Source organism: Polypterus senegalus, chromosome 2 (assembly GCF_016835505.1).
Source record: "Polypterus senegalus isolate Bchr_013 chromosome 2, ASM1683550v1, whole genome shotgun sequence".
NCBI classification, from domain to species: Eukaryota; Metazoa; Chordata; class Cladistia; order Polypteriformes; family Polypteridae; genus Polypterus; species Polypterus senegalus.
In genome coordinates, this window is record NC_053155.1 from 275,788,809 (window position 1) to 275,860,897 (window position 72,089).

The 72,089-nt window shown below is 37.8% G+C and overlaps 1 protein-coding gene across 1 annotated transcript; it reads right to left on the minus strand.

Moving 5' to 3' along the window:
* Nucleotides 1-677: 677 nt before the first annotated feature.
* On the minus strand, nt 678-59,922 carry zmp:0000000991. The gene is made up of 6 exons (XM_039745617.1): nt 59,609-59,922; nt 44,347-44,501; nt 34,285-34,444; nt 14,787-14,838; nt 8,024-8,126; nt 678-6,927 (listed from the first exon to the last, which is right to left on the minus strand). Exons 1-6 carry the CDS (start codon nt 59,725-59,727, stop codon nt 3,017-3,019), a joined length of 4,500 nt encoding a protein of 1,499 aa, XP_039601551.1. The 5' UTR covers nt 59,728-59,922; the 3' UTR covers nt 678-3,016.
* Nucleotides 59,923-72,089: the final 12,167 nt, after the last annotated feature.

Below are 72,089 nucleotides of genomic sequence, written 5' to 3' on the forward strand. Positions count from 1 at the left end.
CAGTGGTGCAATTGTAGCACTTCTACCTCAGAGTAAGAAGACCAGGGTTCGCTTCCCGGGCTCTCCCTGTGTCTGCATGGTTTTCCTCTAGGTGCTTCAGTTTCCTTTCACAGTAAAATAATTATGCAAGCTAGATGGATTGGTGATACTAAATTGGCCCAATTGTATGACTGGTATGTGTGCATGTATGTATGTATGTATCTGTGCTCGCTTTGTGATGGGCTGGTCCCCTGCCCAGGGTTTGTTCCTGTGTTGCAGTCTGGGATAGGCTCCAGCACTCCCCACAACCCTGTTTAGGACAAAGCGGGTTAGACAAAGACAACAATGACAATGGCCATGGAATGTTTGTTTTTTTTTTTTTTAAATGGATCTGCAAATATGTTCCATTGAAAAGAAATTATGTATTTTATGCAATTTAATTAAAAAGAGAAATTAAAATAATATGGTCAATGGGAACAGTAATCAAATACATATAAGACCTAAGGGTATATGACATGAGGGAGATTGCATGTGGAACCACATTAACGTCCTGCTTTAAAGACTTTAATATGTGAAGTGGATTACTGTTCAAGGACAATTCAAAATTTGTGACCCAGTATTGTAGTAAGAGTATTGGAGAAAAATGAAAAAATGGATCTCAGTTCAAACTTTTACGGAAGGAACACAAAATCTTAGGTGTGGACTTTGTTTATTTTTCTTCATCCTGCTGTTGTCAGCAGTTCTTCAACTGTTTCACATCAAGCAGTACATAGTCATGACATTAAATACATATCACACTTAAACGTTTATAGAAAATTTGTTTAATCACATTTTTTAAAACTTAAGTGCAATGTTTGATAGAAGCAGCAATTCACCAAGGGGGCTATTTACAAATATTACCCTGTACAATATAAACTTATGTTCTTTTGTCTATGTACACTATTTACATTATTTTACTTAATGTATTAGTTTCAAATATGGTTGATTTCATTAGATCAAGTTGAAACGGACAAGTAATGCACTTGCTTGAATCTTACTTAAAACAGTAAAATAACACTTCGGTGCTCCCTTGAAACAAATTGTGCTCATCAGGGACTTACAAACCATCATCCATCTGTTTTCCATAGTTATGGTCCTAGGAAATCTCATGAAGTACAGTTTCTTTAAAAAATACATACAAAACATACTACATGAATACCTTACATACAGTAAAACACATGCAGGCACGGCTTTAGCTACTGCTGCACTGAAACATTTACCAGCAGAAATATTCCTACATGTACCTTTCAAAATTACTGTATGGTAATATATAATTTCATTTTAGTGGATATGTACATTTTGTAAACCATAGTTTTTTGTTTTCGTTAGTGGAAAATATTTAAAACTGAAAAAATGTTTCTGTAACCTCCATACATTAATTTTTGTTCTTAATAAAGTATAAAGTATTACCCCAAACTAATATTGTGCACAAAGGGATTTCTGTAAAGAAAGGCTGTTTTGAATTTTCATTTTCTGAACAGCAGTATTTAAAGTATAAGTTGCACTATGAAATTGAAAAAGACAGGTGTACCACAAGAGGTGTGCAGCCGCATGCTTAACACTTATCAGGGTTTCTCTTTTTTGTTTAAATGTCCATTTTACTTGACATCTCTTAGATTATTTGGTCCCTTTGTGAGTGTGGGGTTGTGTGTAAGGGCGCCCTGCGATGGTCTGGGACTCTCTCTGGGGACTAGTTCCTACCAAGCACCTAGTGCTGTCACTCCAAGCGGACCTAAATTGAACTAAGTGGGTTTGAAAATGGCATGGTATGATAAGATAGGTTTAAAGAATCCTTTTTTACAGTAAAAAATCTTTTAGAGTAATAAATAGTGATACAAAAGCTTAATAAACACCCCTGATGCACAACCTTCACAAGCATATCTTCTGCTTTTTGTTGTAACTGGTCTTAAATTTGGAACCTCACTATTAAAGATGTATCATATTAGTTGAGTTTTAAGACATATGCTTCAAGAAGACTCAGGGAATGTTAATTGATTGATTCAATTCCTGCAGGAAATGAAAATATTGATTTTTTTGCACCAGTTTAAAACTGTACTATACAGTAGAATGCAATATGGATCTGCAGTTTTCTTTCTTCTGACAGATTTCTGTAAACGTAGAAGAATCTTCATTTTTATTCCTGATAAGAGTTTATTAATGTATTTTATTCATATAGCTTATGTTTTACTCTAAAGTTGCTTCTGAGTCACAGTACTACACTTATTTACATATCTTTAGACGACTGACTGGGCAAGTGTCTCAGGTGGGTATTATAGGACTGATTGAAGCAGCAGTCTTGTGATTTAAACTTTAGCATCTAACTGCCTATACCACACACCTTTGCAGAATAAACATTATGCCAAATCAAAGTTTTTGATGAAAATTAGGCCTCTATAAATATTTATTTACATCACATTCAGGTGATGTAAATAAATTAGGATGACATATTTTAATACTGTACTCCAAACTAGGAAATCACCTGGATGGTAGTTTAGCAGCTTTTAAGGTTTGCTTTCACAGAATAAAAAATACAGCCATGCATCTTGTTTTCATCAAGTGCCTTTAGCTCACTGATTACCATTGTTTTTAATCAAGTTGTAAGTGGGTTTATAAAAGGAATCAATATGTATCATTATGTACTTCTTTGGCATTACTGATCAATCTATTGTCCTGGGTATACTTTGATTCAGTTGGAGAAAAAGCTGTGCACAGAAATTCAGATGGGTTATGTTAGACATTACTCTGAAAGCTTGCCAGTCTCCCGCAGTAGAATAAGCTGTGTGATTTAACCCAACACAATAGTTCAATGCCCAAATTGAATTAAGTCATCTTATAAATCTAAGCACTGGGTTACTGCTTCTGAATACACGTTCAGTATGAATAAAGAGCCTATTATAAAATCCTCATTTTATAAAGAGCCATATTCAGTTTCAGTCTCTGATTGACCCCTCACCAGGTACATACAGAAATAACACAAAGCAGTTTCTTGCCTACTCATTTACAGCTCAGACTCCTTCTCATTTTCATTATCATTGAGATAATACTCATCATCGGTTGTTGTGTCCGTGTCAGACTCCTCAAAAGCAGATAAACTACTCCGATAACTCTTTGAAGGCATCCGCTCCCTTGGCGATATACTTTCTTGTGAAGTCAAGCTTCCTGTAGAGGCAGAGCTAAATGTCCTTTTCCTATCAACAAAAGGGAGACCAGCCCTTCTGGGCGACAAGGGTGATATAAGGTCACCAGGTCTCCAAAGTCTTCCCTCTGTAAGGGATCTTTTCACATGCTCCAAGAACTTTGCCTGTTGTTCTTCCCCATAAATGGAAATTTCTGGGAGTCGCCGCCGGTAGTTGTTCTTATTCAGAATGGTTTCATTTGTGGGAAAATGTAATGATTCATTTTCATTTGATAAACTATAGTTGAGCTGCTCAGAATAGCTTCTGTATAATGGACTGTGTTTTGCAGGTGGAGAGATTGGTGGACCTGTAGATATTCGCCGCTTTTTATCCTGCTTGTCCTTCTGAACGTGGTAAACAGAATAATAGCTATTGCTTTTTAAGTCCAGATTTATGGAATTGTCATTAGAACTGCTTACATTTATGTCCATTAAGCTTTTTGAGCTTTTTATTTTATGCTTTAAAATGTCTTCCCTGTTTATTGCATTGTAGTTAAACAATGGCTTTGGATTTTTGTACATAATCTCATTTTCATTTTCAGCATCTTCTGAATAATTCAGGTCCCACTGAGATCTGAAAAATGGGCTTTGCTTCATAGTGTTGACTGTCTTTCCATGAAAGATTTTGTCATTATAATAACTATTTTCAGAATATGTTCGACCAGTCCTGTAGCCAAGACTCCTGGAAGAAAAATAGTTAGTGATTACATTTAAATCTTTAAGACGGTTTGAGTTCAAAGTGGGGTGATTTTCTTTGTCCTGCAAATCCTCCGTATAACTGAAAGCAGTACTCTTTTGATGAGTCAAGTCGCCAGTCCATCTTGAGTTGCTGTCCATTAAATCATTATTTACAAGTATGTTCCTGTTTTTGTCAGCATATGACAATCTTAGTGCATGACGCAGTTCATTTTGCTGGTTATTCACAGAACTGCTGCCAAAACCTTGGACTGTAGTATACATATTTTTGTTGTTTTCAGTATCTGGAATGTTCTCTGAGTATATGCCACCTTTGATCTTAGAAAGATTAAGCATCTGTTGTGCAGATGTACTGCTTTCTTCCAAGTCTGTACGCTTTTCAAATGGAAATGGTTCTTCCTTGTTCACTTTGCTTGAGCTGATTAGACATTCCTGCCTCCCACCAAACAAATAATTCTCATCATTAGAACCCATATTTAAAGAGACATTTGAATCCTTTTTATTGGTTTCACCAAAGTCAATAATACCTTTAGAACTGTAACTCTCCTGTATATTTTGCAATATCGTTTTTCCACTGCCCAGATCAGCTAATGTGTTTGGTTTAATCTGTGCACAGTTTCTATCATTTGGCACCTGGTTTGGGAGTCTGACAGCTGAATGATTCCGAGCGATTTGCATGTCCTTCCTTGGCACTGTCAGAGACTCTTTTGATTTTTCAGATTTGTAGATGTTTGCTCTTGGAGATGTCTTTGGTGATTCACAAGAATACTTTGTATGGCCCTTTTCAGATTCCATCTGAGAAGAAGAAACCTCTTCGTGATCTAAGCCACTTGTGCTTGATTTGAGCTTGTGAGAGAATGGAACACTTACTCTGCTTCCATATTCCTTGGTGAAGACTGAAGGCAAAGATGTATGTGTAAATTCATGTGTGGCAGGAGAGAGAGTTGTAGGGTATACATTTGGAGACCTAGAGTCATTTCTGCTTTCATAGGAATCAAATACAGAATCTGTACTAGATAAGGTATTAGAGCGATTTTCTTTATTTGAAAATATTTGGTTTTCCCAAAGATAAGTGGAAGATGAACCTATAGGTTCATCTATTGTTTTTTCGTTACTAGTAAAGAAGCCCAAGGGAGATGCAGATTTAGGGGAACTGAAGTATTTAGGAGATGGATAATTACACACAACATGCTTGGTATGGGAATTTCTAAAAGGAGATGTTGGACTGTTTAAGGCTGGGCTGCTGCTGCGAATCTTCCTGTCAGGGTTATTCATGTAATTTATAGTTGCATAACCTTTTCCTTCAGTTGTAAAAGTTCTGTCATCAGCAGGAGAAAATGGCCGTTGGGTCATTGTCTCTTTTGGAGAGCCTATCTGTAAATAATCATTTCGCATACTGCCTGCTGTTACATTTGCCGAGTTGCTTATGCTCTCAGAGGTTTGGTTATTAATGGGTTGCACTATAGCATATGAAAATGTAGGACTTCTCATAATACCATGATTACCTTCTTTTCTTAAAACCATTGCAGGAGATATAGGATTTCCTTTTATTCCAGGGGAAAGGGGCTTGCCAGTATTACTGAGTACAAGACACTCATTGTCTGCACCTGAAATAGGTGAACTGGAGGTGTGTTCCTTGGGAGTAACAAGTACATGTCTAGAGCTGGAAGGGCTAAATCTTGTAGGTGAAGGAAGACCTTTAACATTCAGATTCTCTCCAGAGGATAATGGCCTGCGCCCTGCCATTGGGTCACTATACTGAAAGGAAGTATTATTGGGACTATGGCAGATTTCTTTTGTGCTTTCACTGCTTGTCATTGTTGGAATGTCCACACCCTGGAAAGGCCAGTTTTGAGCATCAGGTTCTTTTACAAGATTGGAATCTGCAAATCTTTTCGACATAGAGGGTTCACAAGTGCTTGTGCTATTAGGTGTATCTTCCAGAAAATAGGAAATAGGAGCATTTTGGGATTGGAACTGGTGCTGACTGGCAGAAGCAATAGTACAGGTCTTAAACTTTTGTAAGGAAGGAACTTCTGAGCTCTTGCAGACATTACTTTTAAAACCATCATCCCTTGGAGATGTACTGTGCAAATTCTTGTACAAATCTGAGATGTATGTGCGACCTGAAGTTCTATTTTTTTTTAAGTCGTCAGCCACTTCAACATTTTGAACATTTTCATAATCACGTGGGTCACTATTGGATATGTCCATCAACCAACTTCCTACTTTATCATTTTTAACTTCAGGAAAGTTATGACGAGTTGGATGATGATTTGCTTTTAAGGTATTGTCTTTGTTTCGAGGCAGCAGCTCAGCACGGTATGAGCAAATGTCACCATTTCCATTAAATTCTTTTGTAATGACCATTAAAGATCTTAATGGTGGAGAAATTGGTAACATTGTATTCCGATTAGCATCAGTAGCCAAATGCTGCTTGGAAGTACCACATTTCTGGTGTTTCTCTAGTGTATCCCTGTAACTGTAAAGTTGGAAAAAGTCACGTTTTTTTCTGCTTTCTGTTAAAGATTCATCCCTTGCAAGATCACTCATTGATGTTTTTGTAGGCACACACTGTAAAGTGTTATATTTGTTTTTACTTATATTTCCATTGTCACTGTTTTCAAAGGTACCAAGAGATTGCCACCTCTGTAATTTTGGTTTATAAAGTTCCCTGAACTTGGAGGATGGTTCTTTTAGGCTATAAGTTGTGGATTTGATTTGATCAAGCTTTACTGTTGTTTCTTCACTGGTTATTGCAATGTTTTTTACTGTTCTTTCAAAACTTGATGTGCTCTCCATTTCTTTTTTACTCCTATATTGTGATGGAAAAATATAACCGGTCTTCCCATTTAAAGGTGATGAAGGTTTGTAGAGATTTTCATGTGATGTGGCAACATTATGTGTAGAGCAGGGAAAAGACTTCTCTCCTAAGTCGTCTTCAAACCTCCTTTGAGAGACAGTTTCAGAATATTTTTCACTGTTTTGTACATGGACAGATTTCTCTTCTGCAAGTTTCTTATCCAACTGCTCTAAAACTTTGAGAATAAAAATATGGTTAATAAATTACACAGATTAATATTAACCAAACTTAAGTTTAGTACAAAAACTTTGATAGACAAGAGCTTGAATCCACCTTAATAAAAGGATAAGTGTCTGTCTGTGTATGTGTCTGGTTGCTATGGTTCTATCATTCAAAAAGGTGTCACATCATAAACATTTTAGTAATAAAATGTATTGCATTTATTATTCCAGTATGTAGTGCATCACAAATCATTACCGCTGGTTTTAAAAATCCCATACCAAATGGAATACAACAGAGACATACCCTTCAGCAAGGTACATAGCAAAAGTTAACACTGAGGTTTACATGGATTACAACACGTCTTAGAATGGTAGCACAGTTAGTGCTTTCTTAAAGTGACAATTGCATATTAGGTTTTTAGTACCTGATGGCACTGTGAAGTTTTATGATCTGTCCGGGATTAATTCAAGTCCTGGAGCTCATATGCAGGACTAACATAAAAAATGCCATTATCCTAGGTGGTGGCTGAAATTATGATTAGCACTGCTGCCATAAAGTTCTGTACCCAGTGAAGTCACAGCAGTGTAAACCTTGTGGGTTCTCCTAGTAGATGGGTGGGTGTTCCTTCCACATCCAAAAAACGTTCAGGTTAGGATAAATGAAAATTATAAATTGGCCCAACACTGTCCAGTTCTAGTACCTGCTTTTTCCCTTCAATTCGGCTTATGATCTGTTATGATCTGATTCACTAGGACTCAGACAGCAGCTTGAGAACAATGAAGAGATAGTTGATCTAGTTTGGTTTTGTTTTTTCTAATTATGTGCTGTTTTGTTGGATTCACTATGCAGCCATACTATATATAATTGTACTTTTCAGTAAACTGACACCTTACACTTTAATATAATGCATTTTTGTTAGCCATTTTTGTCTAGTTCTCATTATAATTAACAAGAATGGTTAATCATATGTCTTGTGGCTTCTGGTCAAGAGAGGTTCAGACACATGAAGATAAAGAGCATAGGTGTTGAAGGCACCCATAGGGCAAGAAATATCAAATATTTAAAATTATTCTTTAGTTTATTAATAAAGAGTGGGGTTTAGCACATACCATTCAGAGTCTCTTCATCCATATGAATTTCAGAAGACGTGCTGTTCTTTCCATAAGACTGTTGTGATATGTTACTTTCCTGATTAATGGGATTTAATTTAGCCTATTTTATAAATAAAAAAAAAGTAATTATTAAAAGAATATTATTCAATTCCATCTAATCAGTTCTATATTTTAACAAATCTGGAATTAAAGTACACAACTAGATTCTCAAACCAAGCATATGCCATACAATCACAGTCCACTTTATTAAGAAATTCAATTGCATTTGTATTAATTATTAGTTCAAATATCACAGATGCTATAAAATTTAGCAGATTTGGATATCCATCCCATCCATCCATCCATCCATTTTCTAACCCGCTGATTTGGATATGCAAGATATAATTAAAACAGATCTAGTTTTAGATGCACCTAACCCAATTCAGGGTCATAGAAGGGACAGAGCTTATCCTGGCAACAAAGGGACAAGGCAGGAAAGAAGCATGGACAAGGTTGCATTGCACGGTGAGTCCCAGTAACACAAACATGGGTTAATGGTGATTTTAAATTGGACGCATCCACCCATGTGGATATAAGAAAAATGTGCAAACTCCACACACACCCAACTAAGTACAGATTCAAACCTAGGATGCTGGATTCATGAGGCAGCACTAAATGTTAAGCCACTGCCCTTCCCAAGATTACAATTGCTTCAAAGAAATTAACAAAAAAAAAACCAATGTTAATTAAGAAAGGCCAGAGCAAGCATTAAATAAAATCTTTTGAACGGTTTCTTTATGTATTTAGTAAACCATCCCCAAAGACTGTATTATGAATTTAACAAACCATATTGAAAAAGTAATGTGTTTATTAGAAATGTTTTGAGAGAAATGTTATACTGAATCATAGCAGCTACAGACTTATGTAGCAGTGGCACAATAATGATGTGTTAAACTTTCATTTGTAATCTTATCAGCCAATACTATTATAAGCATAACAATTCAATGTATTTGAGAATTTTCAAAATGCATTGGCCTATAATGCTTATAAGCAAATGTTATTCCATACCATTTAGCAGTATTACAATGTAATGTATTGGTAAGCAAGTTTTGGACTCTCACATGTATCAAAATAGACAGATTGTTCTTAGGAGATAGTAGATAAGTTGAAAGATGGTCTGCAGACATGAGACATTGTAGACTGTTTTTGTAGCTTTAGATAATAATGTATGAGCAAGTGTAAGGGCTGTCCAGTAAGCCAAGTATTAATGTTTGACAATCCTGCAAAATCGCTTGAAACAATTTAATTCTACTTTCAGGAAGACTGACATTTCAAAATAAAATAGCTAAGGTAGACAGAAGTTCTCAGGTGAGGTAGTTATACACTATGATCATGGCATTGGAGAGTGCCGACGTGTCACATGTTTATTAGTACACACAAGAATTACAATGTACTTTGTACACATGACAATGATGACCCCGTAGTAGTGAGATGGGGGTGTTGCAAATGACTCTTTAGCAGCAAAACAGAATCATGTAAAATGTGTCAAATGATACTAATGGGCTTTTGCCAGAACATCTCTGTAAATATTAATAAGGATGATTCTATAGTTATTGTCTAACCAATATAGCGTGGGTAGTTAACACTTAAAACATATTAGTTCTGTTTAGTTTTCTAGTAATTCTAGTTCCTGGAGTAATGACCTTGACATGATGGAGGCGATTGTGTACTCCATGAACACATTGTCAGCATTCTTAGGCTCCTTGGTAAATTGGCAAAAGTGCATAGATCAGACAAGAGAACCATTCAATTCTTGAATCCTATGATGTTGTTTTTGTTCTGTGGGGAAAACCTTTCCTATACCAATCATTTGTGGAATTTATTTGCAAGCTTCTTATGGACATTTGATAGGCGTAAACTAGTCAGACAGGTGTGGGCAAAATGGCCAAAAAATCCATATCATGATTAAAACTTCTAACATTTTCATTAGGTACCTGTATAAATATATCTTTCTATTATATAAAAAAAAATCCTGGGACGAGGCAAGGCTTTTTTTAAGAGATTTTTTGAAGTCCTGCGAGATGATAGTTTAGCCATGAGATTTTTTTCAAGTCACGCCATCCTCTCAACCATATTCAACCACACACACGGTACTCTCACCTCTCATTCGTGTGAATGCTTTTGACAGAAGCAGATCCTGCACTCTCAGATCTTACAAATGTTAACGTTTTCCTCACTTTAAGTTCCCAATTAAAGAAGACGTATTATGTCCAAATCTTATTGACGAATTTCATCACGAAGGGTTCTAAACAGAAGGAATGAGTACACGGGCAATCCAAGCAACAAGAAACGATGAAGTCAAACGAATTAAACGGCAAAAATGATGATCGTTTACGCAGCACAATTGGTTAAGTTGGTGATGATCGTGCTGAAGATAAAAACATCAACTTACAATATCCCGAAGAATAACTACAACCGTTAACACCATCCCGTCTTCCACCACACAAATTACTGTAGAAAGAAGGACGTATCCAAGAAAAGTAATGTAGTACATCTTCAGGGGATAACATTAGACAATAAAAGAGATCTTGATATTCCGTTTGTATTAAAACGTTAAAAGTTTCCCATTAGAGTAGCTTTTGCAAAGACAATTAAAAAATCTCAGAGCCAAACATTTGAAAAAGTCATTTTATTTATTAGAGAGAAAGAAACGAAATTCAAATCACAGGCAATTATACACTGTATTGTCACAATGAAAGACCAAACCCAGAATCAAAATTCAATGCAATATTGATGAAAATTTTATTAAAAAAATTGTTTTTACTGAAGTTTTACAATAAAAGTTTAAAAAGTATTTTTAAAAGCCAAACAGAACAAAATTGTATTACACAATGAATAACTCTAATGCAACATCTCTCTCTCTCTCTCTCTCTCTCTCTCTCTCTCTCTCTCTCTCTCTCTCTCTCTCTCTCTCTCTCTCTCTCTCTCTCTCTCTCTCTCTCTCTCTCTCTCTCTCTCTCTCTCTCTCTCTCTCTCTCTCTCTCTCTCTCTCTCTCTCTCTATATATATATATATATATATATATATATATATATATATATATATATATATAATTCACTAAGGCAAGACACCCATGGAAAGCACGCCGGAAGGGGCGTGGATTCACTAAGCCGCCGACAAGCAAGATGCCCATGGCGCATGCAGGAAGGAGCCACGCCCACCAACTCTAAGACCATTGGATACGACGACAACTCGCAGAACTACGCTCACCAACTCGGACGCGATGACACAGGAAAAACAGCGTCATTTATGTTCGTCTGTCGTGGAGTCCACAGGCACCTCTGAGCCACATTGACTGTTCATAGAGACATGTTTCTCGCTGAAGTGAATTGCTATATGCAGCGTGTAAAACAGTTTGCGAGGGGTATCCCATGGGATCCTTAAAACAATCCTTTAAAACTGAGGTTAAAACACAATGAAAGAAGCAGTCTTTAAAAACTAATAAGCCCTGTGCCTCTGTTTCATTACCGTCTCACCTACTTCACCAATGCAGGCCCTGCAACAGATGCTCTCTCAGCAGCTGACCTTCTCTGTGCCTGACCGGTTCACACAGAGGCACCACATGACCAGGCAATGTGTATGCTTCGAGAACGAGGGTGGACGCAGCAGGACTATCTAAGAAGAGGCATGTTTGTCGCGGATGTGAATTGTTGTATGCAGCGTGTAAAACAGTTTCCGAGGGGTTTCCCATGGTCTTAGACTTGGTGGCCGGGTCTCTGTCAGTTGCTCTTGCCACCAGGCACATGACCAGGCAGTGTGTATGCTTCGAGTGCGAGGGTGGACGCGACAGGACCATCTAAGAAAAATCATGTCGCGGATGTGAATTGCTGTATGCGGCATGTAGAGCAGTTTGCGAGGGGTTTCCCATGGTCTTACAGTTGGTGGGCGGGTCTCTGTTAGTTGCTCTTGTGAGCGGGCACATGACCAGGCAGTGTGTGTGCTTCGAGAGCGTGGGTGGACGCGACAGCACCATCTAAGAAGATTCATATTTGTCGCGGATGTGAATCGCTGTATGCAGCGTGTAAAACAATTTGTCGCGAATGTGAATCGCTGTATGCAGCATGTAAAACGCTGTATTGTATGTTACCCTCTCCAGAGTTACATCTTTTCATTCACTTACAGTCGTATACACAATGAAGTAAGCAGTCTTTAAAAACCGAGTTTTCGGTTACGACGCACCACCGCGTGCACAATAGCAAACTGTTTTACACGCTACATACAGTACAGCAATTCGCATCCGCAACAAACATGCGTCTTCTTAGATGCTCCTGCAATTTGTACACACCCACCTCCCACTTCGCTACTACCGTGGTCGGGTGTCTTGGTTGATTATATATAGAGAGGCAGCCAAAACCGCACAGAGCAATAAAAAGTCTACGTGAGTCACAGGTGCATCTGGACTGTGCAAAGACGACAACGACTCGAGTGACGAGTTGGAGATGGGCACATGAGCAGGCAGTGCATACGGGACGAGAAATCAGCAGACTAGCACGACGAAGGGAGCGGAGTGGATGTCCTTCTCCTCTCCTCGTGTTCCACCCACCTCGCCTGAGCGCCGCACAGAGAAGTGTGTGTTGGTTCTTTCTGTGCATTGTTACAATGTTGCTTTTCTTGCTGATTTATAACATTACCGATTTTTCAAATGTAAATTTTTTCCCTCTTTTAAAAATCATTAAAAAACCAGCCTGATTATGCGGCGTATGGTATGCCGCGGGTTGGCTAGTGAAACATAATTTACTTTCAAATTATTACGTTTTACTATTTTTTAATATGGTTAATTATTCGCTGTAATGTAAAATGTTTAGTTCTATTACGGATATGTAACAATTACCATGAAAATAACAATCTGTTTAAATTGTACATCTGCATCCCTGTACGTGAGTGGCAGAACTGCAAAGAGGCTAGCGTGTAGCGAGCATGGGGCAAAGCCCCCTAGTTTGTAGATACGTTTCAGAATAAAAGCTTTTAACAAAAATCCAGTTTCCTAATGATTAATTGTGCACACAGGTGTATCTTATCTCTGTTGTTAATGATCTGCAAACACAAGGCACCTCTTTTTTCTATCCGCCTTCCCAGTTTCATTCTTCAGGCTACTAATGTAAATTTTTAAGCAATTAATATTTAAGCAAATAATATTGTTAAGCAGTTGGTGACAAAGCAGCATAGCCAGCTAGGACATTTCCAGAAAAGACCTAGGAGAAGCCAAAGGTAGTAACAGTTTTCTGAAAATGCTTGATGAACAACACTTCTGGAAGAACTGTAGCAACACCTTGGGAGAATGGTCCATTTGGTACCTCAGAAGTGGTGCAAATGTAGTTGGTCTGTCATTATTTCCATATAGCCCAAGGATTATATCCAGCAGTGAAGACAGTCTGTTCAAAGGATAATGTTCTTGCAAAGGTAGGATTGTCCAAGAGGTTTGGGTCAACCAAGAAAGCAGTCATTCAAATGAAGGCACGTGGGGTAGGAGTTTGAAGAAGCAAGCAACGGATATTTGGGTTAATTCATGAGACTATAAAACAAAATCAGTATGTTTAGGTAGAAAGGCTGGAGATCACTCAGCTTGTTCCCTTACATTGAAAAGAATGATCAAAATGGGAATATTTGATGGATATGCCTTTTATATTAGAAGCATTTGCTGTGGCCAGAGTCATTTCCAAGGCCATGGTCACTATTGTTGTTGAGAAGCAATAGCAAGGCCATGGTGTTGAACTTTATTAGGATGGCATGGTTTATAGAACTCTTCATAGTTGCATGGAATATGCTTATAGCACCTCTAGACAAACAGAATGAAAATACAATTCCGCCCATAAACAGCCTTTATTAAGGGAATACTGCTCCATGTGTTAGAATGCTAATAAGGTGACTATAGTGGGTTATTAAACATCTAGCTGAAGAGCAACAACATGGGCTTGCTTGCTTGGAAACAGTGGATCAACTGTGTGCCTCCATAGATGGTTGAGGGATTGAAGTAGTATGTCTACTCTGTCTATTAAGGCTTTATGGACGTACAATAGATAAGACTTCCAAGTGTGTAGCTCACATTGTTTTGTGAGAGGTCTTGTACTTTTAGGAGATGTTAAGGTAAATGTGTGCATTTCAGATTCTGTATTTGCAGAGGGAGAGTGGTCATGGTTAGTACTGAGAAGTGAATCTGTCCAAGGTGAGTGTAGAGGTCTGGTGTAGGATTTTCATTGACAAAATAAAATGGTTCAAAAAATGCTTGAAGTCTTCTTAATATCGGGACCAGATGACTGTGGGTTTTTTTTGCAATTAATGTCATTTTCATTCCACGGAATTTTAAGGCAGGTATCTGTCATAATAATCTGCACGTCCAAACCCTAAGTCAACTCTGTCATTAAAAAAACAACAACAAAAAAAAAAAACCCTAAAACCTTTGAATGGTTTGGGAAATGAGCAGATGACCCAAGTTCTGGCTTGCTTGGAACTGTAATATTCACCAAATGATTAGTGCAATACATTTCACAAGAGGGTATTTATTGTTCAAAATAATTTCTGGATTTTTTTTTTTTCCTGCATGCTACCATAGGGACATGTGTCCATAGTGAACTTGTACGACACTGCTTTAACAATTTTGTGATTTTCTATGTAATATATAAAATACTCATAAAAAATATATTATACAGTATATATATATATATATATATATATATATATATATAAAAACAGAAATCCAAACTTAAAAAGTGATTCAGCTTACTTGTTCATAGTTTTTTGTATCAATCTGCCTTCCAGCATTCTGGTCAGTTACACTGCAAAAGAAAAAATAAAAACACAACCATCTTATATGCAAGCGATACACATAATTCTTTGCATAATTTAAACCATCTACTGGACATTTGTATTTGGTGATAGACTTGGATAAAATCATGTTGATTTAAGAAAGAATTATTTGTATGTTAATCTAGTTCAGAATTTGTGAAAGGTAAAATCCATCCTGATTCCTGCATGTGCAAGACAGGGACCAGTAATGGTTGTATCACCCACGTAGCACTGGACCACACAAAGAAACAACCAACTTAGAAGTCTCAGTTAATCTAAAGTCGTGTTTAATGGAACTTAATTTTCCCCGACTTTTTTGGCACTAAGACTTGTTCAGTATGTGTCACTGCTTTGAAAAGATTGCAACCAAATTCTTAGATGCTGTTATATGAACTTTCCCTTATTCTATTAGCATGTCTATTTGGTATTCAAATCTTGGTCATAAAAAATGAAAACGGACGAGCAGACAATAATGAAAGATATGCTGACGACTACATTACACATTATCAGCTTCAAGTGTATCTAGCACATCTAAATTCTCACTATGTTTGTGCTTTTAGTAACAATAGATTACATTTTAAGTGCTCATATTAGCACCTACAGTATACAGCTATCTGCATCTCTGAAATACAGTATAACAGACCATATACCTCAGTATTTATTTTATATACACACACACCCACATTCTGTTATCAGTATGTTTGTCTATACACATACACACACACACACAGTGTATACAGTACACCCCCAAATATTCTTTCCAACATTAAAATTATCCAAATACTACTAGTGACAGTCATTTAACTATGAACACTATCAAGTTATTTATTTTGTTTGACCATCTAATGGTTGTCTATTAGTATCTGGAATATGTGGTTTTAATTGCTGTTTACAATACAATTTGCACATTCTCCATCAGACTGCATCAGACTTTCTCATATAACCCGAAAGAGGCCCTTGTTGGGTAAACAATCGTCTCTAAACCAACAGACTATATAATGAAACTAGCTGTTATACCCATCTAAGATGGGAAGAAATCCACGTGATCAACATAGACAATCTTTCTTATTTGATACATGGGTTTGTCCATTTGGTCTGGTTTAATAATACATACACCCGATCCCTTTCCCTCATGGTGACCGTTTACATAGTGGGTTGAAATGACCAATCTTATGTTCAAAGTGTTATGCTGTGAAAATGCAGAAGTGGTCAAGGTGCAGTGCTAGTGCTGCTGTCTTGCAGTAAGGAGACCTGGGTGTGCTTCCCGGGTCCTCCCTGCTTAGAGTTTGCATGTTCTCCCCGGGTCTGTGTGGGTTTCCTCCGGGTGCTCCAGTGTCTTCCCACAGTCCAAAGACATACTGGTTAGGTGCATTGGTGATCCTAAATTGTCCCTAGTGTGTGCTTGGTATGTGGGCTGGCGCCCTGCCCGGGGTTTATTCCTGCCTTGCACCCTGTGTTAGGATATAGCGGTTATAGCGGATATTGTAGGATAATGGAGCGTATTGGTCTGTTTTATCCAATCTAGCCTAGTCGTGTTGTGGCTTTGGTTTCCCGACATGCCCATCACTTTATCATTATTTTCACTCACCCACTGGCCACCACGTAATGATAGCATTCAATAGCATTACAGCTATTAACTTTATTCACGTGGCCTGAGCAATTGGAAGAAAGTTGCCACCACACTGCAGTTGCATGCATAAAATGTCAGACAACAGCATAGCTAATAAGACCAATTTTCTTATTTTTAAACCCATATTTTAGATTTTTTTCACTCTTCTTTTACATGCTTTGCCTACTGGAAAATGTTTCTTTCTAGCTTTAGCAACGGGACAATAAAAAGACGTTTGTCTTTTCATTAAGGTGTATGTGCTCTGTGTTGTTCTAGTTTCCAGTGCAAGGCAGATTACTTGTAGTGGATCAAAGGATTTATATATAAAAGAAAAAAGCTAAAATGAAAAAAGAATGCATGAAATATGGATAAAATGGTAAACTATGGGGAGAAGGAAAAAAAAACTATTTTTTAAGCAAAAAAAAAAATATAATAATTACCCACATTTCCCATATTGGAGTCTGCTAGCCACATTTCTACCAAGCAAGTCCAAATTGTGAACTCGCCAATTCATGGAAAAACAAAGCTAGTCTTGATAACACTTAACACAAACCAGGAACTAATCCTGAGCAGGATACATGCCCGTCAAAGGACATGAACATACTGGGCCAGCTGAGAAAACTCAACTCAAGGATTACATGGGCTCTTGAGACATGAATTTATACCACAATAGATAGAAATCACAAAGAAAAGTGACGACTGGCAAACTGGTAAATTAAACATAGGATTTTGAATCAGTTAGGCACCAGTGCATGCCACTGCAGTATAAGCACAAAAATACATGACATGAAAAACTACTAGGAGTTTGGTAAAATTTCAGGGTGAGTTTATTAAGTTTTTGACTGAAAGCAGTTTTTGGAGGAGGCAAGTGTTAAAAGAGTGCAGCATGGTGGCACAGTGGTAGCACTGCTGACCTGTAGTAAAGAGACCCAGGTTCTCCCTGCATGAAGTTTGCCTGTTCTCCTAGGTCTGTGTGAGTTTTCTTCTGGGTACTCCAGGTTCTTCCCAATGTCCAAAGACATGCATGTTAGGTGGATTGGCAACACTAAATTTTCCCTGATGTGTGCTTGGTGCGTGGGGGTGTGTGTGGTTGGCCTGCAATAGACTGCCATCCTTGTCCAGAGTTTGTTCCTGCCTTGCACCCTGTGCTAGCTGGGATAGGCTCTGGCATCCCCCACGACCTATATAGCAGGTAAGAAAATGACATATGTATTAAAGGATTTTGAACACCGACATACTGATCTGTATTTACCTGTAAGGCTTTTTGCAACATTTAGTCTGTGCTTAATCCAAGGTTTATCTATTTTAAAAGAACAATTGCTACAAATAATACCTGCGCAAAGCAGTTTAGAGATAGAAGGGATAGTAGATTGTAGTCAATGTGGTTGACCATATTTCCATCATGCAAGGTAAAGACACTGTGGAATTGGGGGGAAAAAAAAAACCCACACAACAGTGATTGCCACGAATGAGGCCAAGATGTTGAAATCCAGTTTTTCCCATTATAGCAACCTCTGCCCGCGTAGTAGTGAAACAGAACAAACTTTAAAATCAATAAACAAACAGGTATTGCTAGCTAAGTGGAGGAAAGGTATGCTCCAACACACCACGAGATGTAAGCCGTCTCAAAAACAGAGGCTGGCGCGCGAGTGAGGAGGGCTCTGCCCCGCTCTCTCCTCCGGACGTCATGCTTTCCCCTCCCCTCAGCCCACAGCCTCTGACTCGGATTAGCGCGAATAAACCACTCCTGCAAGCAAACTATGATACTTAGCTCAATGAGAGAAGTCGCAAAATCAACCAGAATGTTCAAGCAAAATTATAGAAGAAGAAAAAAAAAAAAAAACAGATCTAAATCCATTAGACCAGAGGTTAGGCCCATGCGCAGGTAGACGTGGATTTTATGTATATAGAGATGCGAGATCTGCAAAATAAAAGGTGTCTCTAATTCAGTTGTCCAGTAGTAAGTCCTAGATGTGTAGTATCGTCTAAAAAGACACTTTAATTAGTAAGAGCTTTGATGTTTTGAGGGAACTACATTGGCTGCTAGATTCATATAGAGTTAATTTTACAGTTCATATATTCATAGTTAAAGGTCTTAAAGGTTTAAGGCCTGAATGTTTGACCGAATATCTGTTTTTCTATGCTCCAGGTTGTGACCTCAATGATCAATGAGCATTTTCTTCTTCAAATACACCTTGCGAGGCATACAAAGAATGGAAAAATTGCTTTTTGTTTTAATGTACCTCAACTCTGGAATTCATTTTATTAAACAGTTAATATCAGTGGATATTTATATAAAAAAAAAACACTATCATCTTTAACCCTTATTAGTTAGAACACTCTGTTGATATGCATTTTATATCAAGATTTTACTTCTTTTTAATCTTTATTTTCCTACTTTATAAATTATATGCAGAAGATTACAATTATAAATGTTTATATAAAGGAGGATATATAAATAAAAAAAGTCTTATTGTCCTCTTTGGTAGACATTATTCAAAAACTGACTTAAAAGTGAAGGATGTCTTCATACATTTTTTTTCCCCTTCAGGTTAAGTGACTCGCATAGAGTCCCAGCCAGGGTGTCAGAATATGGGACGGTGTTGGCTACATTGTGGTTTAAAAGTCCAATTCCTTTGCCATCTGTCTCCAGTGTTACTCATCTAATAACCACAAATTACACACCAGCAATTAGGTAAGCAGTGATGTACATAACCTGACACTTAATTACACATCCATTGCAGACACTGGTAACAAACACAATAGAAATACATTAAAATAATTATCAGTGGGGTGTGGAAACAGCAGCAGTTACATACTGTACAGTAGCAGGCAACTTAAAAAGTACAAAACATAAATATTTGCCAAATTCATTGTTAGATTTTTAAACTCTTTTGTTCATTATGGGCAAAATTATGTCCATGAATGAAAAGAAACTAGAGGAAACCATTCAATCCGTTATGTTCATTTGGCCTGTCATTCAGACTGCCTTTTTTGTCACCTATTTAAAAATCAGGAACTATGACAGAACCCCCATAACCAGTCTTTTTTTTTTGTTCTGTGACACTCTTTTTGAATCGCTATTTTTAAGTGAAATTCTAAGAGTCTTTGTCAGTCAATCATTTTCCAACCCGCTATATCCTAACTACAGGGTCATGGGGGTCTGCTGGAGCCAATCCCAGCCAGCACAGAGCGCAATCAATCAAGCAATCAACATTTATTTATATAGCACATATTCATACAAAAAAATGTAGCTCAAAGTGCTTTACAAAATGAATCTATACTAATAAAAGGCAAAGCCCTCACTCACTCACTCACTCACTGACTCATCACTAATTCTCCAACTTCCCGTGTGGGTGGAAGGCTGAAATTTGGCAGGTTCATTCCTTACAGCTTCCTTACAAAAGTTGGGCAGGTTTTATATCGAAATTCTACGCGTAATGGTCATAACTGGAAGCAGTTTTTCTCCATTTACTGTAATGGAGATGAGCTTCAACGCCGTGGGGGCGGAGTTTCGTGTGACATCATCACGCCTCCCGTAATCACGCAGTACATAGAAAACCAGGAAGACCTCAAAAAGCGCTGAAGAAAACATGCATTATATAATTGTGAAGGCAGTGAAACAATAAGAAGCAAGCGAGTGACATATACAACCATATTCATGAGTTCTGCTACTTCGGAAACAAAGCACGATGTAAACCTACACTTTAAATTAAGTTCATAGACAGGCTGCCGCTGGCGTTTGTAATTTAGTGCCTGCCCATATAAGGCCGTCCGTCAGCGGCAATCCAATAGCAAACTGCCACGGGTAAATATTCACGGGTGAAGGACTGTGCTTATGGAGAGGAAGATGAGATGGTCAGGGTGGTGTTTGACACAAACTCAGCGAAACTGCGAGAGAAAGTTTTAAGTGCCAGGACTAAGGTAACATTAAATACAGCCATGGACATAGCACGAGATGGCACCAGCACAGCTGGGAACCTTCGATGCATGTACACCGAGTGGCTCACGTGAACTGACGCAGTGCACAGATAAAAGCAACAGTTCCAAAGAGCTGAACAAAACCGAATTACACAATTGAAAAGGCAGCAAAAATATGAAGCGTCTCATACATACAAGCATATTCATAAATCCAACTACTGCGGAAACAAAGCACACGTTGGAAAAAGTCAATGTCCGCTAAAGGAAGACAGTGTAAAAAACCCGTGCATGCAGTGTGTCAGGTCTCAGATAAAGAAGAAGACGAGCTGTTTATTGATGCAGTAAGAAACGAATCGATGAATGAAACCTGTCATCTTTACAACGATTGACAAACACGGAATGTAACTTGAACACAACACATCCTACAAATACGAACCTGATTGAAAGAAATAATGATAATCAAATCCTTGATGACAGCAACACTCAGTAACACTCACAAAACAAATACTGTATATTGACAGTCATGTTACGTTATTTTTAAAATGTTCCCTTTTCTTTTCTAGCTTTTTAACACACTACTTCTCCGCGATGCGGGTATATATATATGTATATATATATACCCGATCTACATACTCGAATAATGGATACTTTATTCCATCAATGATTGTTTTGGTAAAGCCATACTCAGTGTATTCATTAGATGAGCGGTAAAAAGTAAGGCGAGGGAGGATGACTTATTGAGGCATGCAGGCTGTAGTGCGCGTCAACTCTATCTGAATTGCGATCACATTTGAAAAATATATCTTTTCAAGTTCTATTTAGTCCATATGTGTCAAACTCAAGGGCGGGCCACATCCGCCCGGCGTGTAATTATATCCGCCCGAGATCATTTTATATACTGTATTATTGTTATTAAAGCCGGGTATATGAAGCGCTGGTAACACAATAAACTACAGATCCCATAATGCAGCGCTTCAGCTGCCTTGCCGAACACTTACGCGTTAATCAAGTCTACCTTATGATGCTGCAAGTTATTGCGAAGCTAGCTCACACGATGCTGAAGAGAAAAGTTGATTCTGAAAATAGAGCCTTTAAAAACCGATGGGAGGCTGAGTATATGTTTACTGAACCCGTGTGTCTCATTTGTGGAGCTAATGTGGCTGTAATTACAGAATTTAATCTAAGACGGCACTATGAACAAAACATCAGGGTAACCTGAAAGACCTGAATGCAATGCAGAAGATACAGAAAGCAGAAGAATTAAATAAGAATCTGACACTTCAGCGGACGTTTTACCGTGCACAATCACAAAGTGATTTCAATTGAAGCTGCTTTTATGGGAGACACAACCACTTGCCCCACTTTCCCTGTTGCCAAGTAATGTTAAACCAAGTCGTCACTACGGTGTTCCCAAATCGCACTTTGCTGATAAACTGGCGCACTGAGTTTGCACGGCGCTTTGGTGACTTTGAAGAACAAAAAGTCCGTCTACATGCGGCTCGAACCTTGTGCATGTTTGGTAGCACATATCTGTGTGAGAAGCTCTTCTCAGTGATAAAGACTAACAAAACAGCACACAGGAGTCGCCTCACTGATGAGCACCTGCAATCCATCCTGAGAATCTCCACAACACAGAACCTCACACCAAACAGAAACGAACCTGCTGCCCAAAAAAAAGCCAGGAGTCCAGCTCTAAAATGACATATGAGCAAAGACAACTGAATGATTTGATTTGTTATTGCTGAAAGGAACACATTTTATTTATATTTCCAGGTTTTGTTATGCAGCATGTTCATATTTGAATTTGTATAATTTTGACAGGATATATTTTTATGGAGAGCAAAATCTTTTGGGATATTTAAAATCTAAGTTTATTTTTATATAAAATTACATAAGAGTAAAGAAATTTGAATGTTTGTTCTTTTAATGTTTACTTTATTTCTAACTTGTATAATTTAGACAGGATATATTTTTATGGAGAGCAAAATATTATAAGTTGTTTAAGGTTTGAGTTGATTTATTCAGGAATAATATTCCTGTCTGTTTTACCATTCCTACCAAAGATATTTCTGTCGACTAAATAAAAATTCCTTCTATTTAAAATTTAAATAGAACTTGAACAAATCGATAGTTCATAATATCCACGCAGACTTGCACGTAGAGCGGGTGTCATCCGTTTTAACAAACAGCGTATTGCACTGATCTGAAATAGCTGTGTGTGTATATATAGATATGATATGTATATATATATATGTGTGTGTGTGTATGTATATATATATATATATATATATATATATATATGTATGTATGTGTATATATATGTGTGTGTGTGTGTGTGTGTGTATATATATATATATATATATATTGTGTGTGTATAAATATATATATATATATATATATATATATATATATATATATATATATATATATATATATATATATATATATATATATATATATGAGACAGCAACACTCATCACTCACAACAGTGACAAAACAATAACATTGACAATCATGTTACGTTATTTTCAAAATGTTTCTTTTCTTTTTCATTGCTTCTTTAACACACTACTTCTCGCTGCATGGTGGTATTTTGCTAGTAGAAAAATAGAAGACACAATAAAAAATAAACATAAGTCAACTTTAATTAACATAGAATAAGAGTAAGGTCTGATGGCCAGGGTGGACAGAAAAAAACAAAAAAAAAACTCCAAAGGCTAGAGAAAAAAATAAAATCTGTAGGGGTTCCAGACCAAGAGACCGCCCAGTCCCCTCTGGGCAATCTACCTAACATAAGTCAAACAGTCCTCTTTGTATTTAGGGTTTTCATGGAAGGACCTGATGATGATGGTCACGTAGACTTCTGGCTTTCAGTCCATCAATGTTGGTGCATCATGATGCTTTGAGTAGGTGGTGGTGGCGCAGGCCGCAACCACAAAGAAATTGGAAAAAGAAAGCAAGGCAGGAACAAACCCTGGCCAGGGCACCAGCCCACCGCAATCTAAGAGTCTTTGAAATTTGTGAAACTTTCCTTGAACATGCATATAACTAAGAGATTTTAAAAGAAGTTTGTGTATTCTTCCAAACATCAAGGCATTTTACATCATCTCCACTAAGAGCAACCAGGAAAGAAGCTTTGCTGACTTAGCCAAGATAGCACACAGTCATGTGCTCATAATAAGGTTTAGAGTTCAGCAACCTATAGTTTATCTTCCATTATTGCAGTATATAAATGAAGTTGTTTTTAAGCAACAGTTCTTTCAGACTTGTGTGCTGTTAAAGGGAAATTGCACATGTCTTTGTAAAAGTTAAAAATAAAACACACACATACACCCCCAAGCATTTACTGTTGGCAAATCACCCAAAGCAGAAATTGAATATGCATCCCTTAAGGAAACAGCAACACTAGTGATTGACTAAGACGTACTGTTGTTACAAAAGCAACACTGCTAGTGTATCCATGGTGATGAAGGAATTTAATAGTTATGCCTACACTGTGTACTTGACTATGTTTCAGGGTGGGTTACAATGATAGTTTGTTAACATTATTGATTATTCAGCTTTTTTTATGTTTATGCCTCTTTATTATTATTCTCTTTCTTTGTAATATCAATTTTTTCTCTTATTTTTGTATGAACTGTTTTGTTTAGTATTTTACTAAAACTTTTAAAATGGAATTATTTGAACATGCATCACTCTTTTGCGTGAATTGTTCTATGAAGTAATCTAAAGCTGCAGAACCTTGGACATTTTGGACAAACCTAGCTGCAGGAATGAATGAACTTCTGTAAGAAGACAGCACAATTTGCCATTTTTTTCTTGCACACTTTTAGCGGTGGGAAAATCTAGCTCATCTCCAAAACACAATTTGGTTTGGCTGGGGGACAAAAACAGCTTGGACAGTTTAGCTGCTTTCCACCTAAATCTAAATCCAGTGAAATCCTGGTCCAGATTTCTGACTTTCATCTTCTATTTTTAACTGTCCTATACTGGGCAGTTTTGATTGTTCTTAGACTTTATAAAACTAATGACATTAGGATTGGATTTTTGATATGTAAACAAGACTCTTTAATGTAATAGTTTTTGTTCATATTCCAAGCAAAAATTTTTTTACTAGAAGTTGACTGCACATAAGAAAATGGTTATCTGATATTTCTCAGTCCTGATTCCCAATTATTTCCCGTAGGAGAGTGAAAACATCCCATACTCACAACTTATACATTGAATGACATGCAGTCCCAATCTTTTAACAGACACCTTCTTTAACTAACATCCTTATTCACTGTATGTTTGTATGAGATGAGGGTGTCATTAATTTATCCATCCACCGATCTTATAAACCTGGGCACCAGTTCATTGCAGGTTAAGACACACACAAACACGCACAGAACGATTTTACATCACCAATCCACCTAACCTGCAATTGTCCCCTGTAAAACCTACAATTAGAAAATTACAATATACTAAAACTGGAGTTGTACTCCTCAAGCTTTCTGTAGGCAGAAGCTTTTCTCATCAATCCTTCAACCCTGGTCAGAATACCTGTAGAGTCCCATGTCAAATATGCAATGTTGCCCCTTGCTGGCCTACAGTTCCATCACTCCTTGCCACAGTAAGAATTAAAGCACCATCCAAATTACCTAAGAACACTTTTGCTTCCTTATGACTTTGTGCAGCAAGAGATCTTTCAGTGTCCCATCTCCTGCCCCACTGTTCCAACTAACTCTCTCTTTTAATATTCCTCCAGTTTATTTGCATATAATTACTTTCCTTGGCAATATTGCCCAAGGTGGAAGAATTTGCCTCATCTTGCAGTTTTGTATATAACATGGTTACATATCTTCCCTGGATTTCTGAACCTCACTTGCTTTTAAATATTAAATTATGTGAGATTAGTTTACAATAGTATAGATGCTGAACACTGGAAAATATAAATTTTACTTTAAAGGGAAATGCTGCCAAGATTTTAAAAAGTCAAAAACTGACAGTTTATAATTTACAATAAATTAATATTTCTGTTAGCTTAGAAAGTTAACAAGGCCATTTGTATGAATAAAATTACACAAATACAATCTGAGAACTTTAAAAAAATGCATACTTTTGGCAGTTACAGTCAACAGAATGTTAATTTTACACATTTCTTTAAAACCGTTGTTTTATAAATGTACTAATTATATAAATGGGTACAATACCCTTAGTTTGTCTTTTAAAAATGGCTTTGTTTGATGTTATGTATCGGTTTTGCACACTAAGGACAACCTTTCATCTATTAAATTACACTTTGCCCGTTTGTTTGCTCGCCAGTCATGCAAAAACAGCTCATAAAAGCATAAAGAGACATAACAGAACTGCTCAAAATGCAATCTTAAGTAAATGAGTCTCAAAGTGAAATCCTTTACACAGAGCACAATAAATCAAGAAAACTGAAAAATCCAATACAGAAGACACAATACCCACTCAAGTGCCTACCAACACATGATTCCCAAATTCTGAGCCTTCTAAGGCAATTTTCAAAAGTCAGAGTGGCCCTTGGTCCTACGGCTTGACCACACCACATTGAAGAAAGGACCATAACTACATTTAAAATGACAGAATGGACAGTACTCAATTACAAGAAAAAGAAAAAAAAAACTCACATATGAAATCAACAAAAATAACACAGACATGAAAAAATAACTCAATTAACAAAAACAACTCTATTTATAAATAAGACTGTACGCTGTTTGGTCACCAATAATGCAACAATGATAGAACTAATTTTCCTGAAAATTTACATGTAGGTTGCGGTTGGGCCATCTTAAAATATAGGCTATATGACATTCAAAAATATTGGGAATGGGGATTGTACTGAAGGGCAACCTAAAAATTGTGTATTATTCCAAAAAGGCTGAATCAATCTTAATTTAGTTTTGCAAGTATAATAAAGCTGAACCAACTTAAAATCCAGGCCACATGGAATTTCAAAAATTTCATCAGGAATGGGAGACTGTAAAGCAAGGTAGCAAAAAAAAAAAAAAATGCAGCACTCCACAATGATAAGTTAGGGAGCCTCTGAGACCAAGTCACCATACACTGGGGGACATGGACATGGAGGCAGTGCACAGGCAAAAATTCCTGGGGGTCCAAATGAACAGCAAACTGGACTGGTCTGACAACACAATCGCACTGCATAAGAAAGGCCAGCGCAGATTGTACTTTCTGACAAGACTCTGGTCTTTTGATGTGGGCAGCAAGCTATTGGATTTTTTTTTATTTTTATTTATTTATTTATTTTAAAATCAGTCCATAGTAGTCAGTGTATAGCTTTACAATGTGGCCTCCTGTGGACGCAACTTGAATTTAGGTGATCTAAAATACAAGAGCAAACCTGTGAGTCCTGTGATGGAGCTAGCTTTCCTGCTAAGTCTGGACATTCTGCAGGCTGTTGCGGAAATGAGGACAGTGGTGAAATTGCAAGTCATCACAAACAATTCTGCCCATCCTCTTCATGGGGTGCCCTCTTGGAGTTAATTTAGCCACAGGCTCATATGGCCATGGTATATCAAGAAAAGCCCCTGGGGATGTTTTATTCCTGTAGGCATTAAGCAGTTCAATGCTTCCTTCTGACATCTCTTCCTTCACTCCAGCTGGAAACCTTAGGAAAATTAGTACAAACTTCAAATGTACTACAGTTAAATTTTACCATAATAATTTATTATATTTTTACTTTATTGTCTTATATTGTATTTCAAGTTGACATCTGTGCATTGTGTGTATGTTGTTTTGTTTTTCTAAATTATGCGTTTGATTTTCCCCTTGGGGAACAATAAAACTATATCTAATCGAAATTAATGAAATTTTGCAGGCATATTACAGTTGATTCAACTTAAAATTGGTAAAAAAAAAAAGTTCCATCAAGAAACACAGCTGTAATTTTTCGCACAAAACCAAAACTGCGTTACCATGCCAAAATGGTCTTGGGTCAGCAGCATTAAGAATTTTTTTTATGTGCACTGAACAAAAAAATACTACTATCTTTAAGGATGCCTTAGTGCGATTCCAAATATTCTAACTTTAGGAGGAATGTACTGTCCACACTGCATATAACTCTCTCCGTATATTTAACAGACCTTGAAAAGAGGAAGCATGACAAAAAGGTACAATCTTCCATCCATCCATTATCCAACCCGCTATATCCTAACTACAGGGTCACAGGGGTCTGCTGGAGCCAATCCCAGCCAACACAGGGTGCAAGGCAGGAAACAAACCCCGGGCAGGACACCAACCTGCCGCAGGGTAGAAAAAAAAAAAACACAGTAAAAGCAAAACAAAAAACACCTCCGATGATAAAAATGACAAATAGGAGTACGCTAAAAATTGTAAGAATGGTTGCAAATGCAAGAAGAGAAACATTCAACTACTTTTGTTAACTACTATTGTTAGATATATACAGTACTTCCAGAATTATCAACTCATATGCAAATAGACACATGGGAAGAACTTTTTAAATTGAAGATATGACTCTTCACAAATGAAAGATGGGAAGAGACGGATCTTCAAGTGAAAAAGTCAGTTCTGCAAGTCTACATTTACTGTTTATGTGTGCTGTATGTATGTATGTATACAATAATAATTTTGGAACAATACTTAACAATAATTTATCAAAAATAACATTAATTTTGCACATTTTAAGCAAGAGACTGGATAAAAGATATGCGGATTATACAATATGAGTAATATGAGATTCTCTTAACCCCCCCCACCCAATATTCATATGGTACTGCACTGGCCACCATTGAGTTCCGTTATGTGATAAACTCCTTTCTCTCCATTCTGCATAACATGAGATCAACATTTTTTCTTGGCAACCACTATAAAGTACATGGGGTAAGTAACATATAAAAAATTGTGGGGGAGTTCTCCTTTAATTAAAAATTTAGTAACACTTAAATAGCCAGGGTGTTTACATCTGTAGCATTAACCGATGTATCCATCATCAGGTACAAGTTTATGAGCAATGTTTCCATGATTTGCAAGAAAACATGCTTTAGATTAATGATTAAAATTAATTGGAGCATTACCAAAGTTTTTGACACATTATGATCATTTTGATGCGTGCTACAAAAATTTTGGTAGAACCATTTAAACACAACCGATCAAATTTAGTACCTGCTTAAAGTATATGAAGTTTAGGAGGAACACAAAAATAGAAGAAAACAAACAAATCAGTGATTGAAACATTTCACCTGTAAAACTGTGATTTATATTTATATACATAAAAATTTAGAAAAAAAATGTAATAAGCAAAAATATTAAATAAGGAGATTCAAGATCAGAGAAATCAGTTTCCAATAACAAAAGCAAAATGGAAATGGCTAATAAAAGAGATTACTAAATTTGTTGATATTAGTATAAATAGGACAGAGTCCACTAAAATAACATAAAACATAGGAATCAACAAAATTAGAAATGGTCAAAAATGAGTAAACAACATACAGTAATTTCAAAATAGGAGCAATTGTTCATTATTCCTGCTTATCTCGAGATTTCATATAACCATTTGAACCCCTGGCATCACTGTCCTTAAAGGCCCCACCAGCCAGAGCATTCTTTATGACAGGAATAAGAGCAGCAAAAACAAACATCTTAAATGTCCAATAGGATATATGAAATACAACCATTTGATTGCAAAGGTTTATCATATGGTATATTCCTCCTTGTCTGCATTCTGGAGTATTCCTAAGGATGGTAGGACTTTTTCTTTTTGGACAATTATCTAAATCACAGTAGTGTGCCAGTTGTTTGGACCAGTGGTTAGGAGTATTTAACAAAACAACCTGCTGGTGCAGCAAGTCTCGTGCTCTACTCCTTCCTACTAAGCTTTAGGTCTTGCAACAGTTTTTTCCTATCATTGTATGGCACTTCATAGACTCAGGGTTGACAGACCTTTGAATGTTATTACTCTTCTGTAGTCAAAAAATCATCATCTACTAGACAGGAAACAGAATAAATTTAAAAAAATATTTCACATCTCTTGCAATGCATGTACTCTCAGCATCCTTCCTACACCTTTCCTCTGCATCTTCACACATCTGAACACCTCTTCACTGGTGCTCCATCTCTAAAGCACATTTCCAAGAAAACTTTCTTCTCAAAATCAGTCATTTCAAGGGGATTTGCTCATTCCCTGTCTGCTTTTATATCCCCCCATCTTTGAAATGGACTTTCGACATGCCTCCTACACCTTTATTCCTCCTTATGGGTCTTACAGTTGCACTTCTTTCCTTCAAAGCCAGACTGACCAATTACAGCAAAGACAAACTGACCAATCAGATTGCTTTGAGGTACAGAATACATACACACACACTTTAGTGTTTTATTATATCAGAATGTCGATTTCTAGACCAGGGGCCTCTTGTGTGTAGAATTCACAGTAAAACATGGAGTACAGACAAAAACAGAAATGTGCATATGCACAAAAAAATACAGATACATAAATAAATCTATGTGTACGCCTACTTCCACGTTCTTCCACTACATAAATCTCAGTCAGAGTGAAATGTAACATATGTACACATGCCTGCCACCCCACCCTGACTCCTCCCTGAATTACGCCTCTTTGAATATGCAAATCAATTTAAATAGCCTCTTAAGTTCGCCGTGAAAAGACGGGTCGTAGCCCACCATCTGAGCGTCATATGGAAGCATATTAGGGTACAGAGGAAAAAAAAAAAAAAAAGGGACACAGTGGAAAAAAAAAAGTAAAAATTTCCATTTTAATCATGTTGTTTATTTTGTCATTAAAGTAGAATGTCAAACTTCATCTTAAAATCGTTTAAGAGTTTCTGAGTTCCCATCATAACTAAAGTAGCACGTTAAATGCTGTATATTCTGTGTTCTTCTATGTACTCTGTGTGTGTGAATCACTATGTGCTTCTTAAACGAGCTTTCTCTTACGCAGACAGGACACAGAATACATTACATTAATTACAGCTATCTGAACAATTTAAATACTATATACTGTATACTTCATATTTTCATGATAATAGGAATTAAAGCATGTATAAAACATGGGGGCACATTAGCACAGTGGTAGTGACGAGCTGGCGCACCGTCCAGAGATTGTTCATGCCTCCTGCAAGAGGTTTGCTGCGCCATGCACGACTCTCAATAAAATAACTTAATGCAGCAGTAGTGTCTCTTTCAAAACATACTAAACCCCCAATCCCTGTCATTCCTTTTCTTTCTCCAAGTAACCAATTGCCAGACAATCAGCTCTTTAATAAATGTCAAGCCATCTGTAAGCTTAGAATGCAGATTCTTCAAAACTTTTAAGGAACTTAGATGGATGGAATAATTAAACATGTACTATGAAGATATTTCTATCTATCCAGGGTTGCGCTAGCCCCAGCAAGCATACAGCACAAGGCATAAACAATCCCTGAAAGGGACACCAGTTCATCGCTACCATTGTCCACACGTTTAATTATTAACAGTATACAGTGGTGTGAAAAACTATTTGCCCCCTTCCTGATATCTTATTCTTTTGCATGTTTGTCACACAAAATGTTTCTGATCATCAAACACATTTAACCATTAGTCAAAGATAACACAAGTAAACACAAAATGCAGTTTTCAAATGATGGTTTTTATTATTTAGGGAGAAAAAAAATCCAAACCTACATGGCCCTGTGTGAAAAAGTAATTGCCCCCTTGTTAAAAAAATAACCTAACTGTGGTGTATCACACCTGAGTTCAATTTCCGTAGCCACCCCCAGGCCTGATTACTGCCACACCTGTTTCAATCAAGAAATCACTTAAATTGGAGCTGCCTGACACAGAGAAGTAGACCAAAAGCACCTCAAAAGCTAGACATCATGCCAAGATCCAAAGAAATTCAGGAACAAATGAGAACAGAAGTAATTGAGATCTGTCAGTCTGGTAAAGGTTATAAAGCCATTTCTAAAGCTTTGGGACTCCAGCGAACCACAGTGAGAGCCATTATCCACAAATCCTGAAGGAGAATGTCCGGCCATCTGTTCATCAGCTCAAGCTAAAGCGATCTTGGGTGCTGCAACAGGACAATGCCCCAAAACACACCAGCAAATCCACCTGTGAATGGCTGAAGAAAAACAAAATGAAGACTTTCGAGTGGCCTAGTCAAAGTCCTGACCTGAATCCAATTGAGATGCTATGGCATGACCTTAAAAAGGCGTTCATGCTAGAAAATCCTCAAATAAAGCTGAATTACAACAATTCTGCAAAGATGAGTGGGCCAAAATTCCTCCAGAGAGCTGTAAAAGACTCATTGCAAGTTATCGCAAACGCTTGATTGCTGCTAAGGGTGGCCCAACCAGTTATTAGGTTCAGGGGGCAATTACTTTTTCACACAGGGCCATGTAGGTTTGGATTTTTTCTCCCTAAATAATAAAAACCATCATTTAAAAACTGCATTTTGTGTTTACTTGCATTATATTTGACTAATGGTTAAATGTGTTTGATGATCAGAAACATTTTGTGTGACAAACATGCAAAAGAATAAGAAATCAGGAAGGGGGAAGGGGGCAAATAGTTTTTCACACCACTGTACATTTTTAACTTCATTTAAATAATGTATCTGTATAATGTTATATATATACACTTTACTTGCATTTTATCTTTTTAAAAAAAAAAAATATATCAAGAGCTCCAAGAAGACTCGGATATCTAAATAGAGGACCATGGTCTCGGATTTGGAGGTGCTGATTCTCATCCCAGCCGCTTCACACTCAGATACAGTGGGTTAAAATACTCTGAGTAGGGGTCTGAGAGTAACAACGCTAAAGCAGCTATGGTATTTAGAATAGTTTGGCCATTCTGTGCATCATTATATTGTTACCGGTTGATTACAAATCAGATGCCTTATACTAAAAACGATATGCAGTTAATTTCAGTGCATTTGATAAAGCCGCGTCAGGGATGTGAATCTAAAAAAGAAAGGGAAAGCACGTAGGAATAATAGCTCTGCTTTGATGCTGGGTGCTGCCAGTTTGCAAAACTGAGCCAAAAACTTGCGTACGCAATGGGATGAGCTGGAGTGAGAATGTGCATGGCTTTACGCCAAATTAAGTTTTATACATCGCGATGTGAGCATGGAAACGGGTATATGCAACATTTTTGTGTGTATACACCGTTTACACATGAGGCCCCAGGTGCTTAAATACTTTGCCATACTTTTATCTCTTCTGAGTTGGGCTGCTGGAATTTTAATGGGATTCATGAGCAAAGTATTAATAGGGTATATAAAATCCAAACAAACAATCCAGAACACATGTCTAGGCTATGTCCACTATATAAATGAGGCCTAAAATCATTTTAAATGCTGCTTTTCACTTACAGGTTTCAGTAGCTCCTGCTACTCATTACCATCATGGTGCACTGTGATGACTTTTCATGCTTTAAATAGGAGACATTTAGTAAAGCTTCCTTTGATGCTTACTTTTAAATTATATCAGATACACTGTTGGCCTCCAAGTGACTGCTTTTGGCACTTTGCATAAGAGATCTTCAGTGTTAAATGATTTCAGTGGCACCATGTAAAATAAACATTAGCCAAAGCAAGTTTAGATACCACTTGAATGATGTTACACGGCGCTGACGTCAACAATACACACTTCAGAGCCACTAGTGAAGATGCAGAGTGTCCAGTACCTTTTAACTGCAAAACTAAGAGGAACACAAAGGATATCCAAGGACATGTACAAAACATTCGGAGCCTCTGCCCTCTGCCCAGACAGGGCCTGTCATAGCATGTGCAAACTCCCCAAAATACCTGGCAAGAAGGTAATCTGCATTTAGCCAGCTAACCAAGACAGTTTGCGTTATAAGATAAACAACAAGAAGTCATTAAAGGATTTCATTGTCAAATAATCAAGTACAAGCTTGCTATCCTTATTTTGCATGTCATTTAGAGAAAAACAAAAAAAAAAAACAAACCACATATTGGCCTTGTAAACATTTCCTGTTCGTATGCATAGCACAGTACTTTAACTTGACATGGTTTTATTTGCATTCTTGAAAGAGAGGTGCACACACCTTTTCTTCCAGGACTCAAAAATAATGTAAGGCGGGGGTGTGTACATTTTATTTGAACTAGCATTCATATTTTTCAATGCATAACCTTTGTGAAATATTTTCCCACTGACAAGGCATACAAATATCTGCCAGTAATGACAACAAACCATCTTACTTATGATAACTTCATGATTTGCCAATATACGCACCTTTTTAAAGCTTGTTATGACCCACTGATACATCACATGTATCTGAAAGCAAAAAAATGACAGTAGACACACTGACTGGCAGCATAGTGGTTAATGCCCCACAAGGTTAAATCCCAGTCCAGTCACAATCTGCAAGCTTGACACTATTAACTCCTACACTCTAATGCAGGCCCAAGTCACTCCTATATTCATGAGATTTGTGAAATGGCTGAAGAAAAAAAAAGTTAAATGACATATAAGTAGTAGAAATGAGTTTTTAGCTCGTGGTTGCAGAGTTTCTTTCATGACACAGAGAATGCACCTTTTCCAATCACATGGACCCATTTCAGGCATTTTTGGCTTCAAACGATTATACAGTCTAAGAGGCCCCTGAGGGGGAGAATATAAAGGTAAACTCTTACCCAGGACGTGCTGACATTTCTTAAATTGTCTAAAATGTTCACTCAAAGAGTGGATGTCTTATTAGCAATACAGAAGTCAGGTTTGACCTGCTTAGCCTGTTGTCACCATGACCTTCAACAGATTAAATTGTAGGTGCCCATTCCACCCTTCTTGAATAATTTTAGACAATACATAAAAAACAGCATTTTATCACTGTCTGTGTTTTTAAATTATCTAAAAGAACAAGCAAAGCTAACAATCATGAAATATGACTTGCAACTTACATTTGTTTTCCTATCGACAGTTTTGTGTCTCTTTTTCCAGGAATTTTTATGGTGAATATGGAGGACAGCTTTGTTCGGAACTGACTTCTGTTCCAGACACTTGCTGTGTTCATGTCATCCTTATGGTCAGGTAAACTTTTGGCTTTTGTAAGTTTAACTTCTGGAAGAGACAAAACACACACCATACATATTATTAAGTATATGTAAATACAGGCAGTCCCCGGGTTACATACAAGATAGGGACTATAGGTTTGTACTTAAGTTGAATTTGTATGTAAGTCGGAACAGGTACATAAATTTAATAAATGCTATTGTTGACGGACTGCAGTGCTCTGCCAATGAATGATGGAGTTTCACCTCTTTCTGACCTCCTTTTTATTACTTCTATTTTATTTTCAATGGTGATTGTTTTTCTCTTTTTTACTGTATCACCAGCACTTGCATCAGATTTGTGTTTCAGGGACATTGTTGAAGGGTGAAGACAAAAGATTAAGATGAGCTCTTCTGCACAGCACTGCACATCTATCACAGCAGGAAAGCACCAGTTGTCAACACGTCTGATGTACTGACAAGAGACAACTTCCTGCTATGTACGTAACAGTACAAGAAGGCTTGCTATTAAGAATGAATGGGGGCATCGACGGGCGGTTCATCACCAGCCCACCTCACAGTCACCTCCACTAAAATATGCTGTCTGCAGCATCCGCCCACCGAGAATGAACACAGCGCGGCCAAAGGTGGGTAGTGAATCTCCCAACCCCAATTCAACAGGCAGCCATCAGATGTACACTACAATGCCACCCTCAATAGCCTCAGTTCAGCCACAACCGGGTCACCGCTTGCAGCATTACTAGCCGCCCACCGAGAACAAACGGGTCAGCCGTGTTTCAGTGAAACCGCTTGCCGCTGGGAGCCGCCCGAGGGACACTACACTGTGCGGGCAGCAAAATCGCCCCCCCTCCAGCTCCGTCCAGCCACCGCTTGCAGCGTCCCAGGCCGAAGATGACGGAGCAGCAATTACTGAGGCGCATGCCTCGCAGCTGCGGACCCGTTCGTAAGTCGAATGTCCATAACCTGGGGACTACCTGTATTTCCTTTTCACTCAGGTCTAGAAAAACAGTCTTTTCCATTTAATATAAAAAAGTACAGAAAATAAAAAATGGTGGTTGAGAATTTGTAAAGTGTTCAAAAAAAAAAAAAAAGTTTAAATTATTGGAAGAAATAAGAAAAAAAGTTTTTTTTATCCACATTTCATGAGTAGATAGAAAAACAGTATATAAATGTAATTATTTTTCTTATTTTGAGCATTTTTAGTTTATAGATAGATACTTTATTAATCTCCAAGGGGAAATTCACATACTCCAGCAGCAGCATACTGATTAAAACAATCTTTCTATATAAAAGCGGTCGGGATTGTCCTTCCGTCCCGTGAGTGCTACGCAGGCGCGGAGTTTCACACACGCCCGTCCATTTTGCAATGCACGATGGGATTTGTAGTTTCGTTTTTCCAGGTAAAAGATGATTTTCTAATCCAGACCGTGCGATATCTTCTTCTTCTTTCTTACTATATAAAAGCGGTCGGGATTGTCCTTCCGTCCCGTGAGTGGAAAGCGTAGCGGTATTCCGCTTATCACATACTTACTACTTGCAGCTTGCGGTATGAAGCGACATGATGTGAGCAGAGTTCTGGTGCTCCCATCATTCCCTTGCTTTTGTGCAATGCGCTGGAAAAATAGACAAAATTATGTCTCTGGAAATAATTAATGTTGATGGAGTACAAATGCCTCACCGCGTAGTAAATAATCGGGGGTTCAAAAGGGTGACCTCAATATAGAAAAAAAGTTTACATTTCATCACAAAAATAACAGAAACTACAAGTATTAAAGTAATACCGCTCAAATGCAATATAACCAAATTAATGAGTTTGTATAAAATATCAAATTGATCTACATATTGAATTGCCTTAAGAAGTGGTCAACTTAAAAATCGGTCGCCTTAAAAGGCGGGTCAGCCTAGTATTAATTAAAGAGCAAAAAAAAAAAAAAAAAAGCAGTGCAAGTTAAAAAATGCAAGGTGGAGAGTGCGAGGCAGGTATAAAAGTGCTTCAAATTGGAATTTCTATGCAAAAAGTTATTGTTTCCATAAAGAACAACCAAATGAGGGTGATGCAGCCCTCAGTGGTGTTCAGTTGTGAGCCTACATTTTTGGGGCCCTGAAGCCTTAACTGTTATGGGGACCCCCTTGCAACATGCAATGAGGCCTCGGTAACCACTGTTACCTTCTTCAGTGGAGCTGTTCCATGAGAGATCACCACAAATAAAAACAAAAAATCACTACATCTTATATTTTAATTAAAATTGCTGTAGTGGATTATCTCCCATTTCAAAGTCAATGGTGTGAATCACAATTTCATATACCTTAGTTTTTGAGTTGGGGGGCGGGGGGGGGGGACATGAAAATTTGGGAAATGTTATATAAATGCATGAAGCATTCTAGAATTATGAAATTAAAACACTATACTCAATATTTTGCTTTGAACACCTGTTGGAATACATACAACATGAAGCACAATTTACAAAAAAACTTTTTTCCAGTTTTTCTAGCAACATGTTCACGTACAGTTTTGTCATTTGAGAGCTTCCTTACACTGTCATTTCCATGAGACAATATGCATATAGAATTTAAATGTTCTTCCATCATGGTAGTCTGATATTTGTTCTTCATATAGGATAGCTTTGAAAAACATATATAATTATAATGAAACATCCTTAACTATTATTTTGTATTGAATTACACTATTTCTTAAAAACCCTTCTCATACTGTAGACACCTCACATTTTTAAGCAATGTGGACTAAATTCATTTCTGAGACCCATACAGTTGTGCTTGAAAGTTTGTGAACCCTTTAGAATTTTCTATATTTCTGTATAAATATGACCTAAAAACATAATCAGATTTTCACTCAAGTCCTAAAAGTAGATAAACAGAAACAATTTAAACAAATGAGACAAAAATATTATACTTGGTGAATTATTTATTAAGGAAAATGATCGAGTATCACATATTTGTGAGTGGCAAAAGTATGTGAACCTTTGCTTTCAGTATCTGGTGTGACCCCCCTTTGCAGCAATAACTGCAACTAAACGTTTCCGGTAACTTTTGATCATTCCTGCACACCTGTACGGAGGAATGGGCTAAAATTCCTCCAAGACGAACAGCTTCAACTCTGGGATGTTGGTGGGTTTCCTCGCATTAACTGCTCGCTTCAGGTCCTTCCACAACATTTCGATTGGATTAAGGTCAGGACTTTGACTTGGCCATTCCAAAACATTAACTTTATTCTTCTTTATCCATTCTTTGGTAGAACGACTTGTGTGCTTAGGGTCGTTGTCTTGCTGCATGACCCACCTTCTCTTGAGATTCAGTTCATGGACAGATGTCCTGACATATTCCTTTAGAATTCTCTGACATAATTCAGAATTAATTGTTCCATCAATGAAGGCAAGCCGTCCTTGGCCAGATGCAGCAAAACAGGCCCAAACCATGATACTACCACCACGATGTTTCACAGATGGGATAAGGTTCTTATGCTGGAATGCAATGTTTTCCTTTCTCCAAACATAACGCTTTTCATTTAAACCAAAAAGTTTTATTTTGGTCTCATCCGTCCACAAAAACATTCTTCCAATAGCCTTCTGGTTTGTCCACGTGATCTTTAGCAAACTGCAGACGAGCAGCAATGTTTTTTTTGGAGAGCAGTGGCTTTCTCCTTGCAACCCTGCCATGCACACCATTGTTGTTCAGTGTTCTCCTGATGGTGGACTCATGAACATGAACATTAGCTAATGTGAGAGAGGCCTTCAGTTGCTTAGAAGTTACCCTGGGGTCCTTTGTGACCTCGCCAACTATTACACGCCTTTCTCTTGGAGTGATCTTTGTTGGTCGACCACTCCAGGGGAGGGTAACAGTGGTCTTGAATTTCCTCCATTTGTACACAGTCTGTCTGACTGTGGATTGGTGGAGTCCAAACTCTTTAGAGATGGTTTTGTAACCTTTTCCAGCCTCATGAGCATCAACAACTCTTTTTCGGAGGTCCTCAAAAATCCTTTGTTTGTGCCATGATACACTTCCACAAACATGTGTTGTGAAGAGCAGACTTTGATAGATCCCTGTTCTTTAAATAACACAGGGTGCCCACTCACTTCTGATGTCATCCCATTGATTGACAACACCGGACTCTAATTTCACCTTCAAACTAATTGCTAATCCTAGAGGTTCACAAACTTTTGCCATTCTCAAATATGTAATATTCGATCATTTTCCTCAATAAATAAATGACCAAGTATAATATTTTTGTCTCATTTGTTTAAATGGTTTCTCTTTATCTACTTTTAAGACTTGAGTGAAAATCTGATGTTTTAGGTCATATTTATGCAGAAATACAGAAAATTCTAAAGGGTTCACAAACTTTCAAGCACAACTGTACATTCCCAGGATTAGGGGCCCTGAAGATCCGCCCCGGTGCCACACTTATAAGACTTTGAGTGGATTAGATTGTGAAAATATAATTATAGAGTACTCACATTTCTATGCCACGTACCCTTTATATATCACAGTCACCTTGTAAAAGTCTGTTTGTGAATGCACGTCAATGATAATCAACCACATACATATGCCATCACAACGCTGCAGACGTTCATTGGCTTGTAGAACGGCCTTTGCCCTAACAGGTTAAGATACCAACACCTGTGTTCAAGATGATCTGCATGTACTCCACAACTGAGCATGCAATTTCATGCATGACATTATAGGACTTCTACACTGTATTTTGGAGTCCAAAAAAAGGCATATGGTTCCAGCATCTGAGTGGCTAGCTGCTATTAACTGGCACATATAATGACATGATTGCTGATAAAATGAATAGTATAGAACATTTGAAAAACTCTGGTCTGCAAAAGCTAGTTTGCCTCAAAATAGATATTTGTCAGCTTTATCTTGGCATTGCATACAACTTGTGTATTAATGGAATGTAATAGCTTATAGCTAACAAAAGCAGCTTTATTCTCACTAGGTGCCCTTATTGCAATAGGAATACAGTAAAGTGATCTGATAATGTTAGAAGAACCAGACCACGCTGAAAATTTACTTTTTATTTTGACAAAAATATATTATGCATATACTCCCACACCTTACAAAAACTGGATGTACTGCCTCCTCAGTCAGCTAATGACTTTCACCAGAGTGGGTATGATAGAGTGAAGCTGGGCTGAGATATTCCTGACCTTTCAGCCTGTTCCCCGAGAAGTGACAACAGGTAGCCAATAGTGCTTCCGACAGTGTTCAGAAGCTATTAAGAAGGCAAACAGAATGTTATATAGCATGATGTGTAGAGTACAAGTCTGAGGAGGTTCTGCTCAAGCTTTATAATGCACTGGTGAGGCCTCATCTGGAGTACTGTGTGTAGTTTTGGTCTCCACGCTACAAAAAGGACATAGCAGTACTAGAAAAGGTCCAGAGAAAAGCAACTAGACTCAATCCAGGGCATCAGGGGATGAATTACGAAGAAAGATTAAAAGAGCTGAGACTTTTCAGTTTTAGCAAAAGAAGATTAAGAGGTGACATGAATGAAGTGTTTAAAATTATGGAGGGAATTAGCACAGTGGATCAAGACTGTTATTTTAAAATGAGTTCATCAAGAATATGGGGACATAGTTGGAAATGAATTAAGGTTAAACTTTGCATAAATATTTGTAAGCTTTTCTTTACACACAGAACCATAGACACTTGGAATAATCTATCAAGCAATGTGGTAGACAGGAAGAATTTAGGAACTTTCAAAACTCAGCTTGATGTTTTTTTAGAAGAATTAAGTGGTTAGAGATGGCGAGCTTTGTTGGGCTGAATGACCTGTTCTTGTCTAGATTGTTCTAATGTTCTAATAAATTGACAAAAAATACAAAAAAGTTCTTCAGTGAAAATGTGAAGCATTGGTTGTCTTAAAAGGAACTGAAATATAGTCTATACATCATATTGAACAATTTTCAGGTTTATTATATTTGTCACATTAACACACAATAATGGCTTGGTGATATGAATTATTATAATTCAGATCATTGAGCTGTTATTACAGTATAATATAATACTATAATAATGCATGTGAGTCATTTAACTGATTTGGCTACATTTCCCTGGTTGGTCAAGAGTGTCGTCATTTCCCAGTTTCTCCAAAATTTTACGTAAGAATGGTCATAATTTATATGCCCATATTACCCTGTCAAGTTTTCTTTTTAAAATCCCACCGTTTACGTGGGGTGTTGCAAGTGCACATTTCAAACCTATTTTTGTGCGTACACACAATGACCAGCTTCCAGCTTGAGACACCATGGCTGAAATCCTAGTCTAGGTTCAGAATATTTGTATTCTGCATATTCATAGGCACTCCAGTCCCATCCCATAAAAACACACAGATTAAGGTGAATGGCGACTGCAAAATAGCAATTAGTGCTATGTGCATGCTAAAGACATGCCTGAAAAGGTGGCACTCCATCTAGGATTTTATGCATTGTACCAGATGGTGCTAGTACCTCATTTTCCTGATACAACTTTAGGGTCATAAGTTAACAAACAAAAAATGCAAGCATGGCTAGTCGGATCAGACTAAACCTTTTGACCGACAGTTCCAGTCTTGTGCCTGGTATTTTTCAGCATGGTGCTTTTCAATAGAATAAAAAAAGGATGGACATACAAATGGAGAGTACCACTCACGAAGCACCACATGGAAACAGTTAATTTGCACTATAAATTAAGTTTCAGCACACAAATCCTCAATTTTCACTTTACTAGAGTGTTGGGAACATTGTTCCTCTAGACTTCAGTGCAGATTAAAACTGGCATAATTCAAAATTTTATTTCCAATCAAAAAAAGTGGTCCAATTCTTGCAATAGAGTAAGCAAAATGACATAAAATTACCCTTTTATCACACCCTGCCAATCTATAAAGTTTCAGGGTGTCAATCCTCTTATTGCCGTCCTGATAGCAATTAAATTGGGAAACTCCAAACCCACGATACCCATATACAGTGGTGTGAAAAACTATTTGCCCCCTTCCTGATTTCTTATTCTTTTGCATGTTTGTCACACAAAATGTTTCTGATCATCAAACACATTTAACCATTAGTCAAATATAACACAAGTAAACACAAAATGCAGTTTTTAAATGATGGTTTTTATTATTTAGGGAGAAAAAAAAATCCAAACCTACATGGCCCTGTGTGAAAAAGTAATTGCCCCCTGAACCTAATAACTGGTTGGGCCACCCTTAGCAGCAATAACTGCAATCAAGCGTTTGCGATGACTTGCAATGAGTCTTTTACAGCGCTCTGGAGGAATTTTGACCCACTCATCTTTGCAGAATTGTTGTAATTCAGCTTTATTTGAGGGTTTTCTAGCATGAACCGCCTTTTTAAGGTCATGCCATAGCATCTCAATTGGATTCAGGTCAGGACTTTGACTAGGCCACTCCAAAGTCTTCATTATGTTTTTCTTCAGCCATTCAGAGGTGGATTTGCTGGTGTGTTTTGGGTCATTGTCCTGTTGCAGCACCCAAGATCGCTTCAGCTTGAGTTGATGAACAGATGGCCGGACATTCTCCTTCAGGATTTTTTGGTAGACAGTAGAATTCATGGTTCCATCTATCACAGCAAGCCTTCCAGGTCCTGCAGCAGCAAAACAACCCCAGACCATCACACTACCACCACCATATTTTACTGTTGGTATGATGTTCTTTTTCTGAAATGCTGTGTTCCTTTTACGCCAGATGTAACGGGACATTTGCCTTCCAAAAAGTTTAACTTTTGTCTCATTAGTCCACAAGGTATTTTCCCAAAAGTCTTGGCAATCATTGAGATGTTTCTTAGCAAAATTGAGACGAGCCCTAATGTTCTTTTTGCTTAACAGTGGTTTGCGTCTTGGAAATCTGTCATGCAGGCCGTTTTTGCCCAGTCTCTTTCTTATGGTGGAGTCGTGAACACTGACCTTAATTGAGGCAAGTGAGGCCTGCAGTTCTTTAGACGTTGTCCTGGGGTCTTTTGTGATCTCTCGGATGAGTCGTCTCTGTGCTCTTGGGGTAATTTTGGCTGGCCGGCCACTCCTGGGAAGGTTCACCACTGTTCCATGTTTTTGCCATTTGTGGATAATGGCTCTCACTGTGGTTCGCTGGAGTCCCAAAGCTTTAGGAATGGCTTTATAACCTTTACCAGACTGATAGATCTCAATTACTTCTGCTCTCATTTGTTCCTGAATTTCTTTGGATCTTGACATGATGTCTAGCTTTTGAGGTGCTTTTGGTCTACTTCTCTGTGTCAGGCAGCTTCTATTTAAGTGATTTCTTGATTGAAACAGGTGTGGCAGTAATCAGGCCTGGGGGTGGCTACGGAAATTGAACTCGGGTGCGATACACCACAGTTAGGTTATTTTTTAACAAGGGGGCAATTACTTTTTCACACAGGGCCATGTAGGTTTGGATTTTTTCTCCCTAAATAATAAAAACCATCATTTAAAAACTGCATTTTGTGTTTACTTGTGTTATATTTGACTAATGGTTAAATGTGTTTGATGATCAGAAACATTTTGTGTGACAAACATGCAAAAGAATAAGAAATCAGGAAGGGGGCAAATAGTTTATTTAATGTGCCCAGTGGCCTGCTTCACTGTTGATAAATGAATAATAGAAGAAATACACATCTAGTATGTTAAAAACAGGCTCTTTAATATTGTCAGAATGTCTAAGTCATCTACATAGAACAGTACATTAAATCCTGGTCTGTTTATATTTTGGATCCATTTTTGCATCTATTTTTCCAGGAAGTCCCTTAAATCTTCTCAGTACAATGTTTGTTAGTCCACTGGTACCTACCATGTGTCAGAGTCTAAATAAAATTCACTGTGGACTCAAAAAGCATGTGATTTCTCCAGTATTATACAATATTTGTTTAGCATTCAGTGCAGTCTGATAGTTGAGGATTTTATACGAGTAGTACGGATGAGGAAATTCACCAGAACAAGTTACTAAACCTACATCTGCATGAACTGTGGAAATACGCATGTGTAAATTGGTCTGATTTCTATACAGTTCCTTAACACACATCAAATATCTGTGTTATAAAAACTTTAAAATATACTAAAGATAGGGGTGGGGTGACAGAACAAGAGTTTCATGTGAGTTATGTATTATAAACTTTTGGAGAGCAGTCTCCACACCCAAAATGACGACACAGTGGTTTCAAGTAACAAAGGAAAGGGTTTATTCAAAACACAGTCAGTGATTAAAGCAGTGAAAGGGTATGACACACAAAAGGGTGAAAAAACAACAAAACCTAAGCCTGGGGACCTAGCTAATACAAATGAGGGCTCCATCTCCCTTATGAAGTGACTGCTCTACTGGCCACTGCAAGTGACAGTTCTCAAGCAAGCCACTTTAACTTTACAACTCTGACATTCTTTTCTTTTGCCAGTTGTGCCCTTGTACACTACTTCCTCCCAAATCCAAACTTGCTGATCTACTTGCCAGAAGTGGCCCACAATCGCATCCAAGTAACGCATGGAAATCACTATCAGATTTCCCTTTGTCTCAGAAACAACATTAAACTATTTGCCTTTGTTTTCCTAGCCTTGGACAACCCACAGTTCTACTGGTATCCTCCTTCTCAGTTATAAACAAGGTTACCACAAATCCCTTCTTAGTTTTAATTACAATTTATAAGTAAAGACTTTATTAAAAGTAATATCCAAAAAAAAAACTCAAAATAAAAAGCAGAAGGAAAAAAGAAAAATCCTTTAACTTTGTCCTTCGGGAGAGATAGTAAATATTTCAGAGTCTATCTCCACACTAGTACCTGTACAGTAGATTTTCCTTTAAAAACATTTACACTTTTAAATAACATGTTTGCAAAATTTTTCCATACCTTGAAAACTGGCAATTGTAAAATCAGGTTTATTTCTTGAAAAAAAAAATTGCAAAGGAGAAAGAATGATAGTATTATTTATTTATTTGAAATACCTTACCTGATCTTGATTTTTTCTTAAAAGCAGGGCTGTGTGACTGAGTCACAATACTTTGATGGCCATCTTTCTTAAGCTTTTTCTTTTGGATTTCTTCAAACCATTGACCAGTCACGCCGTGTAGCCACTTCAGGTCTTTCTTTGCATGCTGTAGTTTACTATTAAAAGGAGAAAAAATTGTTACATATCAATTTTTGGTAAAAAGTCTTCATTTTCAGTACACCTTGAAACTATGCTTACCACTACTTCCTCATGAATCAAGTGCCATGGGCTTGAATCCCCACTCAGTTTGCACTCTCTCTCCATTTCTGCAGTTTGGTATACAAAGCAGACTGCTTGTATTCTGAACCGTGAATCAGACTGCAAAGAACAGGATAGTACCCTGCCACTATGGAGATCAAGTGGAGAATCAAACCTACTGATATTATGATTTGGGCCAAAGCTATCAAATTGGAGTGAAATTTCATTAAGGAAAAGGGAGCCATTTTTTTTTTTTAATGAAGAACATGAATGCTATTGTACCTCAGATATATTTTCTTAAACTGCTCATATAACTACATAAGCAAGTAACAGATCATTCTAAAGGTCATCCCTATCCTCTACATATTAGTTTCTAGCATTAGCATTAGTTTCATTATGTAAAGCACTTTGAGCTACTTTTGTATGAAAATGTGCTATATAAATAAATTTTAAGTTGTTGTTGTTGTTATTATAACAGAATGCCAAGATTTTAAGCACAAACATAATTCTGAAGCTACTGGCAAATGGTCCAGTTGGAGCCAATTTGACTTTTAACTCTGGCCATTTATTGCAGTTTCACACTTTTATTTAGTCAACAGAAGTCAAATTCTCTCTGGTATAGTAAAGCCTTCCAACAATGATTATAAAAAAAAAAAAAAAACCCAAAACAACACTACACACACTCAAACATTTAATTTAAATGTAATCTTTGCTGCATCACAATCAATTTAATATAACTTTCGTCAAGTACACTCTTAAAAATAAAAAAGGTGCCATAGAGATTCTTTAGAGCGTTGCCATCAACATGAAGGTTCCTGAAAGATCCTTTAAATCAATAACAAGGTCCATAAATAGCCATAGATGGAAGATGTCCTATTTGTAACATTCAAATAGGCTTGTAATTTTCAAAGAACAGTAACACAGGCTACCTTCAGGCTGTCTTGATCGGTCAATATCCTGTTGGGTAGCCTATAAAGCCAATAAAGATTTCTGTTTTGTCCACATATTAAGAACCCTTTCAATGCTCGAAGAACCAGTTTCCTAAGTAAAGAACCGTTTCTAGAATGAAATGGTTCTTTGCCAAGGAATGGTCCAATTAGACACTACATGACCCAATAAAATGCCATGAAAGAAACATTTTTAAGAGGGTACCCTATTAAAGTACTTTACAGCAAACAAATACATTTCAAAATCAACAGCTTTCAATTACATGTTAAAATTGTATGCTAAAAAAGTACTTAACAGAATAGTACAGTGGAGGAGATAGTCTGATAACTTGAGGCAACACTAAAGTAGTATTAGGATTAGTAAAGTTGTTACAAAAGAGTAGAATGAGAAAACAGTTTAAGTACGTTTTATTGCAAAATGCATTTAAAATTCTTATAAAAATCATATTCATTTTGAAACTCTATTTATACAGAGTAAAATGCCAAATAGCCTTAATAAAACAACTTCCATTTTCTAAATCCTCTTAATTCAGGTTTAGAATTGCTGAAACTAGACGTATAATATATGTCTGGAGAGGTTCATGAGTGAATTGTGCTTAAAACTGGGTGGGAACAATTAGATGGCTCACTGAGTAACACATTTTTAAACCAATCCAACACCTCATTAACGCGGAGCTAAAAGTAGGGGTGATGGTTTTGAACTGCAAAGATCCAAGATGCTCATTAACCTGGTTAGACAGACAGCAAGCTTCGGTTTACAATGAACTGTCTACAGTCAAACAGTCTCCTAAAACAAACATTACACATATAAATGTGTGTCACGTGTTCACAGGTCACATAGTAAGTTTTAAAAATAAACATAATGATGCAAAGGAAAAACCTTTCTGTACCATTAGATTATACATCGGCATTTGATGGCATCAATGGATGAATGGTAGACGTGGATGATATGTTGTTGCGGGTGCTGTGTTTGCACGCTATGTTGTTCAGCATTATGACAATAGTGTAGGAGTCGCTGCAAGTCGGAAGAATTACCAGCAATATTTATGAAAATATGCACTATATAATATGCATCTGAAGTAAAAGGTGTGTCACACTCAGTCAAGAGGATTGGCATTAAGAGAGGTGATAACAAAAAGCCACACGAAGTGCAGATTCCAGTACTCAATACACCCAAATCAACAAATCTGCCTTACGACACCAGTAGATGCACAGATGATGCTGCACAACATCCACCTTCTGACTGTACATCTAAACAAATAACTAAAGAAATTTAACTTTACAGTCCAATTGGAAATGCTAACATGACATGACAATAGCTGCAGCATTTTAATACGTTGTATATCCATAGACAACAATGCTTATTTGAACTGTATTTGCTGTTATGATATGTAGTGATGAAATAGTTAAAGTGAAAGAAAGATATTGTACCAGACAGATACCCTTCTCAAATGTGTGGAGCCCAGTAGCTGCGATGTTCTACGTATGTTTGTGACTGTTGATACTGTCAAAAGCATTCATCACCAATGTGCAAATTAATAAATTAATGAGAAAGCTTCTGTTACCTTGTACAACTGAGCTTCTGAATGGATAACAGCAATTTAGCCTTTTATTTTCTCTCAGCGTCAAGTCTTTATCAAAGTTCAGTATCTTTTGCTCTTTCCCCGAAATCCCAGTGGTGGCTTAAAATGTACGGACTGGAGAAATGGGGCAATGTAGCCTTTGTAGTGCAGGATTTCAGTGACATTCACTACACACTCTCTATAAACTGGTTGTCCCCGGACATGGATTCTCATTTGAGAATCATGTATGGCCCCACGAGACTAAGGGTTGCCAAGCAGTCCATTGCTTAGCAGACAAAAGTCCAGCTAACAGTCACTAACTAATCTTAAATGTCTTTAGATACAATACACCAGAAAACACAGGGCAACAGGCCAAACATGTATTATATACAGAATATGTGTCAGAAAACAGCCTTCTTTTCTTTAATTGTCATGATATCCATTGAATGAAATTTAAGCTTACCTAAAAGAGACTGGCACTCTGCCCAGGGCAGTTTCCTTTCTTTGCTGCTGTACAACTCTAAATTGGATTAAGTGGATCTGAAAATATTATAGCATGCCATTTATAATATTATGGAGCTGGTGATGGTCCAAGCAATTTCAAATTAAAAGGGAAAAACACCACGCAAACAAATTTTAAAAAGCCAATGTCATTAACATGTATGATTAGGAATAACACATTTTCAGGACAAAGGTCAAATACCAAGATTGTGAATTTCTAGTTGTAAAATATGACAATTATAACTTTCACATGACACTCCACTGTTAGACAGACAAGATTAAATACAAGATAACGTGGCAGTTGCCTTTAACCACAGTCAAAGTCTTTTCTTTGACACATGCCAATACATATTCGTTATGCATACATATAATATTGTGTAGGTCTTATGTAAATGAACATGATGATATGAATTATGGAAGCAGATGTTCCACAAGCTCAAAATGGATGCCCTCTGTATTAGCATATGTTACAAGCATTTTAGTCAAAATTCAAACTTTTAGAGGAATCACAGTGATTAGTATGGCTTACTCACAGTTCCTGATTAATGTCTATGTGGAGTTTGTATGTTCATATTATTATGCCTGTATAAATTTTCTCCAAGTTAAATCTGAAAGGCATGCTGGTTAGGTTAACTGGCATCTCCAAAGGTGCCCTAGTATATGAGAGAGAAAGATAGTGTGTAAAATAGTTCCTCCCTTGCACAAGGTATTTCTAAGGCACATTCCCGCTTCAAATGTCAAAATAATGGATGTTACTGTAAATTAAACTACTGTGGAAGACTAAGCCTTCAGCTAGAAGATCCCAAAACTATACAACCTGCATGATTGTGTAAGGAGTACCCCATCTATCCTTGCCTTTAATCCAGACTAGAGAGCTGATGATTAGTTATTCAAATTTAAAACTGGCTCCTTAAACTGCCACTGCTGTGGAAAACATCATACATTGTTCCTGATCCAATGAAGACAGACACCTCTTCATCTCATGACTGCAGACCAGTGGCACTTAACACCTCACAATATGAAGACCTTTGAGCAACTGGTCCTGGATTATAGAGTCATTTTGTGGTAGATCATATGGACCCACTGCAGTTTGCCTAATAGACAAAGATTTAAGTAGAGGATGCATTTATCTGTCTGCTCTGCAAGGCGTATTTTTACCAGCACAAAGCTGGCTGCACTGTGTGGATTAGGTTATTAGATTTCTCCAGTGCCTTCAGTACTATCCAGCCATCTCTGTTAAGAGGTAAGTTCAGAGATGTGAAGGTGGAGCCTAATGGTGTCCTGGATAATGGACTATCAGGTGGGCAGACCTGAGTTTGTGAGGCTTAAGGACTGTGTCTCCAATATGTATGTGAGCAACACTGGAACACCACAAGGAACAATCCTGTCTTTTCTCTTGACCCAGCAAACAGACTATAAATAAAACACCAGTTGCAGAAATTCTCAGATGGTTCTGCACTTATGGGGTGTATTCATAAGTGGTATGAGATAGTATGTAGAAGTCAGGTAGAAAAATTGTTCCTTGGTACTGAAAAAAATATGTATGCACCTTAACATCAGCAAAACCAAGGAACTGATAATTTCACCTCACCACAGAGCCTCTATGTCTGGTTACTAACCAGGGAGTGGATGTAGAGGAGGTGCACTCCTACAAGTACTTCACATCATGTTTCCTGGACTTTCCACCATGTTCGAGAAAGCTAATTATTTTTAATTGCTGCATTGTTGCTTGATGGCACTGGAGTCTCCTGTAAATTTCAATTCAGCTTTATTTATGTAAGCAGCAATGAAGGTTCATTTCCAAGCTGTGTTGTTGAGTGACAAGTACAATCCCTCTATATAAAAGCGGTCGGGATTGTCCTTCCGTCCTGTGAGTGCTACGCAGGCGCAGAGTTTCACACACGCCCCGTCCATTTTGCAATGCACGATGGGATTTGTAGTTTCGTTTTTCCAGGTAAAAGATGATTTTTAGAAGAATAAGCAACATGGCAGAAGATATTAATAATACATTTTATTTATAAAAGTTGATTACTGGTCGACTTCAGTTTGCAAAATGACATTTGATTCATTACAGTGCATTGAAAAACTCAAAATTTAGCTATGCTTAATATGGTAAATTCTGAGCGCACTCTGTGCTGCTATCTCAAGTGACCATGTTAGCATGAGCCTTGAGCCTCTTCTAGTAACTTCCTTCATAAATAGTTTTGCTTCATACCACGTCATCCTTGAAACCACAGTCTCCAACCATTTGCCTGAGCCACGTAACAAACCTTACTTTTGTGTCAGCTAGTAAATTAAAAATAATTAATATTAGTCCTTCAATGTCTGTGAACACCTCAAAAGCTGCCAGCTGCTTGTCCAGTGTTATCCCAGCATGGTGGGTTCAGCATAGCAGTAGAATTTTGGTACAGATGTTTCCATCTTGAACAATAATTCAACTTGTATTTCAATGCAAAACACAACCATTTAGCAAAATCCTTGTCACCAATGTTCAGTCCTTCACCTTGCCCCAGCTTAAGACTGACAAATTCAATCAATAGACTGAATACTGGTTCATACTTGAACACAATGCTTCTTTTATTGTAAGGTGTTAAACAACTTAAGGTGTTTTTTATTTTACTTTAGAAATCCTGTTGCGATCCACAGTTTTATACCTACAGCAATATGCCTGCATAATGCCTTACTGTGACTGTGACAGCCAAGTCAGAGGTTTTCTTTGTTTTTAGTCATTCTGGGGTGTGTGTTATTTTTTTAAAGCGCTTCTGTAAAAATCCAAAATTTTCCCCTGTGGAGAAATAAGATTCTATTTGTACATTCTGAGCAAATGACTAACAATATTTATGGACTTACTGACCTATCTCTGCCTGGTTTCTGTTTTCCATTTCCCACTGTAGCTCTTGGTGCCTGTGCTATATTGCCAAGCTAATACTCCTGCACATGGAAAGTGATGCCATAAATATTGGAAGCCAGGGAATTCAACCTGCTTTTTATAAGATATTCCATCATGTATATATAATATTGTAATGTGTCCAAGAGGAGGTGAGCAGCCAATTGGCTTACAAATATTAGAAGTGCTACATTGTTTCTTATAACTTGCCATGGTTCAAACCAGAGCTTTATTTTCTACAGCAGTTCTGGAGTTTTAATTGTCCTCTCCACTGATGCTATAATTTTAAAGTTAGTGGAGTTTATATTGTTATGATGTTATTATGTTTAACATGTAAAACAGAGCAGTTTCAGTTCAATAATATATTTTAGGGAAAAAAGTTATCCACATGTTCTAGGCCTGTACTCCATGAAGGGTGTTAAACTGGATTAAATCAAATAATGGAAATAAGGTTAGAAAATAGATGAATGGACGATTCATTAGCAATAGTGCTGGTTCAACTGAATGAATATCAAACAATGTTCAAATTGGAAAGTGACCATGACATCAACATTAGAAGGTACATTTATTACAGCAGGAGTCTAGATTATTATTCAAATTAAATAGGATTTCTCTCCATTCTTTCCCGATTAAAAAAAAATCAAGTCAAATTTGTCCCTGAAAACAACTTTAATTTTTAATTAAAGTAAATCAAATGGAACATGAATGTGCGCTGGAAATTAATAAATGTAGGCTATACAACAGCTGTGAAAACCTTCACCTTACATAAGCAATTAAAGGCAAAACTAATGTCCCGGTAATGCTATGACCTACTATATGTACATTACATGAAGTGCTGTATAATAAATCCCCAAACCAAAGACAGAAATTAGTATCTCAGATTTCCTTACAGTACATATCTGTAGCAGACCTTTATATCAAAACACAAAGAAAAACATTAAACATAATTAATTATGTGAATAAGGAAAAAAAGCATAAAATGCATAAAATTTTACTTTGTGTGTGCGTGTGTGTCCTGCGGTGGTCTGGCGCCCTGCCCGGGGTTTGCTCCTGCCTTGCGCCCTGTGTTGGCTGGGATTGGCTCCAGAAGACCCCTGTGACCCTGTGTTAGGATATAGTGGGTTGGATGGATGAATGGATGGATGATTTATGTAGATATACATCAACACCACCCCTCACAACATTTACGTCTGGTTTGCCCCAAACAGTAGACAAATATATCTCATCACTAATAAGTCCTTAGTGAAACAAGCCAGACTGGTCCACATATAACATAGTCAACCAATAGAGAAACCCTAAAGTTCTTTGTTGTAAAACACTGATACAATAATAAGTCCTTGGCAAACAAGGTAGACTGCCCTTGTTCAAAAAGATACCTTAAGTTCTCCATCATAAAAAGGCCTCAATCAACTAAACCAAACCCCTACCCTACAACTTCGTTGGTGACCAAACGTAGTTATCCTACTGTTCCTTAATACTTCAAGAAGACAACAAATACTCATAAGGATCAACAAGACCTGAATGCCCTAGTTTAACTGTCATACCCACCATCTTTGTTCGATATAAGCTACGCGCCTAGCCAAACTCGACCTGCTCAGAAAACTGACACCAGAGTGCTAAAAGACTTCCCAATAATAAACCAAAAATGTCTAACCAGTGAATTTCCACTGGCTGTGAAAAAAGCAATAGATGAATGCAGGATGAAAGCTGCACAGTCAAAATGTATTAATGCCCAATGTGATATGTCTTCTAAAGATGCTAAACTCCAATGCATAAAGACTTTCCTGTATTTTGCTTATTATATGCTCAAAAGGATAGGTGATCAGATGTCTAATGGTCATTAACAAAACAAAAACAAACAAACAAAAAAAAAAAATCTGCATTAAAGCACAGGACCCCACCATAGCCCAGATTACATTATTTGAATTGGTGTGGGCTACACTACAGATTTTTAAATCTATTATCAAACCAACCCAAAGAATCTTTTCCTAAAAATCTATGCATATGCCCACTTCATCATCTTCCCAATGCACTGGACATTTACCGGGACCTAATAAAACCTCTTTTAGTTGTCTCTGTAAACCGTCACCAATTCACTAAAATCCATGTATACAGTAGAAGATGTAATACAGCATTATAGAGTTCATGCTTTTCTACCATAAATACTTTTCTGAAAGGTTTATCTGTACCATCAAATCACACCTCGAGGTTGAAAAGGGTTATCGGACTAAAAGCAATGGACTTCAGACTACTGAGCAGATACATTGTTCCATAGTGGTCACAACCACTGGTCAGTAAACTGCAAGCTCTGGTTACTGATCCGTCATAGACATAATTAAAGACAATAAATAGAGCTCAAAGAACTCCATCAATGACACACAGCACTCAAATCTTACTATACTTAACTTCACAGTTTCATTAGAAAACACAATGCCTATGAAATCCAAGAAGACTGCCAGCTTAATACTGTGTTAATAATAAACATGACAGCTGACTGAACAACTGTTTGCTACTGTAGCAAATGAGAAAGAAGAAGTACGTGAAACCAAGCCTGCAACATCAAAACGGATTTCGGGCTTGTGTCAGATTTCAAAGTCAAAACAAACTTTGAGGACTAAACCTGAAGATTTAGAGATTTAGAGAGCAGTGTCCATGAAGGCCACTATACTTTATAGTAAATGAATAATAATAGTTCCTATTCTCTTTATCATTGAATAGGAACTATTTGTATTATACATTTAAAAAAATCCCCAACATGTTTGAAAAACTATGTGAACTAAACATTACAATGCAAAATTGAAAATAAATGGCATACAGTTTTACCACCCCAGATCAGCTGCTAAATTATAGTAATCTCTAGTTCATTTTCCTGCACCACACATCAAAATGACCAGTATGAACGGTTATAATTTTAAGGCAAGTTTATGTATGGAAAGTGCGATACAGGGAATTTAAGAGAAAACTGCCCCAGGCCTAAAACCATCCAACACAATCCTCTGTGCAATTCCTCTCTAATCTTTTCTTAAGTATTTTACTGCACAGTAACATCTCCTGGTTGAAGGTAGGGTCCTTTATTTCAGATTTAAAAAAAAAATTATATATTTCAGAAAAATGATGGAAGTCATAAGTGTGGACACACAAGAAATATTCTGTCTTGACAGACAGGTATATAAAGTTTCACTTTGCTGGACTTTTCCATTCTGCAATCAAACATATCAATTCTAAATCTAGTTGAGGTGTTCAACTGTAATAAACTAAGAATCATCTAGTCCTAGTCAAGTCCTAGATTAATCTGATCTCCAGCGACAACACATTTGTTTTCCATTGCTTGAGGTAGCAGTCAAAATAATGCTTTTTTTGCACAGCCACCTCAAGATTGCCAAACATCAAAAACTTTAGTGTAAAAATAAACCAGGTTTGTGTATGTACATTCCACTTACTACAACATAATAAATACAGCTGATGTAAGAGAAACATAACAGAAAGTGACAATGGGTCAATGGCTGCAAATTCAGAAAAACAGTATGAAGTTTTATCAACTAATGACTAGTATGACCTTGTAGTTAGGATATAGCGGGTTGGATAATAGATGGATGGATGATTGGTATGAACAATCTTGCATATTTTTTCTATACCCTTTTCTACTTTTGTATTCAGAAATGTATAAAACGTTTGCTTTACAGCTTTGCACAACTGTTTTAAGATTTGCACAACACTAATAGGTTTTAAAGCTTTAAACCAGGGACTATGCCTTATGGTAACTTCTCATCGATTACCAACACATTCAAGCTTTATTAGATCTTTGGTGGGGGGTTGGTACATGACTCATACAATGTGGCAAAAATCCATTCCTAAACATCAATACTTGAGTACAGTGATTCTAGAAGATGGGCAAGGCAGAGTTGTTTAAAGGTTATTTCATATAAGATTTGCAAACATGAAGAAAAATATTCTCATTTGTTTTTGAATGCAAGAGAAAAATCATGCTCGATTGTTCATAATTAGTGGTGGTACAATGTCATAAGATAAGGCTTGACATTTGTATTCAGATTTATAGTCATGAAACTGTTAGATATGCAGAGGTTAGGAGCATGCACGGATAGTGCATTGCCACACCCACCACACAAGTAACCACCTGGACTGGAACAGTGGGAGGTTTGTTTTTTTCTTTTAAATATAAAAAACGGTGACTGGAGTGCCAATCCTGCCACCAACTCCCAACTGTTCCCTTTAATTTAGAGGACCTGCTTGCGGTGCTGGATGTAGGTGAATGTCGTAGCCAGGATAAAACAATTGCAGGTTAAGGACCCAATGGAGTAGAGTCACTTTTGGCTTTTACAGGATTCAAACAGGCAACCTTCCAATTGCTTGCACAGATCCCTAGCCTCAGAGCCATCACTCTGCCCTGTCCCGATAGAGTACAGTGAAATTTTACATTCATGTGAGTAGCATCTATACAGTGTCACTACAGAAAAAAAAAGGACAAATATCCATCCAACTGATTTATTGAGTTCAGGGGAATAGCAAAGCTGGAGCCCATTCCAGATGTACTGGATGTAAGGCAGGAACCATCACAATACTTTATGAATCTGTGACAGATGGTCCATGGCGGAATTTAAATAATCGTGGCCTGCTAGAATCAGGGGGCAGGTGTGTGCAATCGCACTTCGCTCCAGAGATAATGGAGGTGCCTGCCTGCTTCAGTATACACGGGCAAGTACAAGCATCAGTCAGGTGCCTCATTATTGCCACAAAGGGAGTGCTGTCTCACACCTGTGCCCCATTAGAAGAGGCAGCCTAAAAGGATCCTGCATGGGACAGAAGGGGGTCAGAAAAAGAAAAGGTGAAGGAAAACAACAAAGAGAGAGCAGAGGCTAAAGGACAAAGAGAAGGGTGGGAGTGGGAGAGAGTCGGTGTGAAAGTGAAGAAGCAGGTGAATGAGAATGTAGCCCTGGGGATGGAATGTGTGGCTGACACTTAAGAGAGGGCTGAAGGTTGCTCCTGCTGAGCAGCCAGGGAAGCAGAAGCAACCAAAATATACTCTGGAGGAACTCCCCTGCAAAGGCAGGAGATAGCAGTGGGAGTCAAAGGAGTGGAGGCTCAGTGGCGCCCCGTAGAATGCCATAGGGCCAGAAACTGAGGGTTGTCTGCACCTGTTGGTACAATGTCTCTCTGTGCTGCAAGATCCGAACAGGGTAAGCCAGGGAGATATCAGTTTTAGTGGGATGCACCAGGACTCTTGCGTTTTAAAGGACAGTTTCCTGCTAAGGGGATTTTAACCTCACTTTGACAGGATTTATTTATTCATGGATTGCTTTTAATCACTATATGGACACTTGATGCTGTAAAAACTATTTATTTATTTATAGATTGATGAACTGCACTTTCGGATCACTCCTTTGACTTTGTTTTAATAAAGGCAATATTTCACTTAAGCAACTACCCCTTGCTAAGTGAGCATCCTCACTTGTCCGGCTCATCCTTGGTTATGTTATCGATGGTGGTGGGTTCAAGAGGCTCTGAAAGGCAAATAGGAACTTGGAGCCAACCTGCACCATCACAGAATCATGTAAATACTTGAAATTAGCACTCAGACCTCCGAAAGACCAATTAGTTGCAAGTTGCAACACAGCACAAAATAAATAAAACTAACACATACAAAGAAGGGTACTTTGGTGTTTAGGGTTAACTAAGCCATTTTCAAGTCAAGCACCACTGCAAGGCACAATACAAACCACAAACTTTTTCTAATCTATTTCAAAAAACAATGAAGCACTAATACACTGAAAAACAACTTAAATACAGACAGTAAGTGACAAAATCTAGCCCTGCAGAAAAAAAAAAAGTGTCACAACTAAATGTTAATTTATACATTTAGAGCATTTAATATTATAGTTAATTTTTGTATTGCAAATGTGCAGTTTAGATTATATATGTACAGATACCACTTGAAATTATGACACATTAAATAAAATGAACGCTGTTGTACCTACTACTAAAATGAAAGACAAGCACTGCAACTCCCCGCAGCAGGCTGTAAACAGCCCATACATTACTCTACAATCTTTTTATAAGCAGTCTTCAAGGCATTTAGTGCAGACGACCTGTTTTGCCACCATTATTAGAAGCTCAAACACGCAGGGCGTTCACCCTTACACTTTATTTTGAACTAACATTTTAGACTGCTTTGGATTTTCAATTTTGGTAACACTAAACTAGAATATTTTCACATAATTGACACTGTTCAGTTGTTATGAATATTGTTTTATGTATTAAGATACTTTCAGAGAATAACAAATTCACATTATATCTTTTGATTTGTTTTTGAATTGTATATTTCCATCTTTTGGATTCTGCAACTAAAAGAGATTACAAATGTCCCTTAAGAAATCAGAGTCATCGCCATCTCTAACTATCCTACATGATTTCTCATTAATAAATAAATGGAAATCAGCCCTGAAAGGTGTACCAATCCAGTGCATATCACATACTGTATACTGTACATACATAACAGTGTTTACAGAGTTGCTGGTCACCATTACATGCATGACTTTGAAAAGAAAACCTCAATTATCTGTAGAAATAGCCACCCACCCACAAGGCAAGGTGCACACTTGTTACAGATCTAAAGAAATAAAGCTTCCCGAAAGAATCTTTCTATGGATGGGTCTTTTGAGAACCAACAGTGGTTCCCCTATGGTATTGCTCTGAAGAACCACTCAGGCACCTTTATTTTTATGAATGTTCCAGAATTAAATACTATATGGATATTATTTGAAAATAATTAAGTGCATCTGTTGGTATTTACTCTTTAATATTTGTTTGCATTAAATAGATGGTAGGTAAATGTTATCACTTTGTATGTAAATATTTAAGAAAAAACCTTTATCACATTGTATAGCATGTTTTACAGGTAACAAGTTTAAGTAAATCTAATATCTGTCTGTGGTTTTAAGTTCAAAGATAAAAGAGAACAATTCTTCCTATTTATTAAACCTGTCATAACTATGGTAATACATTTTTTACCACCAAATTTCATATTAGAAACAGCATTATAAAAAAAATTAATTACTGCTCATTTAAGCTATTTTGGTTCCTTATTTTAGCAATTATGTTTAAATAAAATAGTAATAGTCAAGGGTAAGGTTAGTTCTTAATTATTAATATGACAGTGAACAGATTTACTGCTGCAATGCGATTTTTCCCAAACACCTTTGTCCAGCAGTGAAGTCTTCCATTAAAATGTCCTATATATACACATACACAGAGATATATAGAAATGAGAACGTGTGTGTATATATAAAATGTATATTATAAGCATACATTTATAATGTACACGTGTGAAAAGTATATCTCTCTACAGTATCTGTACAGAACAGTATACGTCTGTGTGTGTCAAGTTTTATCACGATCTTTTTGTGTGTTTGTAAAAGTGGGTGAACGTTATTAACATGTAGGACCCTTAGTGCTCTCTTTTCTTTAACCCCCGGCTGACTCCGCGCCCATTCCAGCAACATCTGGGGCAAGGCAGCAGCCCACCTTAAACAAACGTAACACCGAGAGTTCAATGGACTAGTGCCCTGGACAGGCCGATTTCTGCGTTGCACTCAGTTTTGCTTAGGTAGTCGTCTGCAACACTAAATTGGATTAAACGAGCTCGAGAACGTTAAAGCTATAAAACCTCCGATCTAAAAGTCAACATATCAAGTTAATTTAGTAACGTATATTTTCTTTAAAAAAAGAAACGTAATAGTGGGAAGTCATGCAAAAATTGAAGTTGCTATGCGCGTTTCTTACCGTGGATGTGGTTTGTGTTGCCTGTGCAAAAAGTCCAAGCAGTTAAGTAAAAGTGAGATGAAAAACAGACCCTCAAAACCTGTCTGTAGATGGGAGATTATTTAAATAAAATGAGGAAGCAAAGACGACAACCCGAGATGAAAAAAACCTGCGCTCATCTGCTTTATTCGACCTTTGTAGTCATTGGGTATATTCAGAGTTCTGAAAGCACACATGCAGAGTAGTGTATATAATGTATAAAAATAGTAAAAACCGTGTGCTAGAATAAAAATACTTCTTTCGGGGTTAATGTCATACTGTAAAGGATTTATATAATTGCCAGGGAAACTGTGTAGCAATCACATCTCTGTCACGCACCTTTAGGGTAGGGACGAGGTATGTTGGCGTGGCCGCTTTGTGAAAGCTCTGCTACACCCTCTTATGTTATTCTTAGAAGAAATCAAAGTAACACAACAAACCTGTCCGAAAACTTGGCGTTGGGGCGATACAAGTCACACAGCTTTATAGATACCCTTCAAGCACCTTCAGCCGTTCTCAAAACAGCTTGTGTACCTTATCAAGGACACAGTGAACTAAGGGTGCATTCCAAAGCTTGAGGTATAAAATTTAAAACAGCAATAACAAAGACTGTAAAATTGTTTTATATATTGGAGGCACCGGAGTGTTACTGGTTAAAAGGATGAAGGAAAAAACAAAAAACACAAGGCAGCAGATGCAGTGTGGGCATCAACGTGTGTCGATAGAGGATCTCGGTCATTTTAAATGCTGTCGCCATGAAAGGCGCTACATTAAAAATACTTTGGGGCGGAGTTTGCTAAGAATGTCAACAAGGGTGGGGGCGTGCTCTCAAAATTAAGTTTGGGAACCCCTTGTTCAAAAACACTCCTAGGGATTATTAATTTGCAAATGGTTATTGTCTTGACAACCTGCCATGAACCGCGCGCCTGAGGTTGTTCTTATTTAATAATCAGAAAGAAAGTTTACAGTCTGTACATCACAATTCAAATATCGTTCAGCTTTTGCTTTTTTTTTTTTTAATCGTCGGTCACTTTGAAAGTCTTGAACTTCAAAGGACAGTGTACGCTGTATTACATAAGACGACTGTCTGGAAGTACAATTCTTTTAAACGGGGTTTCGGATCCTGTACAACATACTCTTTAATATAAGCATGTCCATCCCGTACTTAAAATTAAAAACACTATTCAATTTTCCGTACATATCATGAAAAAAACACAAACAGTTGCAGATTTGTATTACACACTTTCCAGAGCACCCTTTCCTTGGTGTGCAAAAACAGACGCACTTCAGCATAGTTCATTCTAGTAACTGACCTGATCCTCTGTCTTTCGGCCCTTTTCAGCTGTTCATCCCTCTCCAGTACCTCCAGGATCTTGTCTGCTTCATCTTTGTTTAGGAAACTTAAATCCAAGTGGGTAGCTGCCGTAGTCATTATGCTTCCAAATTTCTTCTGTCGTAATTAACTGCTTATGTCCCAACTCATATTTGGATTACCACATTGCCAAAAACGCTAAATTACCTTAATATTCATTAAGTCCAGCCTCATTCCTTTCATCAAGGTAACACTGTCTACATGCGCCTACCTGCACACCTGCAGGGCTCACTTGGTAAGGTTGGGAATGATCGACAGGCGCTCTGCGTAATCGGGAACGTCTCAGGGTACGTAGCAACAAGTGGCCAATTAGGGAAGAGGGCGGGGTCATTTTCCTGCGGCATAAGTGGCAATGGAAAACAGCGTAGTTACTGATTACCTGTGCGTCTGCTAAGTTCCATTTTTGCTGAATTTATGGGTCTTCACCAGCGCTTAACAAATAAAGGCAGAAGAAACTACCTTTGATTGAAATGATATTAATATAAGAGAGACGGGCATGAAGTTCAGTATCGTTTTTATTGTTGGTTTCTTATCTGAGTTTGGGGTTTCGCATTACTTCTTATTTCATCCAGTACATCTCAAATTGAAGTTCAATCCCTCCTGTTATACGGTTACGAATCACAATTTAAAGTTCCACTGTCAGTCAATTCGTACGATTATTGTTTCAGTAATGTTTGTTCTAAGAAACTGGGAAGATACGTGCGTTTTAAGTGTATTTTTGCTGATATTGCTTAAATTTCGCTCAGTATATAAACCTTTTTGCTGTTTACATGCACACATTTGCTGGATAAAACGCTTTGGATATCAAGTACGTATCTGCCATCCAAAGCTGGAAAAACAGCACTTCAATCCCAAAGCTACGCTATGTAAGTCTCAGAGGTTTAGTTTTAGAGACCTTCCTTGTGGCCCTTCACACTGAAGGTCATTCTCTTTTATTTTTCTCTTTGAAGCTAATATACTTGCACATAGTGCAGTTATCAAGTCCGTTGATTTCCAGGATTACAGCAGATTTTATACAATATTTCGTTACTCATGTGAATATATTTTATGTCCCATCCCAACCTGGAAGGCCACCTGCAGACTTTTTTAGTCTTAATTTAACATTATTCAGTTTTTAACATCACCTGTTTTCTAGCTTCTATCGCATTAATTCACCTGTTACAGGAATTTAACAAATATGAATAGGTTTTCACAAGATTATTTTTTTTTATAGTTTGGTAATGGGACATTGGCTGCTTCATTTGCATAGGTCTTTTTTGTTTAGTATAAAAATGTTTATGAGGGTGCAGGCAAAAAAGATAGAAAAATTATTAGAAAAAATATATAAGGAATAAAGAAAACTTTACAGTGGTTCTCCTTGCATTTAGAGTATGATCAGGAAAAGATTATTTAAACAAGGTTTGATTGAGTCAGGAATTATTTTCATAACAGCAATTAATAAAGCAAACTGAGGTGCAAATTAAAACAATGATGAGGAGTATCTATTTCTGTGAATGCCATTAGGAACAAAGCTGCACAGCCTCTCTCTGACACACTAACACTGAATACTTTCTACCAACAAACTATTAAACAGAAGTGTGCTGAGAAATGCTACTGAAGCTCCTTTATACCAATGGCAATACACCTGCATAATCCTAACTGTGACTGTGATGTCAAGTATTTACTGTATCTATCCATCTGTCTCTTTATTTTTTTAAGAGCTTTTGTAAAAAGGCAATTTCCCCTCAGGGACATTTTTTACATTCAGGGCTTCTCTTTTTATACTTTATGACATTTTACTTATTTCAATAATTGTACATTTTGCACAGAAAGTTCTTGTAATTAACTCAGTTTTTGTGTAAGGAAGAGAACTAAATAAACACACAATGCTAAATCATATTTTTGAGCTTTTAAATCATATCTTTTGGCAAGAAAATATTAAAAATGCACTCGGGCATACATCTGTTGTTTTTTTTTTTTTCCTGACAGAATTTAGATTAGCCATGGGACTTCGTGGCAAACATTGAGGAAATGTGCTAAAATCACAAAAACAAAATCATCATACATGCTTATCTAAATGGTGCCACATTGATCCTGTGATATCAGATGTATCTTTTTTTTGTATGTTTTTTTATTATAAGGAAATGTAGAAACTGGACCCTGTCCTGATAGTACTGAATTAGAGACAGGACTCAGTCCTTGGCAGGACATCAGTCCATTGCATGGCACACTCTTGTATTCAGACTGTGCCAGTTTAAAGCTAAAATGTATACATTGTGCAAAGAACTGTGGAAGAAACCTTTAAGCTCTGAATCAAGATCATTGTTCTAACATAAACATAGTTTCATGTATCTTATAATCATTTCATGCATCATGTACAGTATCTTGGTCAACTTGGACACTAATATGTACTTTATCATACTTGAGGGGTAGTGGAGTGGTGGTTCACCTCAGACCTTTTAACCATGGGACTGTGTTCCTCTCTCTGCACTTGGATTTTGGATTTCCTAACTGGCCGACCCTAATGTGTGTGCAGACTGACAACTTCACTTCCTCTGCACTGATCCTAAACACAGGGTAGTGTGCTGAACCCACTGCTGCACCTCTTATTCACCTCTGACTTTGCGGCCAGACACAGCTTCAGTTTTATCATTAAATTTACTGACAACTCCACAATTTTAGACCTGGTTACCAACAATAATGAGAGAGCTTACTGAGAAGAGCTTACTGTGCCACGACAACAATCTAACCCTTAATGTTACCAAAACTGAGGAGCCGGACATAGACTTCAGGAAAAAGTAGACTGATCACATTCCCTTCTACATTGAAGTGGATGCTGTAGAGTGTGTTGGCAGTTTTCAATTTCTTGAAGACCTAAAGTTGGCATAACAGATCTCCCCTATAGTCAGAAACTCCCTTCAATACCTTTTATTTCTTTGATGTCTGAGGAATGTTTTAATGTCTCTATTTGTGATTACTAACTTACATATAGTAAGTTGAATCTCCCCTGGTTGCATAAAGGGAGCCCAGGATTCCCGGACATTTTTCATTCCAGGGAATGAAACTGCTGTAATTCCCGGGAAACCAGGAACGGCCAAGCTTGCATATATAGCATGTAAAAGTGTAAAAATCAATCAAAAAATAACAGAGTTATAGTTGAAAATAGTTAAGTTGTATGGTTTTTTGGCCCACGGTGTAGTATGTTGCATATTAATTCAGTCAACAACAGACCAGCAGCAGTCAGTCTTCCGGCTCAGTGGACTGGGAGGAGTCCGCACTCTGCAGCTCAGGAATGCCAGAACGGGGCAGACTTCATTAATGTCTGTCAGACAACAGCTTTGAACAGCAACTTGAAATTGCAATGCGTCAGTCTGTTGCATCCGCATTATCTGTGCCAAGTAACTTGCCATCACAGAATGATGACAAGAAACTGGATGCATCAGTAAAAGCTGAAATGGCGATGTTTCAGAGCAACGGCAAGTGCGGGCGTTGTTTAGAACAAGTGTATCAGTATCAGATGACTGTGCCGCCTACTTCAGTGGAGGCAGAGTGTGCTTTCTCAGTGGCTGGCTTACTCTGCACAATTGTGCACTCTTGCCTGGACGACTGCACGCTGGACATGTTGTGCTTTCTACGCTCTTATTACCACAACTAACTAGATACATGTACTTATATGACAGCATGAACTGCTTGTAGATAATGTTAGTCTTTTATTGGTGTCAACATATTGCAGTAGTTTTATTAAAAAATAAGTGTCGGTCATTCTAAAACCATTCACATGTGAGATGCCCGTGCACTGTGTCATCCCTGGGCGCCCGGGATTCCTGGGAATGACATGCGGGATTCCTGAATTCCCAGGAATGGATAAACCCATCTGGGAATGGATTCCCTAATCCCAGTAGAGTACCTGCTCAGTTCAGGACCGCAAAGCACTGCATAGGGATAATAAAGTCAGCATAGGATATCATTTGTATAAGAGTCTCTTTTATTTGTTTGTGACATATTCTGCCTTAGAAAAGCTAGAAATATTATTATAGACTCTTTTCTATAGAGTTCTTTTCCACCCTGGGAGATGTGCAGGACCATTAGGACCCAGAGCAGTAGATTCAGAGATAGTGTAGTTTTTATCTATGGGTCATAAGTCTACTCAGCAGCCACATTTACTGACTACTGCATGAGGACATCTAATTTGTGTTCTTCATGTACTGAGTATCGTCTCATTTTATAATTTGTGCATAGTGTTTTATTTGTTGTCTGTTATTGGTGGAAGACACACATATATGAAGTTAATTTTAGTATTGTACAGTAATAAACCGGAATGTGAACTTCAATGTATTAAGCCTCAGATGGTGGCTGGATTTGAATGGATAGCTAGCCAATTGCAGGCTCCGTTCACACATACACATGCACACATACTCATTCACAATAGGCTAACTTTGAGACATGAATCAACTTAAGATCTCTCTTGTATATGAGTGGAAACTGATATTCCCAAAAATCCACCCTACTGGGGCCAGCAAACAAATGAAAGCCCCTGGAACTGTCAGGCAGCCATGCTAAAAATGCTATTTCTAGTCCTAGTGTTGCATGCAAGGTGCCATATTGTTCTATCTACCTAGTCTAAATATTTCTTGATGTATTTTATCTACAAAACAAACATGGGTGGAACTGGAACACACCGTGGTGGAAAAGATATGTGGTTTTCGTTTTGTTTGCTAAAGTATTTAAAGAAATATATATAATATCATAAAACTACTATATATACAGTATATATACAGTATATATATATATTTTATGAGGGGCCATTCAGGAAGATTGGTTCATAAATATATAAATTGGTTCAGATATCTATATATTGGTTCAGATACATTGGTTTTAATATATACATTGGTTTTAATACATCCGTTCAGATATATATATTGGTTGAGATATATATAAATTGGTTTGCATAGATCTGTTCTGATATATATATATATACAGTGGTGTGAAAAACTATTTGCCCCTTCCTGATTTCTTATTCTTTTGCATGTTTGTCACACAAAATGTTTCTGATCATCAAACACATTTAACCATTAGTCAAATATAACACAAGTAAACACAAAATGCAGTTTTTAAATGATGGTTTTATTATTTAGGGAGAAAAAAATCCAAACCTACATGGCCCTGTGTGAAAAAGTAATTGCCCCTTGTTAAAAATAACCTAACTGTGGTGTATCACACCTGAGTTCAATTTCCGTAGCCACCCCCAGGCCTGATTACTGCCACACCTGTTTCAATCAAGAAATCACTTAAATAGGAGCTGCCTGACACAGAGAAGTGGACCAAAAGCACCTCAAAAGCTAGACATCATGCCAAGATCCAAAGAAATTCAGGAACAAATGAGAACAGAAGTAATTGAGATCTATCAGTCTGGTAAAGGTTATAAAGCCATTTCTAAAGCTTTGGGACTCCAGCGAACCACAGTGAGAGCCATTATCCACAAATGGCAAAAACATGGAACAGTGGTGAACCTTCCCAGGAGTGGCCGCCGACCAAAATTACCCCAAGAGCGCAGAGACGACTCATCCGAGAGGTCACAAAAGACCCCAGGACAACGTCTAAAGAACTGCAGGCCTCACTTGCCTCAATTGAGGTCAGTGTTAACGACTCCACCATAAGAAAGATTCTGGACAAAACGGCCTGCATGGCAGATTTCCAAGACGCAAAACCACTGTTAAGCAAAAGAACATTAGGGCTCGTCTCAATTTTTCTAAGAAACATCTCAATGATTGCCAAGACTTTTGGGAAAATACCTTGTGGACTGATGAGACAAAAGTTGAACTTTTGGAAGGCAAATGTCCCGTTACATCTGGCGTAAAAGGAACACAGCATTTCAGAAAAAGAACATCATACCAACAGTAAAATATGGTGGTGGTAGTGTGATGGTCTGGGTTGTTTTGCTGCTTCAGGACCTGGAAGGCTTGCTGTGATAGATGGAACCATGAATTCTATTGTCTACCAAAAAATCCTGAAGGAGAATGTCCGGCCATCTGTTCGTCAACTCAAGCTGAAGCGATCTTGGGTGCTGCAACAGGACAATGACCCAAAACACACCAGCAAATCCACCTCTGAATGGCTGAAGAAAAACCAAATGAAGACTTTGGAGTGGCCTAGTCAAAGTCCTGACCTGAATCCAATTGAGATGCTATGGCATGACCTTAAAAAGGCGGTTCATGCTAGAAAACCCTCAAATAAAGCTGAATTACAACAATTCTGCAAAGATGAGTGGGACAAAATTCCACCAGAGCGCTGTAAAGACTCATTGCAAGTTATCGCAAATGCTTGATTGCAGTTATTGCTGCTAAGGGTGGCCCAACCAGTTATTAGGTTCAGGGGCAATTACTTTTTCACACAGGGCCATGTAGGTTTGGATTTTTTTCTCCCTAAATAATAAAACCATCATTTAAAAACTGCATTTTGTGTTTACTTGTGTTATATTTGACTAATGGTTAAATGTGTTTGATGATCAGAAACATTTTGTGTGACAAACATGCAAAAGAATAAGAAATCAGGAAGGGGCAAATAGTTTTCACACCACTGTATATATATATATATATATATATATATATATATATATATATATATATATATATATATATATTGGTTGATATACATTGGATATATATTGGTTGATATTGGTTGATATACATTGGTTAGGATATATATATTGGTTTTAAAAGATCGGTTTAGATATATACATCGGTTCAGATACATCCGTTCAGGTATATATATATTGGTTGAGATACATCTGTTTGGATATATAGGTTGGTTCAGATATATACATCGGTTCGAAAAGATCGGTTGGGATTTACAGGCATACACAACGATGTATTAAAACGAATGTATATATTCAAACCAATATATCTGAACCAATATATATATCTGAACCAATTTATATATTTACAAACCAATCTTTTTTCCTGAACGGCCCCTCGTTTGCCAGGGGGTGGCGGAATGTACTGACTATCTCTCTCAGTCCCTTGCAGACCTTTCCTGGGAAATCCCGCCTGTTGCCGGCCCCAAGGATGACGTCACTTCCGGGCACGAGGACGACACTCCCAGTTCCTGCACCAATGACATCATTTTCCTTTCAGGCCTTTAAAACTGCCATCTTGCCTCAGTACAGGCAGTTCTGTTCTGGACTCTGACCTAAGCACATCATGCTACTAAAAAGCAAGTTTGCAGCCGAGAAAATATTATACGGGTGGCTGCCCCAACTTTTTATGATGTCTCTGACTCATTATTGTTACAATATACTGTATATATATATATATATATATATATATATATATATATATATATATATATATATATATATATATCATTTTGGGATTATGTGACCTCAGTCTTTTGCATGCCAGACAAACAGTTGCGCCTTTAATGAGAAAAGACTTTTCTGATTAATTGATTCCTTCTCATTTTTACCTTGAACATTAAATGTTACACCACTATTTAACATTTCATTATCTGCAGCCAGAATGTAGGAGTCCTGCAGCTTGTGTATAATATTCACCACGTGTGTAGCACACTAGAGGCCTCCAGTGGCCAGTAATTGAATAAAGGTATGCTGCACTTCATAGGTAACAAGACATTGTCAGATATGCTTGCTTAATCCAATTCAGAGCTGGTGACAGCCCCCAATATACTCCATTTACACATCTTTACTTACACTCTCCCCAAAGCAAACGTGTAATTGCCATTTACCTAAACACCCAACCTTGGAAATGTGGAAGGGAATTCCAATGTTGATGCAGGGAGAAACTACAAACTCCACACAGAATGTGACCAGGCGTGGGATTTGATCACTAGATACTGGATATTTGAGGCAGCTGTTCTAACCATTACACCTGCATCCTGTCCTAGATAATAGTTTAGCAATCCCTAAGGAGAAATCTAGATACTGCAGCAGTGACAGAACATAAAGTCATGGTGCAAAACAGTCACGTAACTGCAAGGACCAGAATTATACACCCAAAATACCACATGAACATTTAGTGCACATATTGTTCTTACTATTATAATTAGTATTAATTTAATTAATTTGCCTTGTACCATATAGTGCTACTTGAAAGTATGTGAATCCTTTATTTTTCATGGTTTACACAACTTACTTTTTTTCTTTGTAGAATAATATGTATTTAGTTTATCTCAATAAGTTCATTGTATCATTATAATTATTCAATTAAAGATGTTTTAACTGAACTTCATATCTTGGGAAAGCAAGTCCATCAATTTATTTTCAAGTTTGGTTATCCTGAGTGGCATTAGGCGCAAAAAACCAACTTCATCCATGACAGCTACCTCTGTTGTCTTACTGTTACTAATCACGTCTGCACTGAGGTACTTTGCCCATTCTTTGTTGGATTTCTTGTATGAATAAGTGACTGACTGGGAGATGACGGCAAGTCTTGGAATAAAAAGCTGATATAAAGAATTAATATGTAGAATAGAAAAAAAGCAAATTTGTGAGATGAAGTTTTGGCTACAAAGATTCTTCTTAGGGTGAATGTTGAATGTTGTAGCGTTTGCTTTAGGCTCAGATATGACCTATGGTACTTTAAAAGAAATTCTTATTCTTATTTATAATTTACTAGCTGTCCCCCGTGGCTCCGCACATGTAGTAGTGAAACAGGACAAACTTTAAAAATCAATAAAAACAATGAAAAAATGTAATTCTGGCAAAGTGAAAGGTAGGCAGGCTCCAACGTCAAACATTGCCACTGTATTGTTCAGCTCTGACAGGAGAGCATCCCCCACTTGGGGAGAAAAGCATGTGGCTGTGATATCTCTGGAAATCAACATCTACCCTCTAAAGCACACGTAGCTCTGATCTCTCATTGAAAAACGTCAAACATTACTCCTTAACAATCTGTAGATGATAATGTCTGTTAAACAAACAGGTATTGCTAGCTAACTGGAGGCAAGGTACACTCCAACATGTGGTGCAGACCGACTTTAATGGAAATTGGCACATGAGTGATCATGGCCCCCCTTCCCCTCTCCCTTCAGCCCGCAGCCTCTCTGTCGGATTCGTGCAAATAAATCAGTACCACAAGCGAACTATGATACCTAGCGCAATGAGAGACATTGCAAAATCAACTGGAATGTTCAAGCAAATTCTAGAAAAAAAATGGATCTAAATCCATTAAGTAGTTCTCTCATGAAAAGAGTACAGACAGACAGACATACATTGGATTTTGTTTATATATGTTGTGATGGACGGCCGGCATTTCAGTCTGGCCAGGATGTCCCTCAACTAAAAGTAAGAGCCTTTTTAGGGCACTTCATCCCCCGAGACGCTAGATGGCAGCTCCCCTGGACGGAAATGGTTCCCCAGAATCCCGCAGGGCAGCATGGGACATGGAGTCTGGTTCTTCAGCCCTGTTTGGTGCCGTGGGTGCCACCAGGGGAAGCTCACTAAGAACCTGGGGACTATTACGGTGACATTGACCCGGAAGTACTTAGGAGTCATGAGGACAGAAACCCGCAGTACTTCCGGGACACCTGAAGAAGGCGTTTGACCTGGAGATGGAATACTTCCGGGTCATGGATTGTGGGAAACCCCAGGAGATCGAGCCGGAGTTGGGTGGTAGAGCGCAGAGCTGCTGGGAGTGGGGGATTGTGATTGATTATTATTGTATTGATTTATTATTGGAGAATTGTGGAGTGTGTGGTGCTTTGTACACTTTATTTGAAGAAATATTATTAAAGAATCTTCTTGTGTTTTTACACGTGTGTTTGGACGTCTGTCTGGTGGGTTCAGCGGGGCAACAGTGACCCCTAGCGTCCACAATATATATACTAGTAACGGTGCACTGCACAATAACACGCAGTGAATACACTTGACTTTCTTTCTCTGTACATTTAGCATTCGTTTGCTCAGAGGTCGATGCGCTTGCTGCTTCCCGAGCATCTCGTCTTTTCTCCACTGTAGTTGTCCGCTTCTTCTCATCTTTCATCGGCATCTTTTTGCGTTAAAACTGATTAAGTCAGTTTTTGTGTTTCAGTTACTTAGTACGTTTTCCTTAACTTTTCACTTAAGCTGGCACTTAAGTCTTCAATCTGCCTCAAGAATGATTTAACATATGAAGAGGTAGGGGAAGTGACGGCGAAGGTGGTAGGGATGAGAATGCCACCTGTACGCATATGCCGCATGGCTGCCCCTGCCGAGAGTTGATTCTACAATAAAATAAACTAAAAATAAAAAGAGTAATAATTCCAAAACTCTTCACTTTTAATTTATAGCTGTAGTGCAGAGCTTCAGCGTAGTATATGTACCAAATTTTAGGCTACAGGTTATTTGATTTTTGACCTTGACCTTCCTAGGTTGATCTTTGCCCTTGGAGGTCAATCACCACCTCCAAAGCATAGCAGAGGTCATGTAGTATATGTGTACCAAATTTCAGGTCAATAGGTCAAACGGTTTGCAAGCTACATGTGATGTAAAGTATTGGACAGACAAACGGACAGCCACGGTAGCGTATTATATATATATATATATATATACAGTGCATCTGGAAAGTATTCACAGCGCATCACTTTTTCCACTTTTTTTTTTTTTTAAATTCATTTTTTCCTCAGAATTCTACACACAACACCCCATAATGACAACATGAAAAAAGTTTACTTTGATTTTTGCAAATTTATTAAAATTAAAAAACTGAGAAAGCACATGTACATAAGTATTCACAGCCTTTGCCATGAAGCTCCAAATTGAGCTCAGGTGCATCCTGTTTCCCCTGATCATCCTTGAGATGTTTCTGCAGCTTAATTGGAGTCCACCTGTGGTAAATTCAGTTGATTGGACATGATTTGGAAAGGCACACACCTGTCTATATGATATCCCACAGTTGACAGTTCATGTCAGAGCACAAACCAAGCATGAAGTCAAAGGAATTGTCTGTAGACCTCTGAGACAGGATTGTCTCAAGGCACAAATCTGGGCAAGGTTACAGAAAAAATTCTGCTGCTTTGAAGATCTCAATGAGCACAGTGGCCTCCATCATCCGTAAGTGGAAGAAGTTCGAAACCACCAGGACTCTTCCTAGAGCTGGCCGGCCATCTAAACTGAGCGATCGGGGGAGAAGGGCCTTAGTCAGGGAGGTGACCAAGAACCCGATGGCCACTCTGTCAGAGCTCCAGAGGTCCTCTGTGGAGAAAGGAGAACCTTCCAGAAGGACAACCATCTCTGCAGCAATCCACCAATCAGGCCTGTATGGTAGAGTGGCCAGACGGAAGCCACTTCTTAGTAAAAGGCACATGGCAGCCCACCTGGAGTTTGCCAAAAGGCAACTGAAGGACTCTCAGACCATGAGAAACAAAATTCTCTGATCTGATGAGACAAAGATTGAACTCTCTGGTGTGAATGCCAGGTGTCACGTTTGGAGGAAACCAGGCACCGCTCATCACCAGGCCAATACCATCCCAACAGTAAAGCATGGTGGTGGCAGCATCACGCTGTGGGGATGTTTTTCAGCGGCAGGAACTGGGAGACTAGTCAGGATAAAGGGAAAGATGACTGCAGCAATGTACAGAGACATCCTGGATGAAAACCTGCTTCAGAGCACTCTTGACCTCAGACGACAGACGACCCTAAGCACACAGCCAAGATATCAAAGGAGTGGCTTCTGGACAACTCTGTTGAATGTCCTTGAGTGGCCCAGCCAGAGCCCAGGCTTGAATCCGATTGAACATTTCTGGAGAGATCTTAAAATGGCTGTGCACCGACACTTCCCATCCAACCTGATGGAGCTTGAGAGGTGCTGCAAAGAGGAATGGGCGAAACTGGCCAAGGATAGGTGTGCCAAGCTTGTGGCATCATATTCAAAACGACTTGAGGCTGTAATTGCTGCCAAAGGTGGATCAACAAAGTATTGAGCGAAGGCTCAATATTTTCTGAGGAAAAAAATGAATTTAATCCATTTTGGAATAAGGCTGTAACATAACAAAATGTAGAAAAAGTGATGCGCTGTGAATACTTTCCGGATGCACTGTATATATATAGTATATATATATATATATATATATATATATATATATTGTCACAAGAACGAGACATGGACAGATAAAGAGTTGGGGCAGCCACCCGTATATTGTGGTATCCTGGCTGCAAAGTCGTTTTCTTATTGAAATACAGAGCACTGAAGTGCATACAACCGAGTCCAAAACAAGACTGAGGAAACAAAGGAAAAGGGGCAGGTTTTAATGGGGAGACAGGAAGTGAGGTCGTATGGATCTGGCACGTGGTCTTCCACCATTGGCTCATAGCCGGAGGTGACATCAGAGGGACTGGAGCTGGTGTGGCCGACTTCCATTGGCTCAGTCCCGGAAGTGATGTCAGGAGATCCAGGTGAAATCCCCCGGGAATGGTCTACAGGCAAGGGAGAAAAGAGTCAGTGCACTCT

Coding starts and splice junctions, on each gene's coding strand:
- zmp:0000000991 (XM_039745617.1), bottom strand. CDS start 59,727: ATGACTACGGCAGCTACCCACTTGGATTTAAGTTTCCTAAACAAAGAT. Junction 44,502..59,608: donor GCCGAAAGACAGAGGATCAG/GTCAGTTACTAG, acceptor TCCTTTTAATAG/TAAACTACAGCATGCAAAGA. Junction 34,445..44,346: donor TAAGAAAAAATCAAGATCAG/GTAAGGTATTTC, acceptor TGTCTCTTCCAG/AAGTTAAACTTACAAAAGCC.